Here is a 70632-nt window from a genome sequence, read left to right on the forward strand (position 1 = left end):
CAAGAAGAACCTTCACAAGAGGATTCAAATGAGAGAGAGCAAGAATTGGAGGATGGCAATCCATCTACTGAAAGCAATGAAAATGATAGCGAGGAACGAGGTTTCTGCAGAAGACCACACCAACAGGAGGAAAACTTTGATGAAGAAGAGGAGATGGATAGACTTTCAGTTTGTTTTGATGTTGCTAATTGGCCAATCCCGGTTCCAGATAACTTGAGGGTTGATCTAATTAAGAGGGGAAGTGAACCTTTCCAAAACACTAAAGGACCTTTCAGTGTAGTTCAAGGAAAAGGAGATAAATCCAAAGGGAAAAGTCGGCAGCTGACTACAGCATGGTTCTATAACACTTTGCCAAATGGCGATAAAGTCTTAAAGGGAACCTGTCACCGGGATTTTGTGTATAGAGCTGAGGACATGGGCTGCTAGATGGCCGCTAGCACGTCCGCAATATCCAGTCCCCATAGTTCTGTGTGCTTTAGTTGTGTAAAAAAAACTGATTTAATACATATGCAAATTAACCTGAAATGAGTCCTGTCCCTGACTCCTCTCACATGCAGGACTTGCGGTGAGTCGGGGCGTGGTACAGTAGCCAACTAAGCAGTGGGTCAGGATAGATGAATATAAGTCTATGAGTTGTTCGTGACGCCAATTGCAATGTGCGCAGGGTACTGTTGCAGGGCCCTTTAAGATGTAATAACTCACGTACCAGGTGAGGAATGCCAGAGTGGGGATAGTGTCTCTGTGTAATGTCAACGGTGTCTCCTACCTGGTTACGGCTGGACTCCTGGATCCTGGCTCACTTGCAATAAAATGAGTGTTGCTAGTAGGAGTAATTGAGAAACTTTGGTAGGAAGAAATGAGATCCAGACTGGTGATATAATCCAACTTGTCTTTACTGGATGGCAGTATAAACCCATACGAGTAACAGCAATAGTCTTGGGTCCCAGCAGGTATTGGCAATATGTGGCAGGGATCAATATCTCTTCTGCGTCTTATCATATGCCTGGAGAATCTGGCAGGTATCTATCTTCTGCTCTGCCTATCTTCTGCTTGGTGTGGGCCTGACTAGCTGAGGAGAAATTTGGCTTCTCCTGGTCTCTGGATATGTACTCACAGTACTGCTCGCAGGGAATGGTTCTTCCTGGAGATCTATAGTTTTGGAGGTGCAGCTTGCTTGTCCACAGTCGAGGCTGAAGGCTCAGGCTGGGAAGAGTGATCTTTGGCCTCAGCCGAAGCACGATCCTGTCTTGGGATTCCTGTTTCTGGGAGCTCCTACTAGCACAGCCTACCCCAAGCAGGGGTGGCTGGTACACTCACTAACTTCCTTCTCCTCCCCATGAGACAGGACATGGGACCGGCCCACTTCTGCTCACAGAGGTCACAGAGGGGGGGAGCTAAAACTGGAATGAACTATTCCATTCTAGCAATACTAAACTGGCTAAGATCCTGCTACATACTGCTGCCACCTGCTGTTGCACATAGAAATTACAGCATAATACATGAAACAGGCCTAGAAAATACATAAAATGACAATCATGACAATATAATTACACTTAACATATGGTAGCAGGGAAAAAGAGTTTGGTAACATAACTCTGGGATGTTACAGACTCATCTCAGGGTAATTTGCATATGTATCAGAGTTATGGCGACTGGGTATTGGGGATGTGCTAGCGGCCATCTAGCATCCCATGTCCTCAGCTCTATACACAAAATCCCGGTGACAGGTTCCCTTTAAGAACATGGATGGTTTACTCGCCATCCAAAGAAAGTTTGTTTTGTTTTTGCTGCAGGCTGTTTGCTCTAGATGACAAGACAACTTCTGGAACATCCGGCTTTGTAACCAGGTTTCAAGCATGATGGAAGTTAAATCCAGGTGTCTGAGCATGAGGCTTCAGAGAATCATCTCACATGCCTGGAGAAATGGAAGACCCTGGGAGCAGGATTGAAGCTTCAAAGAACAATTGATCAAGCCCATCAGGCAGCAGTGGAGAAAGAGAGAAAAAAAATGGAGAGATGCCTCTTAGACGTAACCTTGTTTCTTGCTCAACAGAATCTTCCTTTTCGTTGTCACAAAGAGGACATAACATCAAACAAAGGAAATTTCATGGAATAAGTAGAGCTGCTTTCAGATTATGATCCAGTTTTAAAAAAACATTTTGTTAGAATTAAGCAGTCTGTTATATCTGGGACAAGAGTGCATTCCTATTTATCTTCAAAGATTCAAAATGAATTCATTTGCCTTTTGGGGAACCATGTCAATCAAAAAATTGTGGCTGATATCAGGAAAGCTAATTATTTTGGGATCCTTTTTGACAGCACTCCTGACGTGTCCCATATACATCAGATGTGTGAAATAATCAGATATGTCCATATTGAAGGCAACAAAGTTAATGTAAGAGAATCATTCTTAAGATTCTTGCCTATTGATGAAATAGACTCTGCACTCACAGAGAATATCCTGCAACATCTGGAGAGCGATGGATTGGACATAAACCTGTGCCGTGGGCAAGGGTATGATAATGCTGCAACAATGGCTGGAATTCATGGTGGTGTTCAAAGATCAGAGAGAATAATCCAAAGGCTTTGTTTGTGCCTTGAGCAAATAATTCTCTGAACCTTTGTGGAGTGCACTCGTTTGGAAGCACTTCTTCATGTGTGACTTTTTTGGGAACCTTGGAGAGAGTCTATTCCTTCTTTTCAGTCTCCCCTCATCGATGGGAAATGCTGATAGAGAATGTAGGAGTGACAGTCAAAAGACTTTCCCAGACAAGATGGAGTGCCCATTATCAGGCTGTGAAACCAGTGGAGGCAAATTTTGAAAAGTTGGCCTCAACACTTGAAGCACTGTGTGATCCCAAAGAAAATCTGGAGACAAGAGGATCAACCCAGTTTTTGCTGTCTGCTGTATGTGACTTTTCGTTTTTGAGCTATCTTTCTTTCTGGTGTGAAGTTCTGGAAGAAATTAATCTTACACAAAAGTACTTGCAAACGGTTGGAATCAGCCTGGATATGTGCATTGTGAAACTCCAGGCTTCAACGTTTTCTTGAAGATCACAGAAATAAAATTGTGGAGAGGGCCATTCATTATGCAACTCTTACGTGTGAGAAAATGGAAATTTCTATGGAGAGAAGAGGGAGGGTAAGAAAAAGAATGCTAGGATAGATAGCAAAGGATGCAGTTCATACATTGCCAGAGGAGGTGAAAAGAGCCATGTTGGAATGTCTTGATCGCTTTAGTCAAGAGTTGGAGATTCGTTCTAAAACAATGGATGAAATTGCATCAATCTTTGCTGTTATTCAGCCAAACACATTGCTTGTTGCATCCGAAGAAGAAGTTAGGAAATATATTCCAAAACTGACTCAGATTTTTGGTGAATTCTGTGATGAGGATATCAGTGTGGAAATTGGACGACTGCGGAGGCATTTGCAGGCTGACAAAATCGGCATTAAAGAGGCAAAGAAATGGACAGGGTTGCAATTTCTGGAGTTTATTGTGAAATGGGATTTTTGTGAATCTCTACCGAACTTGTCACTGTGCTTTAGATTCTTTTTGACTGTCTGTGTATCTATTGCTTCATGTGAAAGAAGTTTTTCCAAATTGAAATTTATAAAGAATTACTTACGCTCAACTATGAGCCAGACAAGATTGACAAATCTGGCTTTACTTTCAATTGAACATGAATATGCAAAGAAGGTTAATTTTGATGAGGTCATTAATCGTTTTGCAGAAATTAAGGCATGACGGAAGAGACTGTAAAGGCAGAAAGTTAAGGCTACTTTCACACTAGCGTTGTTTAAATCCGGCGTTCAATTCCGACACCGGAACTGCCCGCCGGATCCGGAAAAACGTGTGAAAACGGATTACATTTGAATCCTGATCAGGATTTTGATCACAATGTAAAAATGCATTGGAAAAAACGGATCCGCCATTTATGGACTTTAAATTTTTTTTCACATTTTTCGGGTTTAACATGCAAAAGCCGGATCCGGCTTGATTGAACACACGGCGCCGGATCCGGCGTTAATGCAAGTCAATGGGAAAAAGGCCTGATCCGTCGTTCAGTCAAAGTGTTCACGATTTTTGGCCGGAGGTAAAAATACAGCATGCTACGTTTTTCTGAAAAGCCTGATCAGTCAAAAAGACTGAACTGATGACATTCTGATGCATCCTGTACGGATTACTCTCCATTCAGAATGCATTAGGATAAAACTGATCAGTTCTTTTCCGGATTTGAGCCCCTAGGACGGAACTCAGCGCAGGAAAAGAAAAACGCTAGTGTGAAAGTGCCCTAAGATGGGATTTTGCGTTTTTTTCTTCTTCATAAAATGCACTTAGAGAGGACCTGTTGCCTGAAAGCAACATGTTATAGAGCAGGAGAAGCTTAGCAGATTGATATATAGTTGAGTTGCAAAAGATTCAGTGAAACCTGTGTTTTATACATTTATATTTTGGCAGCCCTGTGAAGATCTACCAGTACAGGGAGGAGGTGATTGATAGCACTGTGTGTATTAGTGTACATAGAGAGATAGCTGTCCGTCACTGGTAACTCCTCTCCTCCTCCATGTACTGATAGCCGTTCACAGAGGTGGAAAAAAAAAAAGATATAAATAAATAAATTACAAGTTTTACTAAATCTTTTCTAAGAAAATAATATATCAATTAGCTTGGCTTTTCTTAATGAGGTGCTTTCAGACTGCATTGCATTTTGGTGACAGGTCCTCTTTAACTCCTTAACCCCTTAAAGGGAACCTGTCACCGGGATTTTGTGTATAGAGCTGAGGACATGAGTTGCTAGATGGCCGCTAGCACATCCGCAAAACCCAGTCCCCATAGCTCTGTGTGCTTTTATTGCGTAAAAAAGGCGATTTGATACATATGCAAATTAACCTGGGATGAGTCCTGTCCTTGAGATGAGTCAGGGACAGGACTCATCTCAGCTAATTTGCATATGTATCAAATCGTTTTTTTGACACAATAAAAGCACACAGAGCTATGGGGACTGGGTATTGCGGATGTGCTAGCGGCCATCTAGCAACTCATGTCCTCAGCTGTATACACAAAATCCCGGTGACAGGTTCCCTTTAAGGACACAGCCTTATTTCACCTTAAAGGGAACCTGTCACCGGGATTTTGTATACAGAGCTGAGGCCATGGGCTGCTAGATGGCCGCTAGCACATCCGCAATACCCAGTCCCCATAGCTCTGTGTGCTTTTATTGTTTAAAAAAAACTATTTGATACGTGTGCAAATTAACATAAAAGAGTCATATCTTACTTGTGTGACCAGAGAAGAGTCATATTTTCAAGCTCTGACTCATCTCAGGTTAATTTGCATATGTATCAAATTGATTTTTTTACGCAATAAAAGCACACAGAGCTATGGGGACTGGGTATTGCGGATGTGCTAGCGGCCATCTAGCAACCCATGTCCTCAGCTCTATACCCCAAATCCCGGTGACAGGTTCCCTTTAAGGACCAGGCAATTTTTTGCTAATCTGACCAGTGTCACTTTAAGTGGTGATAATTTTAAAAACGCTTTGACTTATCCAGGACATTCTGAGATAGTTTTTTCGTCACATATTGTACTTCATGACACTGGTAAAATGAAGTCATTTTTATTTATAAAAAAATACCAAACTTACCAAAAATGTGTAGAAAAATTGCAAATTTCCAAGTTTCTATTTCTCTACTACTATAATACATAGTAATACCTACATAAATAGTTATTACTTTACATTTCCCATGTGTCTACTTCATGTTTGGATCAATTTGGGAATTATATTTTATTTTTGGGGGATGTTACAAGGCTTAGAAGTTTAGAAGCAAATCTTGAAATTTTTCAGAAATTTTCAAAAACCCACTTTTTAGGGACCAGTTCAGGTCTGAAGTCACTTTGTGAGGCTTACAAAATAGAAACCACCCAAAAAATGACCCCAGTCTAGAAACCACACCCCTCAAGGTATTCAAAACTGATTTTACAAACGCTGTTTATCCTTTAGGTGTTCCACAAGTGTTAATGGCAAATGGTGATAAAATTTCTGAATTTAGATTTTTGGGCAAATTTTCAATTTTAATCCATTTTTTCCAGTAAAAAGCAAGGGTTAACACTACAGCCAAACAAAATGCTACATTTATTGCCACGATTCTGTAGTTTGCAGAAACACCCCATATGTGGCAGTAAACTGCTGTACGGGCACACAGCGGGGCGTAGAGGGAAAGGTGCGCTGTATGGTTTTTGGAAGGCAGATTTTGCTGGACTGGTTTATTTACACCATGTCCCATTAGAAGCCCCCCTGATGCACCCCTAGAGTAGAAACTCCATAAAAGTGACCCCATCTAAGAAACTACACCCCACAAGGTATTCAAAACTGATTTTACAAACTTTGTTAACCCTTTAGGTGTTGCACAAGAGTTATTGGCAAATGGAGATTAAATTAGCAAATTTCAATTTTTGGGCACATTTTCCATTTAATCCATTTTTTTCAGTAAGAAATCAAGGGTTAACAGCCAAACAAAATGCTATATTTATTGCCCCGATTCTGTAGTTTGCAGAAACACCCCATATGTGGCTGTAAACTACTGTACGGGCATATGGTAGGGCGTATTTTCATTTTTAATCAGTGATAAATGTGTTTTTTTATTTTTACATTTTTTTCACTTTTTTTTTTTTTACCCAGACCCACTTGGTACTTGAAGATCCAGTGGGCCTGATGTCTGTATAATACAGAACAGTACACTATATAGTGTACTGTACTGTATTTTCACTTTACAAAGTCTGATTAGCAGAAGTCTAATCAGCACCATGGACAGCCTCTGATCAGCACCATGGACAGCCTCTGATCAGCACCATGGACAGCCGTACGCCTGTGTGCCAGCACAGATGTCAGGCGTTTCAAGCAGAGTGTCAGCAATGTGCTGACACTCTGCAAACGGCTCGGCCATCCTGAGAGAGGGGGCGGGCGGATGATCGCATGCCTGCCTGCCCCCCCAAGCACCACCCGCCCGCCTTCCCTGCTGCACTTACCACTGCGCCCACCGGCAGATAACAAAGAGGGCAGCAGGAAGGGGGGGTTAAACATTAAAATAAAGGTTATTTGAAGTTTCTGATCCCGGCGGTCACAGACCGAATTGACCAGCGGTTTGCTGCGATCGCCTACACGGGGGGGGGGGGGGGGGGGGGGTCACAGGACCCCCCCTTGCATTTAGCCAAGGTTTCTGCTCAATGATTTGAGCAGGCACTGGGTTCCGATCACCGCCCGCCGAGTGGCGGTGATCGGAAATACATAGGATGTACCGATACGCCCTGTGTCCTTAACGATTCGGAAATCAGGGCGTACCTCTACGCCCTATGTGCGGAACAGGTTAAAGGGAACCTGTTGAAAATGGTGTTTGAGCTGCAGGCAGCATGTTATAGAGCAGGAGGAGCTGAGCAGATTGATATATCGTTTTGGGCGAAAAGACTCAATAAAACTTCTTACATTATCCAGTAATTTATCATTCTGGGATTTGAAGTCCAGGAGGCGGTCCTATCAGTGATTGACAGCCTGTCCTCTGACTGTATACAGAGAGAGCTGTCAATCACTCATAGGACCGCCTCCTGGACTTCAAAGCCCAGAATTAACAGAAATTTAAATGTATAAATTACAAGTTTTAAATAATCTTTTCCCATAAAACTATGTATCAATCTGCAGATTACATTGTATTTTTATGGTGACAGAGTCTCTCTAAATTTTCATTTACCAGCAATTTTCTGTTTACTAGCGATAAAAAATGTTGTTATTTCAAACAAAATAAATATTTCAGTAGCCACCCCGGGTGCCAAATACCCTAGGCACACCACTGGTTCCATGCCTCCGTTCCGCACTGAAGCTCCGGATTGCGGACCTGCTATTTGCGGGCCGCAATACAGCAACGGCCGTGTGCATGAGGCCTTGGTTTTCCATTCTTCTGATCCGTCAGAAGAATTTCATTGTGGCAAAGGGGTTAGGTTAAGTTTTAGTTTTCGCCTCAGGCAGCAGAAAGGCTAGGTGCACCCCGGGTACGACTACATGTTTTTGCAGTTTTATAAGCTAAAATCAGGAGTGAATCGTAAAAGAAGAGAACGTATAAAGGACAGATACGTTTTCGGTGTGGCCGCACCCTGAACAGGCACAGAATCCAGGCGTCTCATATATAATCTACACACTTGAGCTATGGCTGCCGATCTTGTCAGGTCTGACTAACCCTCTAATGCAGGGAACAGCGATCCAGCTGTTCTGAGACTACAACTCCCAGAATCCTGAGAGAGACACCTGTGTGCATGCTGGGAGTTGTAGTTTCACAGCAGCTGGCAGAGTGCTGGAGGTCTGATGTGTGACGCCCTCCTGATAAGGATTGGGCAGGTTGTATTCAGTTGCGGACTTTGCTCCCTATTCACTGTATAGGCATCAAGATCCGCCGCCGAATATGTGACAGATTTTGACAGAATCTGCGAAATGTCAATCATTTCACAGGATATTAATTCGGGATTTCACCCTGTGCAATGCGTAGGGCGAAATCTGTGGCATAACCGCTACAAAATCCGCACCCAAAACACTTGTGTGCATGTAGCCTCGGGCTGCCGATACTAGGACGGCGTTTCCACCCGCCAGAACAGCCCAGCATTAGACCAGCGAGCACAGCACACTGCTGCGTCACCGCACTCATTGACCTTTTCACGGCCTCTGCAGGCGCTTCGTTATAACGGTCTCCCCCCCCCGTGCGCTTGGTATGGTCTCCGAGTATAAATACCCGGTGACAGGACTCGGGCCCGCCCACTGGTCGCTGTGCAGTGGCTGTCAGGCGTGAAGTGTTGCTGCAGGAGTCATGGCTTCGTGGAGAGTTCTCCAGGTTCTCCGTCGCGCTGTTCCCCGGGCTGCGGCTTATTCCAGGACCGTGGACCTCAGCAGACCATGCGTTAGAGCAATGAGCGCCGGGGGTGGGTATGACAGGAGCGGAGGGGCGCGGGAACCGTTTCTTATCCATGTGGGCTCGTGAGTTACTGCCGTGTGTACGGGAGACGTTGTGGGGGTGCCCTCTGCCGTGTGAAGGGCATGGGCTGTGTACGTGACTGGATGTGCACGGCGCTGGAGAAATCGCACCTCCCATCTGCACGTACTCTGCGTTATTTCTCCAATCCCGGAGGCGCTGAGCAGGTGCCACCCGCTGCTTCCTCCTCACAGGACTGTGACCTTGTACACAAAGCCTCCCCCGTGTGCACGGTGCTCTCCTCCAGCCATATAGAAATGTTATCGGGCACTGCGGACTATGGTGACTCTACAGTTACCCGGAGCACTGGCCATGTCCTCCCCCCAGTCATAGCTTTTTGGGGCATTAGGGGCAGGTTAAGAAAAATATATACAAAAGTTTAGTTGCTCTTCTTAGAGTTACTTACATTTTGTATAAACTTTTCTTAACCTGCCCCTAATGCCCTAATAACACTTCTTGTAATATAGTTTATTAATGATTATTTATGAAAATAGAGAGATATAAAAAAAAAAATGATTCCACTTTTCCCTCCCTCTTCTTGTACACGACTGTATGGCTTTTTCTGTATTTTGTGGTCTGTTTTAAACGGATCAGTTTTTTTGTTTCAGTAGTGTTTCTGCTTCCGTTCTGTTTTGCAGTTTCGTTTTTCCCTTTGCGAAGAAGCATACAATAATGTTTAAACAGTAAGTACATTAAAAAAAATTGGGCTGGGCATAACTTTCAATAGATGGTTCTGCAAAAAACAGAACGGATACGGAAGACATACGGATGCTTTCCCCATTTTTTTATTTTATATTTTTTTCGGAACCATTGACTTGAATGGAGCCACGGAAGGTGATTTGCGGGCAATAAGACATGTTCTTTCTTTGAACCGAAATACAGAATGCATACCTTTCGTTGTTTTTGCGGACCCTAAGTTCGTGTGCAAGAGGCCTAAAGCGCACGTTTCGCTGTACCCATGTACTATGCCCCAGGATTAGCTGAGCGGAGCGGGCTCCTGCTTTTGCCTGCAGTTCTTAGCTTAGCGGAGCAGGCGTAGGCAGGAGTTGCTCTGCTCAGCTAATCCTGGCATAGTACATAGATACAGGGTACCCATGTGCTATGCCAGGCAGTGGGCGGCAATATGTGCTCCTGCCTGTACTCGCACTGCAGCCCCATTCATAAAAATGTCTACTTGCTACTAGAGTTGTTGCGATACCAATTTTTTGATTCGGTTTCGATACCATGAAAAAGTATTGCGATACTCGATACCATTCGATACCACGCGAAAAAAATAAACAAAAAAAGCCACGTGCATTCCTCATTTTTAAAAATGGCGAATCGCGCAGTTTTTATTTTATTTTTTCTGTTCCGGCATTCACCACCTAGATTTTTTTTTATATATTTTAATAGTTTGGACTTTTCTGACGTGGCGATGTAATATGTTTATTATTTAAATATTTTATATGTGAAATTGGGAAAAGGGGGTGATTTATACTTCATATTTTAGTGTTTTTTGTTTGTTTTTTTTACACTTTTTATTTAATGACTATTTTCCCCTTAGGGGCTAGAACCTGGGATCTTTCATCCCTTTTCCTATTCAGCCTGATAGATCTCTATTAGGGTGAATAGGACTCCACACTGTCCCTGCTGCTCTGTGCACACAGCATCAGGGATGTTACCATGGCAACCAGGGCTTCTGTAGCGTCCTGGCTGCCATGGTAACCGATCGGAGCCCCAGGCTTACACAGCTGGGGCTCCGATCAGAAGCTGCCACTGCACCACCAATGAGGGGGGGGGAGAGAGGTCCCTGTGGCCACTGCCACCAATGATTTTAATACTGGGGGGTTGAGAGGGGCCGGCACACTGTGCCACCAATGATTTTAATGGGATGGGTGGGTTGAGGGGGGGGGGGGGGGGGGGGCAATGATAACTACCTCTTTATACAGGAGGCGGGTACTGGCAGATCAGCGGCAGTTAACTGCCGCTGATCGCAGCTCCCTGTCAGGGGCAGGGTGCCGGCAATGCGATTCTGCTGCCGGCACCCGCCTCCTGTATGTGTTAAAGACTGACTACTGTATATGAGTCCAGACTTTCACTATCAGGCCACACAGAGCGGCGCCCAGCAATGTCCCAGCACTCACCATTAGTCCTGGGCGCCGCTCCGTTCGCCTGCAGTGCTCCATTACTGTCTCCTCTCCTGCTCCACATGCTGCTGATTACTATCGGAGCGATGGGAGGAGACATCAGATTCACTAGTGAGCGTTCCTTCTCCCTGGCTGTAGCGCTGTCCAATCGCAGCGCAGGGAGAAGGAACGCCTACTAGTGAAGCTGATGTCTCCTCCCATCGCTCCGATAGTAATCAGCAGCATGTGGAGCAGGAGAGGAGACAGTAATGGGGCACTGCAGGCGAACGGAGCGGCGCCCAGGACTAATGGTGAGTGCTGGGGCATCGCTGGGCGCAGCTCTGTGTTGAAATAATCCTATCATTGGTGGCGCAGTGCGCCCGCCCCTCGCTTCTCATTGCCGGCGCTGCCCCTCCTCCGCCCCTCGCTTCTCATTGCCGGCGCTGCCCCTCCTCCGCCCCTCGCTTCTCATTGCCGGCGCCGCCCCTCCTCCGCCCCTCGCTTCTCATTGCCGCCCCTCCTCCGCCCCTCGCTTCTCATTGCCGCCCCTCCTCCGCCCCTCGCTTCTCTTTGCCGCCCCTCCTCCGCCCCTCGCTTCTCATTGGTGGCAGCGGCAGCAGCAGCAGCACAGGGGGAGGGAGGACAGCTTCCTTCTCCCCGTGCTGCTGAGAGAGAACATGAGCGCGCCGATAGCAGCGCGCTCATGTTCAGAGATACTAGACTGCGCAGAAGCGCAGCCCAGTATCGAAAAAACGGAAATCCCGGTATCGTATCGATACCGGGACAAAAGTATCGATTGGGTATCGAAATTTCGATACCCGCAACAACCCTACTTGCTACACCACGGAACAGTCAGCCGTGTACAGAGAAGTGGATTTTAAGCGCACAGTGAAACGTGGGGAAAAGTGTGTAATAAAAATACAAAATATATTAAGCTATATTACAAAAAATTTGAAGACATTATACAAAAGTTTAGTTACTCTAACTTATTTTTCCATTCACTTAACCTAACAGAGCTTTTATATTTTGGGAACTAGTTGTGGTAACGTCACCGCTTATATCCATGCAATGAATTTGGAAGCAGGAAAAAATGAATGGGTGGAACTGGGGGAATAATGCAATGCAACAGATTCTACAGAAATATCAAACTGATTTACTTCTCGTAAATATTCATGACCTATCAAGATAGGTCATCAATATCAATTTGGCGGGGGTCTGATACCAGGCAGGTCAGCTGTATGAAGGGAAGGTGTGTGCATGAGGCTACTTTCACACTTGTGTTCGGGGCTCCGCTTGTGAGTTCCATTTGAAGGCTCTCATAAGCGGCCCCGAACGGATCCGTCCAGCCCTAATGCATTCTGAGGGGATGCGGATCCGCTCAGAATGCCTCAGTCTGCCACCGTCTGTCCTCCGCTCCGCTCAGCAGGCGGACACCTGAACGCTGCTTGCAGCGTTGGGGTGTCCACCTGGCCGTGCGGAGGCAAACGGATCCGTCCAGAGTTACAATAGAAGTCAATGGGGGCGGATCCGTTTGAAGGTGACACAATATGGTGCAAATTTCAAACGGATCCGTCCCCCATTGACTTTCAATGTAAAGTCTGGACGGATCCGTCTGAATACAAATTACACAAGCGTTTGCATTATAGGAGCGGATCCGTCTGTACAGATACCAGACGGATCCGCTCCGAATGCAAGTGTGAAAGTAGCCTGAACCGTCTCCAGTCTCTCTTCCTGCTCGCCATAGACATAGAAGCAGCGAGCAGGAAGGGAGATGGCGTGCGTACACAGCACCAGCCTTCCCTTTGTACAGCTGATTGCCTGGTGTCGGACTCCTGCAGATCTGATCTTGATGTCCTAAGGATAGGTTGTCAATATTAAAAGCCCGGAGAACCCCTTTAATACTTAAAATACAAAATGTTCTGCTTTGCATTGCCCTAGTCTGACACCTATAACTTTTTTTTCCATCTATCATGATTAATATTTTTGTGTTTGTTTTTTTTTTTTTGTGGCATTCATTATACCAGATAAATATCTCCACGATAACAATTATGTTTATTTTGTTTAATTATATAATCAGGGAAGGGGGGGTAACATGTATTTTTATTTATTTGTTTGTTACATGGCTCTCAGCACTTTAGCAAAAAACATATGCCTTTAACCCTATCCTTACTCTGAGTTTATTTTATTTTTTTTCTCTGCATGTCTTGTGCTTAAACAGGTTTTTTTTTTTTCTGCTTTAGGTATCCCCACTGATGAGGAGCAGGCAACTGGCCTTGAAAGAAAAATCCAGGATGCCTTAAAGAAGGGAGAGGTATTCTAGCTCCATGCTGTTGTCTGTACAAGGCTTTCCTTCACATTTTTTTATTTCATTTTTTTTTTTTTTATTATGTATGCATGAAAAATATTTCATGTATCTTTATTTCATTATATTTGTAACACCTGTTCTGGTTCTAATACTTTTTTCTTTTTCAAATCCTATAGAGAATCTTACATGGAAAGCTTTGGGGAAAAGGGGCATAGTCTGTTTTACTATAGAGACTAATTCAACAAAGGGTGACGGGTTCCCTTTAAACAGTACTGAGCAGTGTAGCTGTCCATTCAGCACTGGGTTGAGACAATAAAACACTAAGGCCTCTTTCACATGGTTGAGTTTTCTGCGTTGGTGCAATGCGTGAGGTGAACGCATTGCACCCGCACTGAATCCGGACCCATTCATTTCTATGGGGCTGTGCACATGAGCGGTGATTTTCACCTCACTTGTGCGTTGCGTGAAAATCGCAGCCTGCTCTATATTGTGTGTTTTTTACGCAACACAGGCCCCATAGAAGTGAATGGGGCTGCATGAAAATCGCAAGCAAGGGCGGATGCGGTGCAATTTTCATGCATGGTTGCTAGGTGACTACCGGGATGGGGACCCGATCTTTATTTTTCCTTCTAACATGGTTATAAGGGAAAATAGCATTATTAATACAGAATGCTAAGTGAATTAGGGATGTAGGGGTTAAAAAAATAAATATTAAACTCCCTCATCCACTTGTTCGCGCTGCCCGGCTCGTCTTCATTCTTCTTTAAGGACCTGGGAGGAAAAGTACCTTTAACGTCATTTGGGGTCATCACATGGTCCATCACCCTAGCTGCCATAGAGCTTAGATGCATATAGCTGCCATAGAGCTTAGATGCATATACAGTGGATATAAAAAGTCTACACACCCCTGTTAAGATGTCAGGTTTCTGTGTGGTAAAAACTGTACTACTTAATTGAAAAACAAACTGAAATCTTTTAGGTAGAGGGAAGGAAAAAAATATGGCTGCATAAGTGTACACTCTCTTAAACTAATACTTTGTTGAAGCACCTTTTGATTTTATTACAGCACTCAGTCTTTTTGGGTATGAGTCTATCAGCATGGCACATTTTGACTTGGCAAGATTTGCCCACTCTTCTTTGCAAAAACACTCCAAATCTGTCAGATTGTGAGGGCATCTCCTGTGCACAGCCCTCTTCACATCACCCCACAGATCTTTAATCGGCTTCAGGTCTAGGCTCTGGCTGGGCCATTCCAAAACTTTAATCTTTTTCTGGTGAAGCCATTCCTTTGATTTGGATGTATGCTTTGGGTCGTTGTCATGCTAAAATATGATTAAAGGGCTTCTGTCACCCCACTAAAGTCATTTTATTTTAATTTTTTATTTTTTGGGGGGCTAGTTAAATTCCTTATACTGCGATATATGAAAATATAATCATGTTATTTACTTTCCTTCAGCAGTTTCTTATAAAAAAATTTTTTCTAATATGTAAATTAGGTCTCCACCAGCAAGTAGGGTGTCTACTTGCAGGTAGCCGCCGCAAAAAAACGCCCCCGTCGTGTTGATTGACAGGGCCAGCCGCAATCTCCTCTTCCAGCCGGCCCTGTCAGCATTTCAAAAATCGTGCGCCTGTGTTCATTCTGCACAGGCACCTGCGCCGATGACATCACCAAAAGAGAAGCAGCGCCGCGGCCTTCTCACTGTTTACCTGCCGGGCAGCTGGCCCACTGACACGACTAGTATCAACTAGCCTGGGCGCGGCTAAGCTCCATTCAAGTGAACAGAGCTTAGCCTCGCCCACGCTAGTTGATGCTAGTCGTGACGTTAGTGGGCCGGCGGTAAACAGTGAAAAGGCTGCGGCGCTGCTGGAGGGCTGCTGCCTTCTCAAACAGCTGATCGGTGGGGGTCCTGGGTATCGGACCCCCGCTGATTAGAAGCTGATCTATCCAGAGGATAGATAATCAGTTAAATGAAAGTGCAGAACCCCTTTAACCACTTCAACCCCACTAGCTGAAACCCCCTTCATGACCAGAGCACTTTTTACACTTCGGCACTACACTACTTTCACCGTTTATCGCTCGGTCATGCAACTTACCACCCAAATGAATTTTACCTCCTTTTCTTCTCACTAATGGAGCTTTCATTTGGTGGTATTTTATTGCTGCTGACATTTTTACTTTTTTTGTTATTAATCAAAATGTAACGATTTTTTTGCCAAAAAATGACATTTTTCACTTTCAGCTGTAAAATTTTGCAAAAAAAACGACATCCATATATAAATTTTTCGCTAAATTTATAGTTCTACATGTCTTTGATAAAAAAATATGTTTGGGCAAAAAAAAATGGTTTGGGTAAAAGTTATAGCATTTACAAACTATGGTACAAAAATGTGAATTTCTGCTTTTTGAAGCAGCTCTGACTTTCTGAGCACCTGTCATGTTTCCTGAGGTTCTACAATGCCCAGACAGTAGAAAAACCCCACAAATGACCCCATTTCGGAAAGTAGACACCCTAAGGTATTCACTGATGGTCATAGTGAGTTCATAGAAATTTTTTATTTTTTGTCACAAGTTAGCGGAAAATGATGATTTTTATTTTATTTTTTTCTTACAAAGTCTCATATTCCACTAACTTGCGACAAAAAATAAAAAAATCTAGGAACTTGCCATGCCCCTCACAGAATACCTTGGGGTGTCTTCTTTCCAAAATGGGGTCACTTGTGGGGTAGTTATACTGCCCTGGCAATTTAGGGGCCCAAATGTGTGAGAAGTACTTTGCAATCAAAATGTGTAAAAAATGGCCTGCGAAATCCGAAAGGTGCACTTTGGAATGTGTGCCCCTTTGCCCACCTTGGCAGCAAAAAAGGGTGACACATCTGGTATCGCCGTACTCAGGAGAAGTTGGGGAATGTGTTTTGGGGTGTCATTTTACATATAACCATGCTGGGTGAGAGAAATATCTTGGCAAAAGACAACTTTTCCCTTTTTTTTTTTATACAAAGTTGGCATTTGACCAAGATATTTATCTCACCCAGCATGGGTATATGTAAAATGACATCCCAAAACACATTCCCCAGCTTCTCCTGAGTACGGCGATACCAGATGTGTGACACTTTTTTGCAGCCTAGATGCGCAAAGGTGCCCAAATTCCTTTTAGGAGGGCATTTTTAGACATTTGGATCCCAGACTTCTTGTCACACTTTCGGGCCCCTAAAAAGCCAGGGCAGTATAAATACCCCACATGTGACCCCATTTTGGAAAGAAGACACCCCAAGGTATTCAATGAGGGGCCTGGCGAGTTCATAGAATATTTATTTTTTTTGCATAAGTTAGCGGAAATTGATTTTTTTTTTTTTTGTTTTTTTTCTCAAAGTCTCACTTTCCGCTAACTTAGGACAAAAATTTCAATCTTTTATGGACTCAATATGCCCCTCACGGAATACCTTGGGGTGTCTTCTTTCCGAAATAAGGTCACATGTGGGGTATTTATACTGCCCTGGCTTTTTACGCTGGGTTCACACCTGAGCGTTTTACAGCGCGTTCCTACGCGCTGTAAAACGCACAACAGGCAAGAACCAATGATTCCCTATGGGAAGGGTTCACACCTGGGCGTTTTACAGCGAGCTTTTTTTGGCGCGTTTGACGCGCGTTTGGGCCATAGACTCTTTGGACAACACTACTGTCAATCACCCAAACGCGCGTCAAACGCGCGTTCACTATTAAAAAAAACGCGACAAAAACGCTCATAGAAACGCGCGTTTGAGAAACGCCTAGGTGTGAACCCAGCGTTAGGGGCCCGAAAGTGTGAGAAGAAGTCTGGAATATAAATGTCTAAAAATGTTTACGCATTTGGATTCCGTGAGGGGTATGGTGAGTTCATGTGAGATTTTATTTTTTGACACAAGTTAGTGGAATGTTTTTTTTCTTACAAAGTCTCAAACAAAAAAATATATATATTTCCGCTAACTTGGGCCAAAAAAATGTCTGAATGGAGCCTTACAGGGGGTGATCAGGGAGTGTATATGGGTGATCACCCCCTGTCATTGATCACCCCCCTGGTAAGGCTCCATTCAGACATCCGTATGATTTTTACGGATCCATGGATCGGATCCGCAAAACACATGCGGACGTCTGAATGGAGCCTTACAGGGGGGTGATCAGGGAGTGTATATGGGATGATCACCCCCCTGTAAGGCTCCATTCAGACATCCGTATGATTTTTACGGATCCATGGATCGGATCCGCAAAACACATGCGGACGTCTGAATGGAGCCTTACAGGGGGGTGATCAATGACGGGGTGATCAGGGAGTGTATATGGGATGATCACCCCCCTGGTAAGGCTCCATTCAGACATCCGTATGATTTTTACGGATCCATGGATCGGATCCGCAAAACACATGCGGACGTCTGAATGAAGCCTTACAGGGGGGTGATCAATGACGGGGTGATCAGGGAGTGTATATGGGATGATCACCCCCCTGTAAGGCTCCATTCAGACGTCCGCATGTGTTTTGCGGATCCGATCCATGGATCCGTAAAAATCATACGGACGTCTGAATGGAGCCTTACAGGGGGGTGATCAATGACAGGGGGGTGATCAGGGAATCTATATGGGTGATCACCCGCCTGTCATTGATCACCCCCTGTAAGGCTCCATTCAGACGTCCGCATGTGTTTTGCGGATCCGATCCATGTATCCGTAAAAATCATACGGACGTCTGAATGGAGCCTTACAGGGGGGTGATCAATGACAGGGGGGTGATCAGGGAGTTTATATGGGGTGATCAGGGGTTTATAAGGGGTTAATAAGTGACGGGGGGGGGGTGTAGTGTGGTTTGGTGGTTGGTGCGACTTTACTGACCTACCTGTGTCCTCTGGTGGTCGATCCTAACAAAAGGGACCACCAGAGGACCAGGTAGTAGGTATATTAGATGCCATTATCAAAACAACATCTAATATACCTGTTAGGGGTTTAAAAAAAAATATCACATCTCCAGCCTGCCAGCGAGCGATCGCCGCTGGCAGGCTGGAGATCCACTCGCTTACCTTCTGTTCCTGTGAGCGCGCGCGCCTGTGTTCACAGGCAATCTCGGGTATCGCGAGATGACGTGCCGATGCGTCCAGGAGGAACAAATCAACCACCTCCCGACCGCATCGGTGCGTTAGGCGGTCGGGAGGTGGTTAATATCACTCTCAGAAATGCTTTCATCATATCCCAGACTACAAATTTAGAGGCTGAGAGGCTGTTGGGCTATTATATACAAAAAATTCCCTCAGTTCCCCCCCCCCCCCCCAATATCTGGCAGTACGTGCAGCCAATAGGGGTTACATTTCCATACTTTATTGCTCCTCTGTTGGGGGGGGGGCAAGAAGTCAGCTACAGCCAGCACTGGAGAATGATCAAAATTCTGCGTGGTAAGTATTCCACACTTTGAAAATAAATCTATCCTTGACAAGGATGTATGACTACTAGAATAACACGAGTACTGTTTAGTTTGCGAATGTTTCATTCTCCAGTAATCTAACAGAAAAACTTCCTGCATTAATTTTCCAAAGGAAGGGGTCCTGCTTACTATAAGTTGTGAACCCTCACTCATTCTGTCCATGTCAGCATGTATAACACCATTGAAATCTCCCAATAGTATAACTGGAGAATTCGGTAAGTTTGTCACAAAGTCTAGAACACTTCTTATCACCTGTGGGGAATATGGCAGTGGCACATATATACCCAATTATGATGCATTGGGTAGTGTAGATGCTACATTGCAAACATATGAATCTTCCTTCTGTGTATTTTTTGGGATAGACACTTAAACTGTATATTTTTGTGAACTAGGAGGCTTACTCCTCTCGCATATGTAGAGTAAGTAGCATGATGGTGTCCAGCCCACCAAGGACTAAGTAACAAATTTTGATCATTCAGTAAATGGGTTCCCTGTAAACATATTAAATGGATGGTATTGTATTATACTATTCAGTATTGCCCTTCTTTTGCTGTCCTCTTTTACCCCTCTGACATCCCAACTCAGAAACCCAATTGTCCCTGCCATACTTATACATATTCATCATCATGTATGACCACACGATGATACTAAACTCAGGAGGGCGTTTCCTTAATGCATAGTATTGAATCTCAGTTTCACCACTTCTTATCTGAACTACCATGGTTGCAATCTCTGAACAAATAGGACAGGACAGAACTCCCCTTAACTGTTTTGCCTCTAAAAAGACAATTATTGTGCCTCAACCTCCACAACAGGTCCCCACTAAAACAATGTTTAGCTGGCCCGTGGGATAAGACACCTGTTGAGGACAAGCACCATTAGGTAATTTAACCTTTGCTGCCACAAGGTGGTGCCAGTGAATTTGCCAACTAACTTTTTAACACTTAACTTATTTTCACAGTATATAACTTTTACGCACGTTCAACGCCCATCTGCCTTGTCCCTCTGCACCTAATGACAGACATATGGACGTGATTTAGTTAGTATTTAAACCTCTATTGCACACATCCAACCTATGCCATCTTTTACACTATAACGGATATACCCTGCAATCATGCTCATACATACAGATCATACTGTGTACAGAGACAGTATCAATGTTGAAGCTTATTCGCCATCATTTCAGATGGTTTCCGCTCTAAGGAGTCTTGAGGTCTTGAAATTTTGCTCTCCTTTTTTTGTATTTCTTGGGAGAAGTCGGGGGGAAAAGTGCCACCTTCTGTCCGTTGATGGTGATATCTTGCATTTCTCTGGCTTTTCTTGAGAATGCCACAATCTTTATAATGTAATATTTTAATACTGGCCTTGGAGGTGCATCCGGCAGAAGCAGACGAGTTGGGACCCTGTGGGCTCCCTTTCTACCACAAAAAGCGGTGTTAAAGTCTCTTTCCCCAAATATTTTTTATTTATTTTTTAACCATGTCCCAACAAAGTTCGTAGGGTTATGCCCTTCAGATTTTTTGGGCACTCTTACCAGTCTGATATTGTTTCGGCAGGAGCAAATTTCCAGATCCCGTTTAGCCGCAATAATGTCCACCTGCCTAGCATATTCTTTAAAGTCACGTTTCGAGGCTGACATAACATCTTCCACTGCTCCTATTCGCTCCTCCAGAGCCGTTTCGCCAGTTTTTTCAGGTCATGACGGACTATTAGTTACATCTTCTTTTATGGCTCCCACTTGCACTGTATTCAATGATTTGCCACATTTTGTAATAGCCTGCATGACCTCTTTTAAAGTCTGTTCATCAGAATCAGATTCTTGTGCTTCTGTTTCAGTAGTATTGTCTGCATTCCGCAAGGCACAATATCTATTAGAACTTTTAATGGGCACCCCTGCGCCCCCATCCCTCTCAGTTTTCCGATTCTGTATTTATGTCCTACTGTTGGCTCAGAGTTGCTGTTCGGGCGCCATCTTGGATTTCCCTATCCACTCCTTTAGCGTCCTTTTTCATCTTCATGACCACCGGTATGTGGTCCCGCTGTATACCGAGGGGTTACGGGTGTCCAAGGGTTATTTATGGTACCTTTTTAGCGCAGTATTTGCTTGCCTTCAGGATGAGTTTGCTAATGGTGCAGGAGCTTGGCAGCCGCGTGTCCCCTCACCTGCCTTGCTTAGCTCCACCCTCCCTAAGCAAAGATCTTCAGTTGTGCTGTCATATTGCTATAGGAAATCCTCCTTACTCGCAGCTATTACACTTTATAATAGGTCATTACAGGTTTGCAGTGGGGGATGATTAGTTTGGGTGGTAGGGGTAATCATTTTAGCAATATTTAATATATAGGTTATTGTTATGTGACCATATTACTGCTATCAATATTGCATTTTCCCCATTTTCAAGGGCTTATCCGAGTTATGAAAAAAAAAAAATTTTTTTTTATAAAACTCATCAGGACTTACATATACATTAGTTGAGCTTGATTTCTTAAGAGAAAAACCCCATACTTACACCTTTGCATGGTTGTTATTCATGCTTTGTTTACAAGCTGTGGGGACGTGTAATAATGCCTGAGCTCTCCCTTATGAATATATGTGGGCGTGAATAATCTGACCTTCCCCTCACCCTGCTCTGCACATGATCATCTCCTAGCTCACACAGGCAGAATATCTTCTAAGATCTAAGCTATATGACATCTACAGTCGATATAAAAAGTCTACACACCCCTGTTAAGATGTCAGGTTTCTGTGCTGTTAAAAAAAAAAAAGAGAGAAATCGTTTCAGAAATGTTTCCACCTTTAATGTGACCTATAAACTGTACAACTCAATTGAAAAAACAAACTGAAATCTTAGGTAGAGGGAAGAAAAGAAAAAAACTAAAATAATGTGGTTGCATAAGTGTGCACACCCTCTTATAACTGGGGATGTAACTGTTCAGGATTAAGCAATCCCATTCAAAATCATGTTAGAGGAGTCAGCATACACCTGCTATCATTTAAAGTGCCTCTGATTAACCCCAAGTAAAGTTCAGCTGCTCTAGTTGGTCTTTCCTGAAATGTTCTTAGTCTCATCCCACAGTAAAAGCCATGGTCCACAGAGAGCTTCCAAAGCATCATAAGGATCTCATTGTTAAACGGTATCAGTCAGGAGAAGGGTACAAAAGAATTTCCAAGGCATTAGATATACCATGGAACACAGTCAAGACAGTCATCATCAAGTGGAGAAAATATGGCACAACAGTGACATTACCAAGAACTGGACGTCCCTCCAAAATTGATGAAGACAAGAAGAAAACTGGTCTGAGAGGCTACCAAGAGGCCTATAGCAACATTAAAGTAGCTGCAGGAATATCTGGCAAGTACTGGCTGTGTGGTACATGTGACAACAATCTCCCGTATTCTTCATATGTCTGGGCTATGGGGTAGAGTGGCAAGACGAACGCCTTTTCTTAAGAAAAACATCCAAGCCGGCTACATTTTGTAAAAACATCTGAAGTCTCCCAAAAGCATGTGGGAAAAGGTGTTATGGTCTGATGAAACCAAGGTTAAACTTTCTGGCCATAATTCCAAAAGATATGTTTGGCGCAAAAATTCTGCACATCACCAAAAGAACACCATACCCACAGTGAAGCATGGTGGTGGCAGCATCATGCCAAGGGGCTGTTTTTCTTAAGCTGGAACTGGGGCCTTAGTTAATAGCTGACATTAATAAAAAAAAATCTGAATCTAGGATTACGGTTCAGAAGTTATTGAAGGAGGTGGAGACTTCAGAAGCGGAGTACATTGTTACTCCTGATGTGACGCTTGAAAGGAAACTGCAGGAGGCACAAAATTAACTGACAACCTATTACTAAATGCACAAAATAAGTTTTTTCCCAAAAAAATTAATATGAAGAGGGAGAAAAAGCAGGCAAATTGCTAGCAATGATCTCAAAGCCCAACAACATACAACATGTATAGCTGCTCTTAAAAACAAGGAAGGGGACATTCATACATCACCAGAGCAAATGCTCAAAATCATGCACTCATTTTATTATTCTCTATACGAAGCTAAGATGTGTGCATCTAATGAGGAGTTACAAAAATTCCTTCAACCATTACATATAAATACCCTCTCTGAGAAACAATCATGTTGGATGGTCCTATTACGATAAAGGAAATGTATATAGCCTTGAGTGATATGTCCACTAATAAAGCCCCAGGAAAAGATGGGATACTGGCAGAAATGTATAAAACATGTGCTTCCATACTCTTACCCCAGTTATTGGAAGTGTGTAAGGAAGCTAAAGAATCGGGCAGATTACCGCCATCTATGAATGAGGCCATAATTATTACCGAAGCGAGGTAAAGATGTTTTTAGAAGCAGATTCCTACAGACCCATATCTTCCGGTGTATGTGAAGATATTAGCAAAAGTGCTGACAAACCGTTTAAATATGGTTGACATCTTATTCACACTGACCAAGCCGGCTTCATGCCAAATATGTCAACATTGGTAAATATCAGACGATTGTATTTAAATATTCAGGCAAGTCAGGATCACACCTCGGACGCGACGGTCGCGTCTCTAGATGCGGCCAAAGCATTCGATAGTGTGGAATGGAATTACCTGTGGTCAGTACTCGGGAGAATGGGATTTGGCCCGGAGTTCATAAAATGGGTATAATTATATACATACCCCAAGGCATCGGTGAGAGTGAATGGTGATCTGTCAGATTTGTTTCAAACATATAGGGGAACAAGACAGGGATGTACACTGTCGCCGCTATTTGCAATGGCAGTGGAGCCTTTGGCTGAAGCCCTGAGAACTGCAGGCTCAGTGAAGGGTTTTCAATATGGAAATCAGACTGAAAAGGTTGCATTATATGCGGATGATTTACTTTTATTTTTAGAGGAATGGGAAACCTCTCTTCCAGAAGCTATTAAAGTCCTCAATGATTTTGGCAAATTGTCTGGACTGACAATAAACTGGTCAAAATCTGTCGTAATGCCTCTATCTAAAAAGGGAAATTTAACTCCGGTAGTTGAGATGGATCTTAAAGTTGTCAGATCATTCAAATACTTGGTTAAGAATATCGGCTGATACGAGGGAATTTGTAGAACTAAATCTGATACCGTTACTGGATCGGTTTAGAAATAAAATACAGGTATGGACCAAGTTACCTCTAACTGATTGGCAGAGCTAATCTTATCCAAATGATTCTCATGCCTCAGCTGTTATATCTCATTCACAATGCACCAACACGGATTCCACTTAGGTTCTTCTATAGGGTTAACGAGATCTTTGGAGATCTAATATGGGGAAAAAGGTTTCCCGCGCATAAAACTATCTACACTAGAGACCCAAAACACGAGGATTATCCGTACCAGAGCCTTGGGTATACTATATTGCAACACAGTAGGGGCTGGGAAAATAGTGAAACATCTTATTGGCAGACAATGCTTAATATCTGCCTTGGAGGACAGCAACTGATATCAGATAGTGGGTGTAATACACAATTTGTTGGAAAGCCAGAACTATAGCTAAAATATCTGGCTATACGGCATATACCCCAATATGGCCCAATTATATGTATAAAGAAATAGACAGTGTCAGAAACTTCCACGTGGGAGCGATATGGTCTCAACAGAATGGACCATTTATTCTCTAATAACACTTTAAAAGAATTTGCACAAATGCAAAAGGAGTTTAATATACTGCACAAGTTTTTATTTTATTTATATCTACAACTTGCTGTATTTTTGCCCCATAAGACGCACTCTCCCCCCCCCCCCCCCCTTCCAAAAGGAAAAATGCCTGTGTCTTATGGGGCGAATGCTGCCATTTTACATTGCAGTCTGTGATGCTGCAGCATTGCAGACTGCAATGTATCAGCTGGACGGGGGAGGGAGTAGGGGTCAGTGCGGTCACTGTACTGTCCCCACCGCTCACTAACTTCCTTAATGCCTACACCTTTTTATAATAGCTTTCATTGAAGTTCTGATCCCCAGCCCCATCTGTACTACTTGCTTAACTTCCTGTAGCAGGCAGAGCAGGTCGGCCGGCCGGAACTGACGTCACGTGCCTGCGCCGCCTACTTCATTCATAAAATTCAATTTTTACATTTAACATAAAGCCTTTTTGAAACAAAAAAATCATGTTTTAGTCAGCCATAGTTTTATTTTTTGGGCCATTGTCTCATGTAGGGGCAATTTTTTTTTGCGAGATGAGGTGACGGTTTGGTACTATTTTGGCGTACATACGACTTTTTTTTTTATCACTTTTTTATTACCTTTTTTGGGAACTAAGGTGGGCAAAATTTCAATTTCATCATAGTTTTTATTAATTCTTTTTGGCGTTCACCGTGCGGGGAAAGTAACATGACCGTTTTATAGATCAGGTGGGTACGAACGCGTGATATCAAAGATGTGTAGGGAATTTTATATTTATGGGGATTCAGCCCGCACAGCCCCTAGCAGGGGTTTTGTGTTTTTGCAATTTTAGGTTTATATTTTTCATTTTTAATCGGTGATAAATGTGTCTTGTTACTTTTTTTTTTTTTTTTACCCAGACCCACTTGGTTCTTGAAGATCCAGTGGGTCTGAAGTCTGTATAATACAGTACACTATACAGTGTACTGTATTTTCACTTTACAAAGTCTGATTAGACTTCTGCCTTTAGCACTGCCATGGTAACCATCACTCTCTGCCACAGCAAAGCAGTGGGTGATGGGAAGGGAGGGGGGGCCCCCTCCCTCTCCCTTCAGGGGCTGACAAGGCACAGCAGCTCCCAATGGGAGAGGGAGCTCCCTCCCTGTTAACCTCTTCCATACAGCGGTCCCTACGGACCACGGCATGGAAGGGGTTAAATGCCTGACATCTGTGCCAGCAGAGTGTCAGCAAAGTGCTGACACTCCGCAAACTGCTCGGCCATCCTGAGAGAGGGGGCGGGCAGATGATCCCACTGATCAGGTACTGATGACCTATCATGAGGATAGGTTATCAGTATAAACATGTTGGAAAACCCTTTTAATCCTTCCAAGATCATTTATCCTTTTTGGTTTTGGACAAAGTGCACACCAAGCCATTAATGGCAGACCGCTTCACAAAATCATTTATGAACTCTCATAGTCTTGGTCTCATCCACCTTTAATACAACTTATCACAACAGTCATAAAAGAACTTCTGCAGATGGCAAAATTCAATGCCTTGAACTCCTGACTTCCACTTCTGTAGTGATCCATCTGGCTTCTCACTGGCATAGGGGACTCTACTTTTAAACCTCTTTCCATGTGGAAAATTAGTGGGCAATGGTACTATGTTGAATGACCCTATCCTAATGCCCTGTAAGTACGTATGGATTTTCAGCCATAATAGCTGCTAGAAAGCATGTATCCTGCTGTGGAGGACTTGACTTTGTATGAAGTAGTCACTAGTAGCTGTCTAGTTCATGCAACTCCAGTAACAAGTTCCTCCTTTGGGCCATCGATTCCTTTGCTTGTCTGTGCAACGAAGCAAATGAGATTGCTATGCATTTCCACACAATGTGGTCAAAGTTCTTATACCTAGACCGTAGCGGGTACCTGTATGTCCTGATTTCCTATCCAGATGTTACTACATGACTTTGTCCTGTCTTTTTAAGTGTTTTGGACTAAGGCCCCTTGCAGACAAGCATGTGTCGCACTGCGAGTCTGCAGCGTAGCACCCCCCCGGCCTGACCTCCCAGCACTGATAGGTACATAGCATTATACAGTGATCCCTCAAGATACAATGGCCTCGGAATACAATATTTTCAACATACAATGGTCTTTTCTGACCTATCGTAAGTTGAAACTGACTCGACATACAATGACTCAGAACCATCCAATCAAGGCCGCTTCTCTGGTAAAATTGCTGTATTAGTTGCTAGTTAGCAGCTATTCCTGACTGTTATAGGTAAGGACTTGTTTTATTTCATCTGCAAGGGGCCTAAGAGCTTCACCTATCTAGATATTCAACTGTATGATTGCTAGTAGTGGTGTGCATGGTACCAAAACGCCATTCAAATTGGAGACTCAGAACATCAATTCTTGTGATCGTTGGGAGCCTTAGCTGTTAGACCCCCAGTGATCATACACCCATCACCTGTCCTGTTTTAGGTGATGACTAAAGATGAACGAATTTCTCAAATTCAATTGTCTGTTTGCTGAATTTTCCGAGTTAATTTGTGGCGAATCACGTTAAAAATTGCTATTTCCTGGCTGCAGAGAGCCTGTATAGTGGTGTAGAACACTGTGCCTTGCAGCAACACGCATAGGGAGTCTGCTGTGGTAGTGAAACAATACTGTAAGTCAGTATGACACTCAGATGACAAGCATCACTCTTGGATTAATTGCACACTTCACTACTTTAGGCCAAAACTGACCAAATAACTCAAGTGTAAACTCAACCTTACAGTTCAAAGTTGGTATCAGGTATAAAGAACCGTGCAGAGGCCCAAGATCCTACTATAGCGTGAAAGAGTGCACTTTTACAGTCATCTGATTCCACATAGAAGTCTACAGAACCTGTTCTATTAAAGGGGTTATCCCATCTTAGACAATGGGGGCATATTGCTAGGCTATGCCCCTATTGTCTGATAGGTGCGGGTCCCACCGGTTGGGACCCGCACCTACAAGAACGGAGCAGAGAAAGTGGAAGAGGGCGCATGCTATGTTCATTTCTATGGAGCCGCCGAAAAAAAGCCAACCGCTGGCTTGGCTATTTCCGTCGGCCCCATAGAGATGAATGGGAGTGTTGGCCGCGCATGCGTGGTGCGCTCCCATTCACTTCAATGCGAGAGGCGGGGAGCTGTGCCTGGTGGTGGACGGACCCTGGAAAACTCTCCCCGGCTCTGTTCTCGTTGTAGGTGCGGACCTATCAGACAATGGGGGTATATCTTGGCGATATGCCCCCATTGTCTAAGATGGGTTAACCCCTTTAAATGCTTATAAAAGTAGAGCCCCCCCCCCCCCCCCCCCCCAGAGTGGAGAGGGTGTCGGCAGTAAGTTTGTGTTGACGTCACTGATTATTTTGCCCTTCCTCTGATCCGTCAAAACAATAACCCCCCCCCCCAAAAAAAAACGGATCCTGTCTGAGCATCCGCCTTCATTCGGTCAGCATTTGGTCAGTAATCAATCAGTATTGCTAAAGCCCAAAAAGTGGATCCAAAACAGATGACACGTGAATGGAATATTTGCACGTCTTCTGTGTTTTGTATCCACTCCTGCTTTTGGCTACCAAATCATAAGCAAATTCTGATGGGACCATACAGGCATTACAGCTGCTACAGACAGGATCCATTGTGTCTCATTTTTCTCTCCTTCTGACAGATCAGAAGGGTCAAATTATGTCAACCAGGCCAAAAAGGCAAGATGGTGGCCCAGTCATGAAGTGGGGAGGGAGGGAACAGCATGCATGAGGAGACCAGAGTTGCAAGGTGACATGGTGTGGAGGTAGCAGCAGCATCAGGAGTCCACAGTGACCCGGTGCCAGTGAGGAGGTGGGTGGCACTAACAGTTCCTGCTGACAATAGTGGGTGTAAGAAGGAGCACTTGGCATCAGGCGGGTGGCAGCATCAGCATAGTAGCTTAGACGGGTAGCTAGAAGAAACCGGTTTCTGTTGTCAAGGTTTGGGTTAGGCAGCATGGATGATCTAATCTGATACATCAGGCATTCGTGGGTGGAAATCCTAGCTGATCCACACCCGATACATCTTGACAAAGTTCAGTCTCTCAACATTTTGGGTGGAGAGGCGAGTTCTCCTTGGGGTAACTATGGCCCCCGCTGCACTAAATAACCGCTCTGATGCTACACTACTGGCCGGGCAGGACAGCTTTTCCTGGGCAAACTCGGCCAGTTGCAGCCACAAATCCAGTTTGGCTGCCCAGTAATCTTGTGAATCTTAAATGACAGCTGGCAGGGTACACTCCAGGTATGCCGCCACCTGCTGGTTCAGGTTTTGCTCTGTCTAGCTGCTAGTGAGTAGTTTCTTCACTGTGCTGGTGAAGAAAGCTGGTCATCAGCAACTCTAGACTCTGCTGCTGATGGCGCTGGTACTGCTCCTGCCACCCCCGAGTAAATGGCAGGTGTAACGCATGAGCTGCCACTGGTTGACATCGAAGTTACACAGGGGAGTACCTCTGTCCACCTGTATCAAGAAATAATTTATGGCCTTTCTCTGTTCGTACCGTCTGTCCAACATATGGAGGGTTGTATTCCAACGGGTGGAAACGTCGCATATCAGCCTATGTTGGGGGGGGGGGATGCTTTTCTGCCGCTGTAGCTCAAGGAGGGTGTGCTTGGCGTAGGGTTGGACGATATCAAAAAGAGATAGAGAGAGAATATATATATATATATAGCGATAAATGCCCATTTAGAAGAAAGAAAACACTTGGGGCCACAAGGAGACGTTATACTGTATGGGGGCAGCCTCATACTGGTGGGGCACTGTGAATTGTCCCTGCAGTGAAAGCTGGGCAGGAACCACATTCACCCAGTTGGCTGTGAAGGACATTTATTGCCCGTAGTTACAGTTCCACATGTCGGTGCTGCAGTGCACTTTGGCAGAAACCGACAGGCTCAAGGACTGGCCCACCTTCTGTTCTACATTTGTGAGCAGGGCTAGTACTGCCTTTTTGGCAAAGAAATGACTGTTTGGGATTCTCCGGCAAGGCACAAACCATCAGTTTTCTGAAAGGTGCAGAGTCCACCACTTGGAAAGGGAGGCGAGTTTTTCACCCACAGATGAAAAATCTTCACCTGACCACCTGGCTGGCTGATTTTGAGTGCTTTCTGAATATGTTGTTACCACTCTTGGCCAGTCATAAGGAAATCACATCTTCAATTTATCTGAGTTTGGCTAGCTTTTTACAGATTGCCAACAGCCCAGTGCAGATGCTGGCCACGCCAGACATTCCACTTGTTAGATTTCATATAGGAAGGATGGAGAAAGAAACATGGGCCTAGCACCCTGAAAGTACAGATCTCAGCATTAAGTCCTCTGAGTTTTAAGTTGGTAAACACCCTTGGGTTAGGAGATTGTGGCAGCAGTTTCTAAGTTGTCCCCAGTCGGTAAAAATAAGGTTCCTCCTCGGGATCTAAACTTGGTTCTTTCGGCCCTCACTTCAGCCTATCAGTATGATCTCTCTAAAATTCTCTCGCTTAAGCTTGCTTTCCTTTTGGCCATTACTTTTGCCATGAGGGTTAGCGAGATTGCTGCTCTTTCCATTAACCAGCAGTACTTGGTAATTTGGAGGATCAGGTAGTTAACCTGATCCTTTTTTTTACCGAAGGTCTTTTAGGTTTCACCGTTCCCAGGAGAGTGTTACCATCCTTCTGCTCTTCTAAAATTAAGAGTCAGTATTCCATTATTTGGATGTTAGGAGAGGCATTGTTCAGTGTCTTCAGGTTATGCAACCTTGGAGGTCCTCCTCCCATTTGTTGCTCTTATATCAGGGTCCTAAGAAGGGTTCTGCTGCCTCATCCTAGACCATAGTTAGATGGATTAGGCAGCCTTCTTCTAAGGGAGTTCCTTCAGGGTTCGGGGCCCACGCTACTAGGTCGGTCTCTACTTTCTGGGCAGAGGGCTTCAGCTTCCATAGAGCAGTTCTGTGGAGCAGCCACCTGGAGTTCTACTCGCACTATAGACCTCAGCTTCCTTCTAATGAAGGCCTTACTTTTGGTCGTAAGGTGCTTCAAGCTATTGTCCCACCCTAAATAGGATTCTTGCCTATTCTCCAGGGGTGCAGTCATAGGCGAAGGGGAAAATTTCAATTACTCACCTGTAATTGGTTTTCTTTGAGCCTATTACAGCACCAGAAGAATTCCCTTCCCTAAAAATGCTTTGTCTATGAAAAAATAAATGAAAACCGTTTTTTTTTTAAAGTTGGATAGAATTTATATACGGTTTTATTAGGATGTTATGTTCCATGGTTCTTGGAAAAGGACTGGGGATAGAGGGGGTGGACCCTCTTTTTTTTTTTTTTTTTTTTTTTTAAAGCTATTCTGGTTCCGGTTTCCTGTCCTGAGGAGTAGGCGGTCTCTCCAGGGGTGCTGTCATAGGGTCAAAGAAAACCGACTACTGGTGAGTGTAATCTAAATTATTTTATTTTTCTGGGCGTGTATTAGTGCGGGGGGGGGGGGGGAGGGCTTATTAGCCGTTGTGTGTTGAAGTGAGAAAAGTACCCTTTTTGGCGTGTATTAGTTTCCTTTTCATTTACTTACTGTTAGATCAAATATGTCAGACAGAAGTGACAGGCCCTGCACAGGGGAGGGGCACAGGCCTAAATGTTTCTGGCGCTGGCACAGGTTGCAGCAGAGTAAGGGGGAGTGGCAGCAGGGGTCACTTCGAGAGGCCTGGGCTCCCAGTGTCAGCTAGCGGTCGTGCCTTGACCAGCAACCCAGCGGTTCTTGAATGGTTGATTCAATCTTCGACTTTGTCGCAAGTGACATCGGACACCCCCAGCCAAGAGTTGTTGGGTTCGTCAGACACAACACTTAGTTGGCATGGAGCAGGCCCTGTGCCCTCACCTGTCCTCAACCTGCCTCTGTCCTTTTTCTTTTCCCTCAGCCAGAGACCTAATACATGTTGTGGGCTCAGCTCCACTATACAGCGAGGACGAGCTACTAGAGGACAGTCAGCAGCTACTGCCCAGCCAAGATCTGGAGGAGACATTTGCCACTTCGTCAGGTAGGCGGGCACATGGTGAAAAGGAGAATTGCGTGTGCGTTGGTGTTGCGAGCAGTCAGGCTCCTGGCTCGGAGCCTATTTAGGAGGACATCAGTGACGTGCAGACAGTGTGACTGATCGCCTGCCACCCCGACTGGGTGCCTCCGTCAAACGATTCTCCTAGTGCCATCAACCCCACACGCGACAACATAAACACTGCAGACCCCACGAACCGCCGCAGCTTGGTTTAGGGTTTCACCGTACTCCACCCACCCAAGGCCGGGATCCAGCTTCCAGTGGGTGAACCTCTCCTTAGTCCAGAGACCGAAACAGGAACAGCTCTTGCATAAGCTAGGGATTATACTCTGGAGAGTATATGATTATAGCAATCCCCAGAGTGTAGTTCTCAATCCCCAAAACATGAGGCCAGACTTCATAAGGTAGAACAGGACACTTTAGTGCCATACAGCACTCATAATTTATACAATTCCACAGGCCAGAGGCATACCCTCTCTACCTGTGATAGTTAACAAAGTCAATGGACTAACTCAGTATACATATACAGGTCAAGAGGTCTAACAACATAACTTAGTCAAACATGAACAGCATGCAAATGGACATCCCCCCCCTCCCCAGTGTCTTAACCCCTTAAGGACACAGCCTTAGTTCACCTTAAGGACCAGGCCATTTTTTGCACAGATTTGTTCAGCACCCTGGACAGCAGGATGCCTGAGAAGGCGTCCTGTTGCCATGGGAACCTTCCCCGTATGCCACAACTGAGCAGATGGGGAATGGGAAGGAGGGGGGCTCCCTCCTTCTTTGACCCCATCCTGTCTGGGGGATGCAAAGGCACAGCAGCCCCCCCCCCCCCCCCCCGATGGGAGGGAGCTCCCTCATTGTTAACCCTTTCCATACAGTGGTCCGTACGGATCGCTGTATGGAAAGGGTTAAACGGCTGACATCACAGCACAGTTGTCAGCCGTTTATACCAGAGTGTCAGCAATGTGCTGACATTCTGGTATACCCACTGGACACAAATGAATATTCAAGAGGAGGCAGGTGGGGGATCGCGATGCCTGCACCGCCGGCATAAAATCATTTGGGGTGAAAAATCTATATTTTGGGCATTTTTACGTTTCTGATCCCCGCGGTCAGGGTCCGCGGGGATCAGAAACTGCAGAAAGCGCTGCAAACCGCAGGTCTGAATTGACCTGCGGTTTGCTGCGATCGCCGATACAGGGGGTCATATGAAAAACATATTTAACAGGATGCCCGATGAATGATTTCAGCGGGCATCCTGTTCCGATTAACCCCCGCAGCCCTGCAATCCCGTTTTAAACTCATGATGTACTGGTACGTCATGTGCCCTTAAGGACTCGGGGAAACATGCCGTACCAGTATGTCATGTGCCCTTAAGGGGTTAAAGTATAACTGTCATATGTTTTATTTATTTTTGAGTATTGGATTGTGGTGATTAATATCACCTTGGTGGCCCTATTTTAACTTTTCACTGTATTCAATTACCCCTTAATTCCACAGTTTTGTTCCCTGTACTGCCTACTTTTACCGGTGCTTAAAATAGGGTTGCTAGGCATGGTCCGTCTGTGTTGAAGGACAGAGGACGCAGAAGCAGCAGCGTGCAAGGTCAGATTACAGACAGCCAGGGACTGTAAGTAAATGATTAAAGCCAGGTCCTCCCCAGCAGCTGATGAAAGTGCACTTCTCCCTGTCCCTGCGCTTGGCAGACGCTCCCTCACTCAGCAGACTGGGACAATGCAGAGTCGAAGCAGCGCAGACCAGGGAAGGGAGATCTGCAGTCTGCTCAGTGTATAAATGAAAGCAACATGTGGTAAGAGGACCCCTTTGTGCTGCAGGAGATTAACCCTTTAGGGGGAAGGCTCTGGTTACTGACACTTTTGGGGGGGCTATTGTTACTGGCTAATGAGGGCAGGCGGGATTAGCCTCAGGGTGAGGGCAGTGGCGGCCATCTTAACTGAATAGTGAAATTGCAGTTTTATGCAGACTGGTTGCTAAGGGCTGAATCTTATTAAATATGGGGCAAGTCAGTCTAATAGTAACTGATTCTGGAATATCATGTTATTAGTTACTACATATATGAAAATTGAAATTGGGGTCTAAATGTGACAGTTATCTTTTTTAATGAAAGAATAGGGAGAGTAGACACATGCAATGGGATTATCTCCTGAGTGTATCAGAGGGTGATCTACTCCTACACCGGAGTCGGCTACTTAATCCCATCACGAACACAATAGAAGAAAGGGACAAATGAACTAACACATTCCTTGGGAGCCTCAGTGCAGAGTTAACCCTTTTTGTGTTGCTGGGTTCACCCCTGCACCTTTTTAATGGGCAATAGGAATGATGTGGCCTATAATACTCCACACATAAATCAGGGTTAATAGTTCCTTGTAACCCCAAGAGACTGAGGGGGTCTTCTCCATAGTTCTGGGTCTGTAGGAAGGAGGCTAGCCCTCAGGCCTCTCCAGCAGCCCCAGTGACGGTTCAGTCCGTCAGACAGTACTCGATCGCAACTTGGAGCTGGGTGACGAAGGGGCTTCACTATCGGGAGAAGAATGTCAGCTTGTGCGTGAGGCAGCAGTGGAGCCAGCAAGTCTGTAGTGTGGCCAGGCAGCCGAACATGCCTGGGGTAGACCACCTGCTTCTCAGGAGCCTACCAGTCCAGAAAGTAGTGGTGCAGGGGTTCACGGAGGAAGTGGCGGTAGCAGTCAGTCAGTGCTTAGTGTTGGGGGTAAAATCACCTACTTGTCGGTGTGGCAGTTTTTTGTTAAGCCGCAGGGGGAGGTGAACATGGCCATTTGTCGCATCTGTGGGCAAAAGGTGAAGCGTGGCCAGGGTGCCAATGTTGGCACCATGGCCCTGCGTCAACATATGCAGGGTCACCATAAAGTGGCCTGGGAGAACCGTGGCTCTAACATGGTGGTCCAGCTTGCTGCAGCAACCGCTTCATCACCCAGTGGCATGCACCTGATTTCAGGCAGTCAAGGCTCCACCACCTCAGCTGAAGGAAGCTGTCTGCCCTTCCAATCTGCTGCTCCTGTTCCTCCTAGTCAGTCATTCCATCAGCAATCAATCACAAAGCGATTGCCAAGAGACAACAGTTTGCGTGCACTCCTCCAACGGCACAGAAGCTGAACGTGCTCCAGGCCAAGATACTGGTCCCTGAGCCTGAAGCTCCTGGGATTCCAGTAGAATCCAAGGCGTGGCAACTGACCTCTTGTGGAGCCAAGAAAACCACCCCTTCTTGCCAAAGGGGGGCTATAACTATTACTTATTTTTTTTTTTTCCCTCCCCCTCCCCTGAACTTCCTGAGATCTTAGTAACAACTTTTTAGGGGGAGGGAAGGCATATAGAAGGCCCTGCTTCCAGGATTGAGCAAAGGCGTCCTTTGGGAAAAGGGAAAGGAAACTTCTATCTTTCTGTTTTAACCTGGTGGCAAAAATATCTATCTTTGGGACACCCCATAAGGCAGCTATCCGATCGAACACTCCCTGATCTAGGGACCATTCCCCCTGGCACAGACTATGACAGCGGAGAAAATCTGCTCCTCTGAGATGTACCGCTAAGAGTTTACAGACAGAAGCCTTGGCCACACTGAAAATCTGATGAGTGAGGAACATAAGACCTGGAGCCCTGGTGCCTCCCTGTCTGTTGATGTAGGCCACTGTTCTCACATTTTCTGAGTATTTTTGCATTGATCACTCTAAGGACTGGAAGACTCTGAACCAAGGCTAACCGGATCACATTCAGCTCTCTGAAATTGTAAGACTGACTGGGCATTGCTGTCCCAACTCTCCTGAGCAGAAGAGATTCCACATGGGCTCCCTATATGGATGGACTGGCATCAGTGGTCAAGGGAAGAACTGCTTCTCTCTGCCAAGGTACACATTTCTGTAGATTTCGCAATCTATCCACCACCCCAGATCCTTGAGGTGATGGAGAGATCTCTCCATCCAGAGAAAAGATACACCTGTCCCACTCCTCCAGAATCTGAAGCTGGAGAAGTCTTTGAATGATACTGACTCCATTCTACCCCTGGAATAGCGTCTGTCATGAGACCAGCACAGACATGGCTTCCCTCATGGAAACCAACTGACAGGAGAGAAGAACCTGAACCTTTGACTTGATCAAAAGAGCTTTTGTAGGGGTAGCAGGCACCTCTAAGATCATCCCTAAGCTGATTTGGGAACGAACTGGATCTTTTAGATTTACATCCCAACCCAGTTTCTCCTAAAACCTCCCTCAACCAAACAATATGTCCTAGAAGGATCTGACATGATTTGGCAATAAGTCGTCTAGGTAGGGGATGATAACTACCTCCCTCTTCTGGACATGGGCCATCATCTCTAATACAATGTTGGTGAAGACCCTCTGGTCCTGGGACTGCCCAAATGGTAGGGCTCGGAAGTGAAGGAGTAGAATTATTATTATTTTTTTATTTTTTTTCCCTTTAGCTGAACTGATAGTGACATAATACGCATCCCTCACATCTACAGTGGCCATAAAGCAGTCTGGAAAGAGATTGTTTATCGCCGACTTGATTGATTCCATCCAAAACCTCTTGGACACTAGATAATGGTTCAAACATTTCATGCTCATTATAGTCCAGAAAGAACCATATGGTTTTCTGACAAGAAAAAAAGGGTTGAATAAAACCCTTTGGCCACCTCTTGTTTTGGAACCTCTACTGGGACCTTCTTCTCTAGGAGAGAAGAAAAACTTCTGCCACAATGACCAACTACTTTGGGAAATCTGACCGAATTTGCTATAACCAAACTTTCTTTTAGTAAACCTGAAATTTTAATCTCAAGCCCTCTCTTATAACATAATTTATCTAGGGACTGTTTGAGATCTTCTGCCATTGATGGGAAAAAGGCAGACTACCTTCTACTGGGGGCCTGGTGTCATTAGGGTTGTTTCTTTGAGGCATCTGATCTGGAAAAAAGAAACCCCTTAGACTTTCTAGCACCTGCATGATGTTTTGTCCTTTCCTTCCCTTAAAACTCTCCCTATTAAATCTGTAATGGAAGGACCTCCTAGGGGGACTGGTAGAGGGAACCAGTCCCCCTAGGAGGGTTTTTTTTTTTTTTTTTTTTTAATCTAAGGCCTTCTCTAGCAGGTCAACCAAAACAGGGCCAAATAAAAATTTGCCCTGACATGGAATGACACAAGCTTAGCTCTTGAACTAGCATCCACATTCTAGCCCTTCTAACAAATCGCTCTACGACAGAGTTGGACAGGGCAGAAGCTCTTGTGGATAGTCTTAAGGAGTCTGCAGAAGCATCAGCCAAAAATCCAAAGCATTATCAATAGTCTGGAAGGAGGAAAGCAATTGTTCCCTAGGGGTGCCCCCTTTAATGTAGGCTTCTTATTCCCTCATCCAAAGTTTGAGACCTAGCAACGGAAATGGCAGGCTTAAATGCTGCAACAGATTCTTTAACTTAATCACAGATCATCTGCTTGATACTGCTCATCAGACAGAGCTTCCTCCCCCATTAACTTGCTTTTGCATGCTTGATACAGGGAATTAACCCTGGCAGATAATTTTCTTTACAATCAGCACACCCCTTCCTAGATCTGGGGACCTTCCTAGAAGACTCCTATCTAGGCATAGAAGATGTGAGCAAATACATACCACTGATGTTAATGGGGAACAACCCCTCTTACCCCACCCTGGTACCGGTGTATCATTGGTGGCTTCAGCGCGCTGAGCCTGCTCCATAATCATACAGCCATAATGGAGGAACTGTCAGCCTCTTCTCCACCGGCATGACAGCGAGCTGGCTGGGCTTTTCTCCTGGCACGCATGCCGGCTCCTCCCCACTACCGGTCTGCAGCACAGCGATTTCTCCCTCTGCCAACCACAGGCGACGTCCGTTCTACATGTGCTGGCAGCCGGACATGCGAAAAGCGGCCCGCAGAGGTCCACTGCACCCAGGAAAGCTGTAACCCGCCCAGGCCAGAAAGGAGACCGGAGTGGGGTAGGAAGAGAAGGAAGCCCAGTCTTGTTGCAGCGCTTCCTCAGTTCGGTTTCCTTGGGACAGGAAACAGAACTGAGGATAGAGGGGGTGGACTTTTTTTTTTTTTTTTTTTTTTTTTTTTTTTTTTTTTTATAAGCGGTACCGGTTTCCTGTCCTGAGAAGGAGGCGGCGGTCTCTCCAGGGGTGCAGTCATAGTCGAAGGGGGAAAGGTTTTAGAACATGAATAACTGCACCGGACAAGGGCTAATAAGACTCCAATAACAAAGGTTTGCTGGAATTGGATTGGAGGTATTGCAAACCTGAAATGAGCAGCAGTATAAGGGCAATTTGGATCCTCGGTCAGTGCAGCAAGGTGTAATAGGATTGTTCCTATTACCCAGGCTGTAAACACCCCTACTGAACTTTGTTCTGCTTCAATACTGTGGAATAATTCCTCCCTCTCCTTTCCCTACACTTCTAATGCTCTTTCCCTGAACTTCTATTGAGCAAAATAAGTTTTCAAGTCTTTCCTAGCACTGTCCCTAGCGCCTGCTAATGTCTCTCCCTGCACTAAGTGCACTGGAAAATGGCTGAGGCTATTTATGGGGCTGTGACATTACAGGGCTGGCTGCTGATTGGCTGCATGCATGGCATTGTGGGTGATCCCTTGTTCCCAGAGTTCCTTGCTCCATGTTCTAACATGTGCAGCAGCCATTTTAGGAAAAAATGCAATTTGTTACCACGACGCTTGAGAATCTGGATTTGGTGCGAATCGAGTAATTCCTGAAATTCAACTTATCTCTAGTGATAACATTTGTGGACTAACACCTTTTTTAAATAAACTGTTCTGTACTCCTTTCTTGCATAGATTATACCATTTATGCTGTGCTTTTGTCATTTAAAGGATCCTTTTAACATCCTCAAGCCAAAGACCTATCCAGGAACCAAGGACAATCCACACATTGTGCCCTCCGTCAACAAGCAGAGGATTGTGGGCTGCATATGTACGTATTTCATTACGATACTCCTAATCACTGATTTATAAATCTTGATGTGTTGGCACCATAGAGAACCCATATATACTAGTCGTGTGGGGAAGATTTCTCATGTATGCAACATTTTCTACATCATTGTGTAAATTGTAGGGATAATTTGACAGCAAGGACCAAATAAGTGTTTCCTTGCCCAAGTTAAAAAGGTAACCTTGGCTTTTGCGTTCCCCCATATAATGCAAATTGGCAGCAGCACAACAGGTGGAGGATCCTTACTCTTTACCCCAGAGACTAAGGCTGTTTCAAGTTGAATGTTAAAGGGGTTGTCTGTTTCAGGAGGAAACCTTGCAACACGGGGATCTGCCTGCAGTGAAGTTTACCCAGCAGCCATTTACTGGCATCTTCCGTACACTGCAGAGGCCAAGTGGATCCTTCAGTTTGCCAGGATCGGCTGTTTCACCCGTTAAAACACGTAGCGATTGTAATGACTACAGTTTCCTGGTGAAACAGTAGTTCCCTGGCAAACTGACTCATCCACTCAACATGAAAACCATGGCCTGCTCCTGCAGTACTTGCATCCTCGGCACAGCAGTGCAACCCTATTTGGACTTGCCCTCCAGTCGAGGGGTTTTCCAATGTGTTTTACACTTAACCAATAAACTTTAACCCCTTCAGGACCCTGCAATTTTTGTTTTTTACTCTTTGCCTTCCCAAAGTTATAACTTTTTTATTTTTCTGTAATGAATATCTGTGCATTACAAAATAAAATATTCAGTATATTCCAATGCTGTGCTGCCACCTGCAGGCCAGTCTTGGAACATGCTAAACGGCCTGTAAGCCTTGTACAGACTTAAGCCTATTAGTACGGGATGCCTTTCCCAATCTCAACCATAGAAACATAGAATGTGTCGGCAGATAAGAACCATTGGCCCATCTAGTCTGCACATGGATAGTTGACCCAGGCCAGAAAGCCCATGGTTGCCATTTACTTGACTACAGCATCTAAAGGGGTTAATTGTCTGTGATTAGCATTGCCACCGATCGCAGACATCGGCATTGGGCCGCTGCTGTGTAAATCAGCAGAAACCCAGTGGTTATGTTGCCTGCTGCACTCGTGAGCAGACACAATCTTGAAAGGCTGGTCTTCTACTGTATATGTACGGTGGAGGTCTGGAAAGGGTTAATCCATGACAACTCTATGTAATTTCAAAATGCGCATCGCAGCTCAGTGTATGATCAAATTTTCCACAACACATAGATGAGTGTTTTTTTGTTATATATATTTTATTTGCATCTGCTCAGCTGACATTGTATTATACTGTGGATAATGTACAAAATGGTATGGAAACTCTACGTGTAAGACACACATGTAGCCTAACATTAGAGGAGTGGGGTGCACTAAGGGCTCATGCACATGGCTTGCGATGTGTTTTGCAGTCCGCAAATTGTGGATCTGCAAAAAACTGATGCCCGTGTGTGTTCCTCAGTCTGCGCAATGGAATGGGCCACCCATAATAGAAATGCATGGGTTTGTCTGCAAAATGGACAAGAATAGGACATTTTCTATCTTTAAAAGAAAAATATTCCCAGCCCTGCAGAACCAAGCAATGGATGCGGACAGCACATGTAGTGCTGTCTGCGTCTTTTGTGGCCCTAATAAGTCACTGGGTCTGCATCCGAGCCACAAAGAATGCAGGCTTTGATGCAGAACTAAACAGTCATGTGCAGGAGTCCTAAGGCTGTATTCACATCTCTACCAGAAACCTCAGCCACAGATTTTCTCACATTAGGCAGAAAAATGCCATTGGTATCTATTGTATGACCCCTCCAGAAATACATCATGACTTCTGCTAAATGTTTTTGTTAGGGGCTGTATACCGGTAATCTGTCATTATTCTCACATACTGACAGTGGCAGGTTCTTTGGCTTCATGAAAGGAGTTTTTGAGACACCCTCATTGTTGCCATTCAAAAAAAGCCTCAGTTTTGGAATATCAGTTTGTCATTTATCAGAAGATAAGGTTTCATTTATCTCCCTTCAAATTTTTCCATAGGTGAAGAAGACAATTCTCAAATTATTTGGTTCTGGGCCCATGAGGGGCATGTCAACCGCTGCCCACAATGTGGCTCCCACTACAAGCTTGTTCCTTATGAGCTTCCACACTGAAGACAACTTGCATCACCATTGGCTGCCTTATATGAATACCCAAAATCTTTTATTAAAAATTTACATTGATCTTAATTTTTTATTTATTTTTTGCAAACACAACAGTTAATCACAAATCCATGAATGTGGGCAGTTTGGGTGGAAATGCTGTGCTCAGTCTAGCCCTACACCCTAGATGACTGTCACTATTAGAGAAGAGAAAATTTCTGCTTATGAAATTCGTTCACACTTCGTTTTTCAGTAAAAGGTGAATTGCGTTATGGATTCCGTTACCGTGGACCATAACGCAATTCTATGACTGGATACATAACGGAATGCCTTTAGAGGCATTCAGTTATTCATTCGGTCATAATAGAAGTCTATGGGCCTGCGAAACGGGACTGATCCGTTTTGCAGCCCATAGACTTCTATTATGATGGAATTGAATAACTGAATGCCTCTAAAGGCATTCAATTATGCATTCCGTCATAGAATTGTGTTATGGTCCGTGGTAACGGAATCCATAACACAATTCACCTTTTACTGACAAAGTGTGAACGAATTTCAAAATATGAAATGCGCTAATCTCTAGTCACCATTCGACAGAATTTAAAGCAGTTGTCAGACTGTAAAAAAAAAACAGGAGATCTTGTAAGTTTGAAAATACTTAATGGCCTGTAGGTGTCACTGTTTCCCTTGGTAGAAGTCGATTTGCTGATCCTGAAGTAGATATGGCCTCTACAGTTGTGCAGTTTCACTAGTGACCTCTGCAGGGTAAATGAAGTACTGCTTGTAATGAGTTATCTTTGAAAAATCCACATCTGCATTTATGAAGTTGCAAATGTTTATCAAGAGGGCTTTCTTTTGTCATTTCTAATCTCTTGCACCTTTTGATGGTCCACAGTAAACATGCTTGTAACAGTCTGTTCACACGTCCGTATGTGTCTTGCTGATCCGCAACACACTGACACCGGCAATGTGCGTTCTGCAATTGCGGACAATAATAGGACATGTTCTATTTATTATCTTTCTGCGGATGCGGACAGCACATTCTGGCCCTTTGAAAATGAATGGGTCCGTGCCTGTTTCGCAAAATTGCGGACATGTTAATGGACCCTAATAGTCTTGTTTAACCAGGGCTGATTAGCTTTGAATGGAACCCATCATTTTTTTCTATGCATTTTATGGGATGCAGCACTGAAACTGACTTATTGCAATCTGCTGGTACCAATGCCACGCTGAATATACATTAACCGCTTTAAGTCCGCCCATAGGATATAAACGTCCTATGGGTGGACCTCTATTTCTGAAAGCACGTTTTAAAACGTCCTTTCAGAAATGGCAGCTGCACGCTAATCGTGCAGCTGCTGATCGGGTTGCCCGCTGTCAGTGACAGCAGGGCAACCCAGAGATAAGGCAGGGACAGTTCCCAGGTGTCCCTGCCTTCTAGATCGCTGCAGACACAGCGCTCACCGAGCGCTGTGTATGCAGAGCAGGAAGCGCTATGCGCTTCCTGTTCCGGCCCGGCGGTCATGTGACCGCCGGGACCGGAGAGTGCAGGAGCTGTGTGAGGTCTCTCACAGACCTCGATCAGCCCTGCTCAGAGGCTGTACAGCGCAGAATCACGCTGTACAGCCTCTCTGGGGGGTGCATTTCTTCTGTAACTGGGGCTACTATGTCAGCCCCAGTTACAGGAGAAATAAACAGTGAAAAAAAAAATGAAAAAGTGAAGCAAATGTCCCCCAGAGGTTTTGTATGACCTTATGGGGGACGAAAAGTGTAAAATGAAATAAAAAAAAATAAAGGGTTGAAAAAAATAAAAGTTTCAAATGTAAAAAAAAAAAGGTCCCCAAGCAAGGAAATAAAAAAAAAATAATTAAAAATAGAAAAAATAAAATGGACATATTAGAAAATAAAAAAAAAAAAACTGTCAAAACAAGCAATTTTTGTCACCTTGCATCACAAAAGGTGCAACACCAAGTGATCAAAAACGCGTATGTCCCACAAAATGGTACCAATAAAACAGTCACCTCATCCCGCAAAAAATGAGCCCCTACATAAGAAAATCTCTCAAAAAATAAAAAAACTATAGCTATCAGAACATGGACACATTAAAACATAATTTTTTTGTTTCAAAAATGCTATTATTGTGTAAAACTTTAATAAATGAGAAAAAGTATACATATTAGGTATCGCCACGTCCGTAACAATCTGCTCTATAAAAATGTCACTTGACTGAACCCCTCAGGTGAACGCTGTAAAAATAAATAAATAGAAACTGTGCTAAAACAACCAATTTTTTGGTCACCTTGCCCCATAAAGTGTTATAATGAATGATCAAAAAATCATATGTACCCAAAAATAGTACTAATAAAACTGGCACCTTATCCCCTAATTTCCAAAATGGGGTCACTTCTTGGGAGTTTCTACTGTAAGGGTGCATCAGGGGGCTTCAAATGGGACATGGCATCTAAAAACCATGTGGAGTTCCTTTTTGATTCTGCGCCCTGCCGTGTGCCCATACAGCAGTTTATGACCACATGTGGGGTGTTTCTGTAAACCGCAGAATCTGGGTAATAAATATTGAGTTTTGTTTGGCTGTTAACCATCGATGTGTTAAAGAAAAAATTGGATTAAAATGGAAAATCTGCCCAAAAAGTGAAATTTAAAAATTTGATCTCCATTTTCCTTTAATTCTTGTGGAACGCATAAAGGGTTAACAAAGTTTGTAAAATCAGTTTTGAGTAACTTGAGGGGTGTAGTTTCTACAATGGGGTCATTTATGGGGGTATCCACTATGTAGGCCCGACAAAGTGACTTCAGACCTGAACTGGTCCTTTATAAAGTGGGTTTTGGCAATTTTCTTAAAAATTTGAAGAATTTCTTCTAAACTTCTAAGCCTTCTAACGTCCTAAAAAAATTAAATGACATTTCCAAAATGATGCCAACATAAAGTAGACATATGGGGAATGTTAAATAATAAATATTTTATGAGGTATCACTTTCTGTTTTAAAAGCAGAGAAATTGAAATTTAGAAAATTGCGAATTTTTTAAATTTTTGGGTAAATTTGGGATGTTTTCATAAAGGTGAAATATTTTGACTCCAATTTATGACTATCATGAAGTACAATGTGTCACGAGAAAACAATCTCTGAATGACTTGGATAAATAAAGGCGTTCCAAAGTTATTACTACATGAAGTGAGATATGTCAGTTTTGCAAAATTAGTCCTGGTCAGGAAGGGGGCAAATGGCCCAGATGGGAAGTGGTTAATAAGGGCCCATTAACACAGACATAATAAAAATTAATTTAAATTCGGTTGTGGCCACAGCAGACTACTTTTTATTACAGTAGTGAGTTTCCTTTGCCTTGTGGATGTGGACCTGGTGCCAGTTGCCTCCAGTACTGAGACATGAACCATTAATCTAAAGCTTGAGGGTCTGTACCGAAAAAGGTGTAAATAGTCTATGGGTCCATGTTCTGTCTGTTACTCACACCTATAAAATTTATGCAGTTGTGTGAAGAGGCTGGATACGCTGTGCACATTGCAAGCCCCTATAGGTGGCAAAGTCCCCATGGCTGAAAATTTAAAAAAAAAACACTGCATGCAGATTTTACTGAAAGATCCATTTGAGGCTTTAGGCATTTTTCATGTGACAGAAAAATGGCCTTGTGGCATCTTGACTGAAAAAAAGTGGACATTTATTTTTATATATATATATATATATATATATATATATATATATATATATATAATTTTTTTTGTTTGGTTAATGAGGCCTTAATCAATTACAGTTCAGGACAAAGGGCTTGGGTTTGTAAGTGGACATGGACTGTTTTTCCTTGACGGTGTTTAAAGAGGACCTTTCACTTGGATAAACTATGTGAACTGAGTATGCTGCCATATAGAGCGGCGTCCGGGGATCTCACTGCACTTACTATTATCCCCGGGCGCCGCTCCGTTCCCCCGTTATAGGCTCCAGTACCTTTGCTTCTTAAGTTATAGTAGGCGGATCTTCCCTTGTCCTGTGGGAATCTCCTTCTCCTAGGCTGCAGCGCTGGCCAATCACAGCTCACAGCCTGGGAGGTTTTTTCTCCCAGGCTGTGAGCTGTGCGCTGCGATTGGTCTGCGCTGCAGCCTAGGAGAAGGAGACGCCCACAGGACAAGGGAAGACCCGCCTACTATAACTGGGGAACGGAGCGGCGCCTAGGGATAATAAGTGCAGTGAGATCCCCGGGCGCCGCTCTATATGGCAGCATACTCAGTTCACATAGTTTATACAAGTGAAAGGTCCTCTTTAAGGCCAGTTTCAGACAAGCATGTGAGGTCATTTGAGGACTGTGGTTTCTGGACAGCAACTAGGGACACAAACCCCTTAGTGAGTTGCAGGCTGACTGGGTTTACTATACTGTAATCACATGAAGCACTAAGTATGAGACGGTAGAATAGCTGTCTGGCTGGAATTCGTAGCATCAGATTGCTATGGTGCAAGGCTTTGAGTCGGTCAAGCTACAGTTCGGGAAATGTAGCTGTTGCATGAACCGCACACATATGGCTGAAAGTAGCCTAAGGGCCCATGTACACGACTATGTATTTTGTGGTCTGCAGAACACTGATCCACAAACACCTTGTCCGCAAAACAGACAAAAATAGAACATGTTCTATCTCTTGTGGAATGGCCGTGCAGACATGCGGAAATGGAATGCACAGAGTATTAATTTTTATTTTTTTATTTTTGTGAATCCATTGAAGTGAATGGTTCTGCATACTGGCAGCCGGATACGGACAAAAAAAAATCCGGTAACCACAGGCTGCTGTGTAACACTACAGCCTAAGGGCTCTTTCACACTTGCGTATTTCTTTTCCGGCATAGAGTTCCGTCGTCGGGGCTCTATGCCGGAAAAATCCTGATCAGGATTATCCCAATGCATTCTGAATGGAGAGAAATCCGTTCAGGATGTCTTCAGTTCAGGACCAGAAAGTTTTTTGGCCGGAGAAAATACTGCAGCATGCTGTGCTTTTTGCTCCGGCCAAAAATCCTGAACACTTGCCGCAAGGCCGGATCCGGAATTAATGCCCATTGAAAGGCATTGATCCGGATCCGGTCTTAAGCTAAACGTCGTTTCGGCGCATTACCGGATCCGACGTTTGGCTTTTTCTGAATGGTTACCATGGCTGGCAGGACGCTAAAGTCCTGTTTGCCATGGTAAAGTGTAGTGGCGAGCGGGGGAGCAGTATACTTACCATCCGTGCGGCTCCCGGGGCGCTTCAGAGTGACGTCAGGGCGCCCCACCCGCATGGATGACGTGATTGCATGGATCACGTCATCCATGTGCATGGGGTGCTCTGTCATTCTGGAGCGCCCTGAGAGCCGCACGGGCGGTAAGTATACTGCTCCCCCGCTCCCCACTACACTTTACCATGGCAAACAGGACTTTAGCGTCCTGGCTGCCATAGTAACACTGAACGCATTTTGAAGACGGATCAGTCTTCAAATGCTTTCAGTTCACTTGCGGTGTTACGGATCCGGCGGGCACTTCCAGCAACGGAAGTGCACGCCGGATCCTAACAACGCAAGTGTGAAAGAGGCCTTACAACATAATGGACATGAGTGGGTTTAAAGCCAGCTTGCAAGTTGCTACAGCTCCAGAATCAAAAAAATCCAATGTTTGATTATTTTTTTTATAATTTTTTTTTCTTATTTGGAGGTCCCAGTTTTGGCAGCTTGCAAGTTGTGTTGTGACCCAGTTCACTTATGCTCTGTTGTGAGGCTGCAGTGCTAAGCAGCAGTCTTTGATTCCCCCGATGCTGGTCACAGACAAAGTTGCTGATAGCCCCAGACTGGAGTAGCTCCTTATGGTGCATAGTCATTAAGGCCTCTTTCACACGGGCGTCATGTTTTTTGCCCGGATAAGAGGCGGGTGCGTTGCGGGAAAATGCGCGATTTTTCCGCGCGAGTGCAAAACATTGTCATGCGTTTTGCACTCGCGTGAGAAAAATCGCGCATGTTTGGTACCCAGACCCGAACTTCTTCACAGAAGTTCGGGCTTGGGATTGATGTTCTGAAAATTGTATTTTCCCTTATAACATGGTTATAAGGGAAAATAATAGCATTCTGAATACAGAATGCTTAGTATAATAGTGCTGGAAGGGTTAAAAATAATAAAAAAGTTAACTCACCTTCTCCTCTTGTTCGCGTAGAGGCCGGTCTGTTCTTCAGCTGTGGGCTGAATGACCTGAGGTGATCTCAGATCACATGCTCCAATCACATGGTCCATCACCATGGTGATGGAGCATGTGATCTGACGTCATCAAAGGTCCTTCAGCCCACAGCTAAAGAACAGACCGGCCTCTACGCTAACAAGAGAAGGTGAGTTAACTTTTTTATTATTTTTAACCCTTCCAGCACTATTATACTAAGCATTCTGTATTCAGAATGCTATTATTTTCCCTTATAACCATGTTATAAGGGAAAATAATAGTGAATAGACTGTCACCTAGAACCCATGCGTGAAAATCGCACCGCATCCGCACTTGCTTGCGGATGCATGCGATTTTCACGCAACCCCATTCATTTCTATAGGGCCTGCGTTACGTGAAAAACGCACAAAGAGGAGCATGCTGCGATTTTCACGCAACGCACAAGTGATGCGTGAAAATCACCGCTCGTGTGCACAGCCCCATAGAAATGAATGGGTCAGGATTCAGTGCAGGTGCAATGCGTTCACCGCATGCATCGCACCCGCACGGAAAACTCGCCCGTGTGAAAGGGGCCTAAGGCATTATTCACACAACTGTCTCTCCTTGGGGAGAGCACCTTAATCAGTGTGAGGACTTATAGGCCATACATGCTCCTTGCATTCCTTTCTTCCCAGAATTCCAGAGGCGCATGTAATGTATTGCCTATAAGTCTCCCCCCGCCAATCCTCTCACCCAGTTAAGCCAGTACTCTCTGCTCTGCACTGATGAGGGGCTGTCTGCAGGTGAGGTGCTGGCTTATCTAATATTCAAGTCATGTCTCAAGGCCTGTTTAAAGGGTGGAGCATTGACATATAGGATAGCTGCCTTTACATCTGGTGGCATTAAAGGCAGGGCTTAAGAGCTCATTTGCATATTTGTATTCCCAAAGAATGGACAGCACATAGATATCCTCTGAGCACTATCAATTTTTCATGCGTTTGTTGCCAACACAAAGGAGTGAGTCCAATGTTAGAAACTGTGTGTGGCAGTGTGATTTTCTGTTCTGAATGGTCTCCTATGACAGGATTGCACAGCATTATGGCTCATGCACACAACCATGTGTCGGCCAGGCCCGTGCTGCGGACCGCCAAATTTCAGTCCTCAATGCATGGGCGCTGACCGAAAGACCACCGCATGCTGATGTGAACCCCATTCACTTGATTGGGGTCCACGATCCGCACTGCAAAAAAGTAGTGCATGCACAAATTTTATTTGCGGTGCGGAGGCACAGACAGAAGCCCCACGGAAGCACTCTGTAGTGCTTCTGTGGGGTTCCGCACCAGACCTCCCAGATTGTGGATCCGTTCAAGTGAATAATTCCGCAACAGTGATGTGGTGCAAAAACTCCCGGGGCCTGCCCAGCACACTGTCATGTTCATGAGCCCTTGTAATGATTTATATTGCTGTGAGACCTGGAATATACTGAATTACACTGACTGTGTTATGCCAGCGTAATTAGATTCCAGGTTTCGCAGGGGACACAGCATTTAAAATCATAAGGCCCCATTCACATGGCCGGATTTTCTTTGTCACCATCCGATCCGTATTTTTGTCGATAGGTTGCGGGCCCATTTGTTTCAATAGATCTGCAAAAAAATGCGGACATCACACAGTGTGCTGTCCGCATCTGTATGTCCATTCTGTAGCCCCACAAAAAGATGAACATGTTCTATTGTCAGTTTTGCAGGCAAGGATAGGCATTGGTAAAATGGATCAGCAAAAAAATGTATGCAACTCAGATGTCATCCGCTTTTTTTCAGGACCGCAAAATACATATGGTCTTGTTAATGCATCCTGCCAGAAGCAGAATTCAGAATGAGAACTTGCACTTCCACACGTGCCGAGTTTCTCATGTTGCATTTGCACTCTGGGAGGAAAAAAAATAAAATGAGGAAACTGTTTTATGTGAACAAGAGAAACTGAGAATACTTATTACTAGCTGCATGTATGTGCTGTTCCCAACACATGTGCAGCTAGTAATATAAACTGGACACACCTTTTTAAATTTGAAAGGAGAAACATGTATTTATTATAGTAATATACTTGATAATGCTGTACCCACTTCCCATCTGTCGTCTGATCATACCTCTTTGTGTCCTCTACTACCGCTGTCCAACTTATCTTAGGCTACTTTCACATTAGCGTTTTCTTTTCCGGCATAGAGTTCCGTCACAGGGGCTCTATACTGGAAAAGAACTGATCAGGCATATCACCATGCATTCTGAATGGAGAGTAATCTGTTCAGGATGTCTTCAGTTCAGTCATTTTGACTGATCAGGCAAAAGAGAAAAACGTAGCCTCCGGAGACAAAAAAACTGAAGACTTGCCTGAATGCTGGATCCGGCATTTTTTTCCATAGGAATGCGTTTGCATACAGTTTGCCCGATCAGACAGGCAGTTCAGGCAATGGAACTGCCTGCCGGAATCAAACAACGGAAGTGTGAAAGTACCCTTAGGCTACTTTCACACTAGCATTTTTGAGTGCTGTCAAAAGGGCTCAATGCCAGAAAAGAACTGATCAGTTATATCCACATGCATTCTGAATGGAGAGCATTCCGTTCAGGTTGTCTTCAGTTCAGTCTTTTTTTTTTTTTTTTGACTGATCAGGCAAAAGATAAAACCGCAGCATGCTACGGTTTTATCTCCGGCCAAAAAAAACTGAAGACTTGCCTGAATTCAAAATACCAGCATGCCAGATCCGTCCTTCCAGAAAAAAGGTGGGGAAAAAAAACGCTGAATCCGTTTTGCCGGATGACACTGGACAGACTGATAAGGCATTTCAATGCATTTTTCCCTGACTGAACAGGCATTTTTAAGACTGATCAGGATCCTAATCAGTCTTACATGATCAGTCTTACAAATGCCATGAGTTGGCATACATCTTGCCAGATCCGGCACGGAACTGCCTGCTGGATCACTCTGCTGCAAGTGTGAAAGTAGCCTTAATCCTTTGCCTGGTACTTGTTGGTATGTAGTGTACTGCACTTTTCAAACCTGTACCAGTGGCCACCTCCTGTATGTGCAGGAAGGGATGTAATCCAGAAGGGCCTTCAATTGTAGCAAATAAATTACATGCTTGTTAGCAGGTAATGAACTTCATATCTTGGTGTAGGCAAATCATCCCTTTCCAAACAGAGAAACAATTTGTATGGCACCTTGGGGCAGGCTTCCTATTCAAATGTGCCAGAGTTCTTTTGTATATGCAGTGTACCACATTTATTTTGGACATTTCTTCTGCCTCACTTGGTAAGGGTGCATGAGGGGCGGAGAACCTTCTTATTTACTGCTGAGGGCTATTTGGATATTTGTAATGTTGTTCTTGGGCCATACAAAATTCTCAACTTAAAAATTTGACTGCTATATTTAGTCAAACATATCATTTACTAGAGCGCTGTATCTTTGTTGCACAAAATGGTGCCTGTGCAATATATATTACACGATAGTATGTGTATCACACATACAAATCGCCAGGACCAGATGGCATACACCCCTGTATCCTAATAGAATTAAGTAATGTCATAGCCAGACACTTATTGCTAATATTTAAGGACTCTATACTGACAAGGAGTATTCCACAGGATTAGCGCATGGCAAATGTGGTGCCAATATTCAAAAAGGGTCTGGAAACTATTGGCCGGTAAGTTTAACGTCTGTCATGGGTAAACTGAAGGTTTTCTTAGAGATGCTATATTGGAGTACCTCAAAAATGAACAAATAACACTATCAGCGTGGCTTCATGCGGGATTGGTCATGTCAAAGTAAGGCTACTTTCACACTAGCGTTCGTGCGGATCCGTTCTGAACGGATCCGCTCATAATAATGCAGACGGAGGCTCCGTTCAGAACGGATCCGTCTGCATTAAAATAGCAAAAAAAAAAGCTAAGTGTGAAAATAGCCTCGGACGGATCCGTCCAGACTTTCAATGTAAAGTCAATGGGGGACGGATCCGCCTGAAGATTGAGCCACATTGTGGCATCTTCAAACGGATCCGTCCCCATTGACTTACATTGTAAGTCTGGACGGATCCGCACGCCTCCGCACGGCCAGGCGGACACCCGAACGCTGCAAGCAGCGTTCAGCTGTCCGCCTGTCCGTGCGGAGGCGAGCGGAGCGGAGGCTGAACGCCGCCAGACTGATGCAGCTTCAAACGGAGCTCACGAGCGGACCAGCGAACGCTAGTGTGAAAGGAGCCTAACTTAATACGTTTCTATGAGGAGGCAAGTTCTAGACTTGACAGCGGCAACTCAATGGATGTTGTATATCTGGACTTCTCCAAAGCATTTGATACTGTACTGCGTAAAAGGTTAGTATATAAAATTAGAATGCTCAAACTGGGAGAAAATGTCTGTATGTGGGTAAGTAACTGCCTGAGTGATAGAAAACAGAGGGTGGTTATTAATGGTACACACTCAGATTGGGTCACTGTCACTAGTGGGGTACCTCAGGGGTCAGTTTTTGCCTGTATTCTCTTCAATATATTTATTAATAATCTTGTAGAAGGCTTGCACAGTAAAATATGTTTTGCAGATGACACTAAACGGTGTAAAGTAATTGACATGGAAGAGGACAGTATACTACTACAGAGGGATCTGGATAGAGTGGTGGCGTGGGCAGAGAAGTGACAGATGTAAGGTTATGCACATGGGAAGGAATAATGCATGTCACCTGTACATACTAAATGGTAAAACACTGGGTAACAGACATGGAAAAGGACCTAGGAATTTTAGTGAACAGAAAACTAAGCTGTAGAAAGCAGTGTCAGGCAGCTGCTGCCAAGGCCAATAAGATAATGGGTTGCATCAAAAGGGCATAGTGTCAGAACTATTGGGTATAAAAAGAGTCCATAGTATCAGGCCTATACCGACGTATGGACCTGAACAGTAAGGACAACCATTTTGTCTTATTTTGAAAGGGCAGGGTGAGTTCAGGATTACTAACTTCAGATTAACTATCTGTACAAAAGTGTTTACCCAAGTCTGTTTTTGTGAGAAGGAGGTTTCACAAGGTCTAATGAAAAGTATTTACCCAGATAAGACAATGGAGTAGAAATGTACTGAGTGTTAGTTTATCTCAGTGAATAGAAAGAGACTCTAATTTTCTTTGTGGTTTATATTAATCAATGTATGAGTGGATTTTGATTTTTATATCATCAATTTTAATATGTGTGCTTTATATATTTTAGTGTGGTCCTTTCCAAAATACATGACTGGAACTAGCACAAGTTAATGATCACTTTCCTCAACCCCTTCCCGACCGCAATCTGTGTATATACGTGATAGCTGCACATACCCCGTGCAGCTACCACGTATATAAACGTTCTGGCAGCTCTTTAATCCAAGCGCGGCAAAGCGCTTGGATTAAAGCTTCTGCCCCTGCCCTGTATGCTGTCACGGACAGCATACAGTGCAGTAATACCGGCAAGGGACCAATTAGAGTGGTCCCTTGCCCCCAATCGATCCGATTGGTTAATCTGCACAGACTAACCAATCGGATCGCAGCAGTGTTAAAATGCCGGTTTCAGGCTCTGATCTGCGCTCTGAAATCAGTGTCCTCGTGCCCCCCCGATCAATGCAGCGCCCCCCCCCCCGCCCCCGATCTGTGTAGACACCCCCACCCGATCTGTGCAGCCCATCTATGCCCCCTCCATCTGTTCCCCATCTTTCCCAGTGCTGCCCCCTGCTGGCGTGACATACCCCACCCCCCCTTCCAGCGCTGCCCACCTGCTGTGTTTGATGGCAGCGGCTCCATTCCTGAGCCGCCGCCATCATCAGAGTGTCAGCTCTATGCTGACGCTCTGCTGTAAGTTCTGTAACCCCATAGATGCAGCAGCTTCCATAGGGTTAATAGAGGGAGGGGGCTCCCTCTCTCCACCATCAGGGCTGCTGCGCTGCAATGGCAGCCCCGATGGTTGCCCTGGCAACCCGATGCTTTGCAAAAGCATCTGCTGTTGCCACCTACAGGGCATCTAAATGTATTACACTTTGCAATGCAAGAGCATTGCAAAGTATAGTACAGCCATCAGCCCCACTGGATCTTCATGATCCAAGAGGGACTTGATAAAAAAAAAAAAAAGTGAAAAAAAGTCAAATAAAAAAAATTGCCTTTTTCCTATGAAAAATAAAAAAAATACACATATTAGGTATCACCACGTCCGTAACGACCGTCTCTATAAAGATATCACATGATAGACCCCGCCCGATAAACGCCATTAAAAAAACTATGTAAAAAAAAGCAATTTTTGTCACCCTACATCACAAAAAGTGCAACAGCAAGCGATCAAAAAGGAATATGACGCCCAAAATAGTACCAATCAAACCGTCACCTCGTCCCGCAAAAAATGATACCCTATTTAAGACAATCGCCCAAAAAATAAAAAAGCTATGGCTCTCAGACTATAGAGACACTAAATCATCATTTTTTGGGTTTCAGAAATGCTATTATTGTGTAAAACTTAAATAAGAAAAAGTATACATATTAGGTATTGCCATGTCCGTAACAATCTTCTCTATAAAACTATCACATGACCTAACTCCTCAGATGAACGCTGTAAAAATAAATAAAAACTGTTCCAAAACAGCCAATTTTTGGGTCACCTTGCCCCATAAAGTGTAATAATGAATGATCAAAAAATCCTATGTACCCAAAAATGGTACCAATAAAAACCTCAACACTTTCTGCAAAAAACGAGCCCCTGCACAAGACGATCGGCAGAAAAATAAAAAACAGATGGCGTTCAGAAAACCAATCCAGCACAATCTGCCTTCCAAAAACCGTATGGCATTCCTTTCCTTCTGCGCCCTGCCGTGTGCCCGTACAGAAGTTTACGACCACATGTGGGGTGTTTATGTAAACCGTGGAATCAGGGTAATAAATATTGCGTTTTGTTTGGCTGTTAACCCTCATTGTGTTAAAGAAAAACTTTTATAAAATGGAAAATCTGCCAAAAATGTGAAATTTAGAAATTTCATCTCCATTTTCCTTTAATTCTTGTGGAACGCCTAAAGGGTCAACAAAGTTTGTAAAATCAGTTTGGAGTAACTTGAGGGGTGTAGTTTCTACAATGGGGTCATTTATGGGGGTTTCCACTATGTAAGCCCCACAAAGTGACTTCAGACCTGAACTGGTCCTTTTAAAAAGTGGGTTTTGAAAATTTTCTTAAAAATAGTAAGAATTGCTTCTAAACTTCTAAGCCTTCTAACGTCCCCAAAAAATAAAATGACATTTCCAAAATGATGCCAACATAAAGTAGACATATGGGGAATGTTAAGTAATAAATATTTTATTAGGTATGACTTTCTGTTTTAGGAGCAGAGAAATAGAAATTTGAAAAATGGTGAATTTTTCCAAATTTTGGGTAAATTTGGGATTTTTTCATAAATAAAGGTGAAACATATTGACTCAAATATATGACTATCATGAAGTACAATCTGTCACGAGAAAATCTCAGAATGGCATGGATAAGTAAGTGTTCCAAAGCTATTACCACATAAAGTGATGCATGTCAAATTTGTAAACTGGGGCATCAATGACCCTTGGTCATGAAAGGGTTAAGGATTTCCTGAATGGAGAGATGTAAACTCAGGTGTTAAAAGCAAATAATGAGTCTTCCCCAGAACAATGACCTCAGTGTGGTAATGTCCATTTTGATTAATTAGGTCTAGTCAAAAGATTAAGGGATGAACTAGATGTTTGCCTAAATACAAAAGTCATTGTCTAAGATCTACTCAAGGTTTTGTCTAAAACATTAGTTAAAGTTTATCTCAAGTAAATGAATAAGAGAATATACAGAAGAGAGGGAGAGATAAGTGCCTTGACTTTTGTATGGAGTACTAGTGCCATCTAGTGTTAGGGTAACATTAAGGTTTAGAGTGTATTATCCCTAGGAGAGGTCCTATTAGTTATAAAATGATGCCCCTAGTTAATGATAAAACTTGACCAAGCCCTTTCTAAGATAGGATAAAAAGATGGTATGGGTGGACAGAAGGAGACCATCGTCAGAAGACGATCATCAGACCTTCATCTTCAAATCAGATCAGGATGCAAACATCATCAGATCATCTTGAAGAAACATCTTAATCTATCAGATCCAGCCCTGACCACCTTTCCAGTCATTGGAGGTAGCCACCTTAGAACCATTGAAACTGATTTCTGCTAGCTGACATTTTTGTATAGGATAATTAATTAATATAATATATATATTCAATTAACCATACCTTGTGTATGGAGGAGGCCAAGGATATTGTGTATCGTAGGAGGCCAAGCGGTATGACGTAGCGGAGCAGCTGCGTAGGCGTGCCGCGCGTCCGCATGGGTACCGCCCACCTCCTCGCCTCGTCTCGGCGCCCTGGCCCTCGCTGCAGCTCTGCGTCCCCCTGCCGAGATCTGACCGTGGCAGGAAAATGTTGAGACGCTGAATGGCCGGATGCTTGCCCTGCTGCCTTGCTGTGCCCTGCCGTATCTTGCCGCTTGCTGCTACGTCCTGGTATCGTGGACTGAGGTGAAGATCGGGCTGAGGCTTGAGGATCGGTGCCGGCGCTCACCTGACTCACCTGACTTTGTTGGCGGTGGATCTGGAGGTGTCTAGAGGCGTCGTCGGGCGCAGTTTCTTGTATGCTGTATGCCGGGATTGCCGACGCTGGGATCGCCGACGGTGGATGGCTGCGGTCTAAAGGGCTATGTGCACACTGATGCACTTGATGACTGGATGCTGGCTGTTGGCCGCTGCCGAAGACCGGTGAGATCACCTCTGTGTTGCGTGCGCCAAGTCGCCTATTGTCAACCCCCCTTACTAACCCAGGTTGTTTACATTAACTACGGGCGCAAGGATAGCCGCCGGCTGAATGGTACAATTTTCGGCCTATCTGCTAACTACCAGTTATTGGGTTAGTTAGGTGTAGGATCCCTGCATACATTTTCTGGAACGGTGTGTGGGATGCGGGATGCCCTGTCATAACCCCTCAGGAAATTCGTGACGGCGGGGACGACACTCCATTTGATATGTGGGGACTTGCTAACTGCATGGCTGGTCGACACGTGGTTCCCCTGCAAGCTCCTGTCGTTGGCCATTTAATCCCTTGGCGGCAATAGCCCCCACAGTTTCCCCTATGATGGTTTAACACTGAATCACTATCGTGCTGAACAATACTGAATAAGTATTGAGCATTCCTACACCACAAGGAACGTATAACGATCTATGGGGGCCTATAGTTGATACTTTCCGTTAAAAAAAAGAAGCGGGGGAAGGAGAAAACACACATAAAAAAAAAAAAAAAAAAAGAAAGGAAAAGGAAGGGGAAAAAAAAAAAATTAATAGAGGTGACTGTGTCGAGTTTGGTCGGATTGGATGGACTACCTCCACATTATTATTGATCACTATTGAATTTGTCTGCACCACCAATCTTAATAGTGCTTTTGACTTATGTTTGATATTCGCCGTTATAGCTTGAAATCGTTTAAGGTCTTGATATTTTGTTGATTTTCTTTTTCCTTTTTTCCTTGCTACGTAAACAACTGACGTTCCATTATGTACGTATATGTTCATGTAGTTACACTTCTCCCCATATAGCTATAACGTCAAGTTTGTATACAAACTTCATTTTGTCAATATTGTTGTGTTGTAGCGCCAGATGCTGTGGTAGCGCTGGGATATCTTCACCATTGGGTGGCGTTGTGACAGCATCTGGGTTTGGAACCTTGTATATTGTACTTTCGTTTGATAGACTTCGAAAACATGCCTGCTAAATATAACAGGAGATCCGGGGGTACGGGATCTCCCAGGGCAGGTGGCAGTAGTAGTCCACAGACGAGAATGGATAAATACTTGAAATCGCCCCCACCGAGACAGAGGGGGGGAAAGAAAACACCTGAACTGGCTGAAACACAGATAGATCCATCTATTCAGACTGAGCAACACACGAGATTTGATAATATCGAGAACAAATTAACGGATATATTATCGGTGGTACAGACCACCAATCAATCAGTTTTAGATGTCTCCATCACCGTACAGACACTGCAGACGGATCTTACTCTTATTAGAGAAGATATGAACCAAATTAGGGCCAGCATCGCACTTGTTGAAACCGGGTTAACTAAGGTTCAAACAGAACAGTTACAGATGGGAAAAAAAATTGTAGAATTGGATAAGGAAAATAAACGTATTAATGCAAGACTAACTGATATGGAGGACAGGGCACGACGTAACAATCTGAGAATAGTCGGCCTCCCTGAGGGGGTAGAGGGGGGCAACCCCGTGGCGTTTATTCAAAAATGGTTAATTGAAATGCTTGGTTCTGGTGGAGATACTCCCGCACTATGTGTGGAGAGAGCCCATAGAATCCCTGTAAAAAAGATGCCGCCGGGTAGCCCCCCCCGAGCCATCCTAATTAGGATACTCTCCTCTAGTGATAGAGACTGGGTGCTCCGACGGAAGAGAGATCTAGCTGACACTACACTTGACGGACATTCGATACAGATATACCCCGACTTTTCTAGGGACACCCAAAGCAAGCGTAGGGAATATTTTGACATTAAGAAAAGATTACGTGAGGGGAATATTAAATATTCAATGCTTTACCCCGCTAAGTTAAGAGTGGTGTATAGAGACACCGTAATGTTTTTTCACTCCCCCAGAGAAACCGTTGAATGGCTTGACTCTGTCAGGGTTTAGACGCCGGACCTCGGTTGATGTGGCAGCAACGCCCCTCAACCTAGGGGTGGGGTAATAGCGGTGGGCGGCCCATGGACGGATGGGCGAAATGTAAGAGGTTGACAACGATGCTTCGCATCAGTGAACCAGTAAGGGGGTTGATGGGGGGTGGGTATCAATGGGTGTGGGTGGATAATGGGTGGGGGGGGACCCCGGCTTGGTTGCGGCTGCCTTTGGGGGGTGACGGACGCCTCCTCCATAATTCATGATGACTAGTAATAGAGTCATGATATGGAATGTGCGTGGACTGGCTGATAGAGTGAAAAGGGTAGTGGTCTTTGATTTAATTACTCGACACCTCCCCGCAATAGTTGCTTTATTAGAAACGCATGCCACACCGAATATCCCTGAGTATTTAATAAAGAGATGGGCTGGACATCAATTTCACTCTGGTCTCTCGGCATATTCCCGAGGGATCAGTGTGTATATACACCATAGCATCGACTTTATCCTGCTAGACCAGTCGATTGATAGAGATGGGAGATATATCTTCCTCTTCGCCCAATGGAATGGTAGTAGGTGCGTCCTTGCTTTCTTGTATATTCCCCCACCGTTCACAATGACCGTTTTAAAGCAGCTGGCACTCTTTATACATAATAGAGAGCGCTCTCCGATATTAATATGTGGTGACTTTAACTGCGTGCTCGACCCGGCGCTGGATAGATTTTCAACCGCCCGGAAAAGTGCGCAGGATAAACATGTTCTACTTCGCGGGTTCTGTGAGGAGATGGGTTTAACCGACGTCTGGCGATGGCTTTACGGCAACAAACAGGTGTTCTCCTGCTTTAGCAAAGCGTATAGCGCTATGTCTAGGATCGATATGGCCTTGGCCAATGAGCAGATGCTTGAATCTATCTCAAAAATGACATACGAGACCCATGGCATATCCGACCATTCACCGATCTTACTGGTGATGAAGACCGGACAAAAAACCGGGATCAGCAGATCGTTCAGATTGAACGAACACTGGCTAACTATATTAAATGATTCCGCTGGGATAGATAAAGAACTCTCACAATTTTGGCAAGAGAATATCGGTACAGCTCACATTCATTTTGTTTGGGATGCCATGAAGGCATTTATGCGTGGGCTGTATTTTTCTAGAATAAAAACGAAAAAAAATGATTTCTCTGCCGAACAAAAAAAGCTGGAGGCAAATATTGCATATCTGGAGGGCTGTATCCGAGTACGAAATGATATGAATACGCGTACTAAGCTAAAATCTGCCAAAGATCATTACATTACCTTTATGAAGGAAAAAGCACAGAATCAACTATTTTTCATGGGCTATAAAGATTTCTGCGAGGCGGGTACCCCGAGTAAGCTATTGGTTTCTATTATAGCAAATCAAAAACCCCCCCAAAGAATTAGACAGATACTGACGGGGGATGGGCGTAGATTGGAAAGAGGAATGGAGATGGTAGCAGAGTTTTTTAATCACTTTGATAATTTATATCGATCTGAGGCGGTAGATATAGTGACCGAAATAGATGCCTTTTTGGAACAAGTCAGGATCCCGGCGCTCTCGGTCTCCGATTCCGCCTCTTTGTGTGCCCCCATCTTATTGGAGGAATTACAAACGGCCCTGCAGGGGACTCGGGGTTCTTCTGCGCCGGGTCCGGATGGACTTCCATTTGGCATCTATAAGCGCCATGCGGAGATACTCTTGCCCGGACTGTTGCTTGTTCTAAATGAGTCTAGTAAACGCGGAAAGCTGCCCCCGTCTCTGGCCGAAGCAACGGTTACATTGATCCTTAAAAAGGGGAAACTGGGAAATAAAGTTGAGGACTATCGCCCAATATCACTGCTCAATGCAGATTATAAAATAATTGCAAAAGTCCTTTCCAATCGCTTAAAAAAAGTAATAGCGCGCCTGATACATGTGGACCAGACAGGGTTCATTCCTGGGCGACAGATACAGACCAATATACGGCGGACCTTTCTTAATATCCAGATTGGCGGAGGGGAGGACCGCTCGATACTATCATTGGACGCCGCTAAAGCGTTCGATCGTGTCGAGTGGCCCTTCCTCTGGCGTGTTATGTATAGGATGAATCTGGGCCAGGAATTTATTGGATGGGTTAAACTGCTATATAGTGAAACAACTGCTAGAATTAAAGTCAATGAGGTGCTTACCCCTGCTGTTTCCCTAAAGCGGGGAACACGTCAGGGCTGCCCCCTTTCTCCTCTCCTCTTCGCAATCTTTATGGAACCCCTTGCCTGCAGGATACGGACTGAACCTGGCATATCCGGCTTCGGGGGGAGAGGGACAGACGATAAGATTTGCTTATATGCAGATGACGTCTTACTCTACCTGAATGACGGTTGGAGAAGCGTCCCCAATGTTATGCGGATAACAGAGGAATTCGGCAGAATTGCTGGGTATGAGATAAACTGGTCTAAGTCTGTACTCTTCCCCCTGAACCGGATGCCCCCCCCTAACGATCTTAGGATCAGAATTATTCCCCCGACAGATCATTTAGATTATCTCGGGATAAAAATCAGCAATAATATCAGGGAATATAATCAGTTAAATATTTCCCCTTTAGTGGGGAGAATAAAAGACAAAATAAGAGTGTGGCAGAAACTCCCACTTTCGCAGATCAATAGGATTGCGTTGATTAAAATGGTTTTGTTACCCTGGATATTGTATACGGTCAGCTCCTGCCCCACTTGGATTGAGGATAGCGTCTTCAATCTGATTGACCGCTTGATAAATGATCTGATATGGGGCAGAAAAAGGGTCCGCATCAAACTACAATACCTGCGAATGGCCGTAAGTAACGGGGGCCTAGGCCTGCCCCATTTTCAAATCTATTATCTCTGTGCACAATTACAATGGTGCGTCAATGTCGGGGATGGTGTATTAATATCACATATCCTAGGTCAACGCCCACTACACTCCAATAACATTTTTAGTATATTGGAATCCGGAATGTTTCAACGTACAGATTACTTTTGCCCCATCGGAGCCGCGCTACAGAAAGTTTGGAATAAAATTAAGATATTGATCCATGCCCCTCAAATTCTGGATTTCTCCCCCTTATGGGACAACCCTGCCCTAACTGAATTTTTGACACTTAACGAAAACGAATTCTGGACTCGAAAAGGTATTTCATTATTTTCACATATATACACAAAAGGGAATAGTAAATCAATACGGGAATTGATAAAACAAGCACCAATAACTGCACTAGAGCACTATAGATATTGTCAACTACAACATGCACTATCATACACTCTCAAAAAAACACCCTTGATAAAAGTTACTCCGGGGTTCTTATCCTTTTGTTATAACATAGTAGGGAATAAAGTTAAGATTTCACTAATATATAGGAGATTCATCGAGGAAATAAGCACTATCACTAAATTTAAAAGTGTGGATAAATGGAAGACAGATATTGGGGAATGTAACCCCTCACAATGGCAGGAAATATATCAAAATATAAAGAAGGCCTCTCTTTCACGACAACACCGATTGATACAATTCAAAATAATACATCGCTTATATGTTACTCCGAGCCTGTTGACTAAAATGTACACTAACAAGGGTCAAGAATTTAGCTGCCTTAAATGTTCTTGTGTAGCCGCAGGGCTTGTACATATGCTGTGGGACTGTCCAGCTATTAGGACTTTCTGGGGCTGCATATTTCAGACAATGGTGGCAAACAGCAGGAACAGTCCTCCCATGACTATTCAAGTAGCAGTTCTTGGATTGCTTCCTCCTGAGTATAAAAACAAAACCACTAAAAATGAACAGGTATACTGGTTAAAGGGGTTTCTTTTGGCCAAAGTGATAATCTTGAGACAGTGGGTGAAAGATAGACCCCCAACAATCAATGATTGGCAAAGTTTAATGACGCGAATAACACATTTTGAGGGCATGAAACGACGTGGATTAAACGACGCTACCGGAATGGGCCCATAGAGAAGGGAAATAGCCAGCCGTAATACCCCAGAGCAGAATTGATGGCTAGTAACTGGGGAGACCACTGATATACCCCAACAAACCATTATATATTCTTAGATAAACTCTATCAACACAGCCCACGCCAGAATACGTGTGAAATTGTAAAGGCTCTAATGAAAATCCTTATGAGGGGGGCAGGAATACTCCGCCGCCCCTCGCGGCGGCCGCACCAAGCCGGGTGGAAACGGGTGGGGGGTGAGGGGGCGGGGCGGAGGGGGGTTGGGTTTATGGTTTTTTTTTTTTTTTATTCTTGTGTGTTTTTTTTTTGGGTTGTGGATCCCATGCCTATGTACTGGTATTAGAGCTGACTCCTCTGGTCACAGATTGTTTTGTTGTATGTGTCCGATATATGGCATGGAGACGATACACTGTCTAATGTGCGCTATTATAGTATATCTGATTGGAAATTTGCTTTTATATTGTCTGTAAAATAAAAATACAAATAAAAAAAAAAAAAAAAAAAAACATACCTTGTGTATAGTATCTGTTATGGAATAAGATTGGCGTGTATCTGCAACATCATCCAGAAAATTAATCCAATACAGAGAGATTGAAAATATACTTGTGAAAACACAATATCATCTCCAAGGAACTGAATTCAGTTCTAGACCAGTATGGTTGATTTATGTGTGTGTGTGTGTGTGTGTGTGTGTATGTATGTATGTATGTATGTGTGTGTGTGTGTGTGTATGTATATATATATATATATATATATATATATATATATATATATATATATATAATTTTAGTACAGACCAAAAGTTTGGGCACACCTCATTCAAAGAGTTTTCTTTATTTTCATGACTATGAAAACTGTAGATTCACACTGAAGGCATCAAAACTATGAATTAGCACATGTGGAATTATATACATAACAAAAAAGTGTGAAACAACTGAAAATATGTCATATTCTAGGTTCTTCAAAGTAGCCACCTTTTGCTTTGATTACAGCTTTGCACAGTCTTGGCATTCTCTTGATGAGCTTCGAGAGGTAGTCACCTGAAATGGTTTTCACTTCACAGGTGTGCCCTGTCAGGTTTAATAAGTGGGATTTTTGCCTTTATAAATGGGGTTGGGACCATCAGTTGCGTTGTAGAAAAGTCAGGAGGATACACAGCTGATAGTCCTACTGAATAGACTGTTAGCTGCTTTTTTTCTTGCCATAATACAAATTCTAAGCAAAGGAAAATGAGTGGCCATCATTACTTTAAGAAATGAAGGTCAGTCAGTCTGAAAAATTGGGAAAACTTTGAAAGTGTCCCCAAGTGCAGTCACAAAGACCATCAATCTCTACAAAGAAACTGGCTCACATGCGGACCGCCCCAGGAAAGGAAGACCAAGAGTCACCTCTGCTGTGGAGGATAAGTTCATCCGAGTTATCAGCCTCAGAAATCGCAGGTTAACAGCAGCTCAGATTAGAGACCAGGTCAATGCCACACAGAGTTCTAGCAGCAGACACATCTCTAGAACAACTGCTAAGAGGAGACTGTGTGAATCAGGCCTTCATGGTAGAATATCTGCTAGGAAACCACTACATGCCTGGTTCCCACCGTGAAGCATGGAGGAGGAGGTGTGATGGTGTGGGGGTGCTTTGCTGGTGACACTGTTGGGGATTTATTCAAAATTGAAGGCATACTGAACCGGCATGGCTACCACAGCATCTTGCAGCGGCATGCTATTCCATCCGGTTTGTGTTTAGTTGGACCATCATTTATTTTTCAACAGAACAATGACCCCAAACACACCTCCAGGCTGTGTAAGGGCAGTAATCAAAGCAAAAGGTGGCTACTTTGAAGAACCTAGAATATGACATATTTTCAGTTGTTTCACACTTTTTTGTTATGTATATAATTCCACATGTGTTAATTCATAGTTTTGATGCCTTCAGTGTGAATCTACAATTTTCATAGTCATGAAAATTAAAGAAAACTCTTTGGATGAGCAGGTGTGTCCAAACTTTTGGTCTGTACTGTATATAATCTGTATAGATAAAAGATAAACCATATTTTGGTTTAATCAGACATTTGTTGGCTGAGAGAAATCAAGTGTCAAATTGATTTCAAATATAATTGAGGGGTATTATTATAATAAGGCATAATTGTATATATATTCTCAATTATTTTGACTTTCTTACTATTTTGCATATCATTGATTTGTATTTCAATTGTCACCAGTTTTCTTATATATTAGTTTGCACCGTATTATTGTTATTTAATAAATATATATTTAGATTTACCACCGCCTTCTTTTTGTTGTCTAACTTAGCACAGATCACGAGCTCGTTTTAGCTTGATATTTATGATAATAGATTAGAATCTCCTTCATTAAAGATTCCAGTTTATTCACATAAATAATATAGACTGTTAATCGGAGACAGCATAAATATTCCGACAATAGATGCCTTTGATGAGAACATAGTCCTGCCACTTTACAAATCACTAGTCAGATTACACATGGAGTGTTCACTCTCCCTGCCCATTGTCCCTGCCTATGTCCCTTTCTCAGCCTCAGATCTGCCCCCACCTCCATCAGCCTCCTATCAGAACCACCCCAATGTCAGATCAGAACCCCCTGCCTCAGATCAGACCCCTATCAGATGCTCCTCACCCTCCATTAGCCTCAGATCAGACCCCCCCCCCCTCCAGAATCCAATCAGACCTCAGATCAGACGTTTAAATAAAATAAACTTACCTCTCCAGCTCCTGACGGCGCTGTCATTCAGCAGATTAGCTTACCGTCCATGGTCTTCTCCCTGCCGTGCTGTACTGTGACCTGACAGCGCACAGCATCAGGTCATAGGGCGCGTCTACATGTACTACGTCATGACTCTGTATGTGTCGGGACACAGTGGGGCCGGAAGAAGACCAGGGAAGGTGAGTACAGCCAGTGCAGTGCTGTTTTCACCTTCCTGTGCCTCCCGCATGCTAATTGACCTCTTCCATAATGGAATCTGTCATTAGCATTTTCACTATGTGTTCTGGCAGTGGGCTGGAGGTTCCCACCCCTAAATTAGATAGAAAGTATCCATTGCATAGTGGAAATAATAAATGTCTTAATATAGTCTTGAAAATAAAGATAAAAACTTTAGGTGCAAAGTAAGACCAGCAATAGGTGTTGTAAAGTTAGAGAAAAGCATGATCCACTGTGATATATTTTTAGTGCATCCTTAGACTGTCTGATCGAAGTACAGGTCCTTCTCAAAAAATTAGCATACTGTGATAAAGTTCATTATTTTCTGTAATGTACTGATAAACATTAGACTTTCATATATTTTAGATTCATTACACACCAACTGAAGTAGTTCAAGCCTTTTATTGTTTTAATATTGATGATTTTGGCATACAGCTCATGAAAACCCAAAATTCCTATCTCAAAAAATTAGCATATCATGAAAAGGTTCTCTAAACAAGCTATTAACCTAATCTTCTGAATCAACTAATTAACTCTAAACACCTGCAAAAGATTCCTGAGGCTTTTAAAAACTCCCAGCCTGGTTCATTACTCCAAACCGCAATCATGGGTAAGACTGCCGACCTGACTGCTGTCCAGAAGGCCATCATTGACACCCTCAAGCAAGAGGGTAAGACACAGAAAGACATTTCTGAACGAATAGACTGTTCCCAGAGTGCTGTATCAAGGCACCTCAGTGGGAAGTCTGTGGGAAGGAAAAAGTGTGGCAGAAAACGCTGCACAACAAGAAGAGGTAACCGGACCCTGAGGAAGATTGTAGAGAAGGACCGATTCCAGACCTTGGGGGACCTGCGGAAGCAGTGGACTGAGTCTGGAGTAGAAACATCCAGAGCCACCGTGTACAGGCGTGTGCAGGAAATGGGCTACAGGTGCTGCATTCCCCAGAAACAGCAGCAGAAGCGCCTGACCTGGGCTACAGAGAAGCAGCACCGGACTGTTGCTCAGTGGTCCAAAATACTTTTTTCGGATGAAAGCAAATTTTGCATGTCATTCGGAAATCAAGGTGCCAGAGTCTGGAGGAAGACTGGGGAGAGGGAAATGCCAAAATGCCTGAAGTCCAGTGTCAAGTACCTACAGTCAGTGATGGTCTGGGGTGCCATGTCAGCTGCTGGTGTTGGTCCACTGTGTTTTATCAAGGGCAGGGTCAATGCAGCTAGCTATCGGGAGATTTTGGAGCACTTCATGCTTCCATCTGCTGAAAAGCTTTATGGAGATGAAGATTTCATATTTCAGCACGACCTGGCACCTGCTCACAGTGCCAAAACCACTGGTAAATGGTTTACTGACCATGGTATTACTGTGCTCAATTGGCCTGCCAACTCTCCTGACCTGAACCCCATAGAGAATCTGTGGGATATTGGGAAGAGAAAGTTGAGACGCAAGACCCAACACTCTGGATGAGCTTAAGGCCGCTATCGAAGCATCCTGGGCCTCCATAACACCTCAGCAGTGCCACAGGCTGATTGCCTCCATGCCACGCCGCATTGAAGCAGTAATTTCTGCAAAAGGATTCCCGACCAAGTATTGAGTGCATAACTGAACATAATTATTTGAAGGTTGACTTTTTTTGTATTAAAAACACTTTTCTTTTATTGGTCGGATGAAATATGCTAATGTTTTGAGATAGGAAATTTGGGTTTTCATGAGCTGTATGCCAAAATCATCAATATTAAAACAATAAAAGGCTTGAACTACTTCAGTTGGTGTGTAATGAATCTAAAATATATGAAAGTCTAATGTTTATCAGTACATTACAGAAAATAATGAACTTTATTACAATATGCTAATTTTTTGAGAAGGACCTGTATAAGACAGGATTAGTAAACTGCCCAATTTTATATGGATGTCCTGCCCTAGACATATATGCAACCTACCTAACCATCTCCACCAAATCTTCAGTTTGTGTAGTGCAGTTTAGTAAGGCTACTTGCACACTCGCATTTTGTGCTGATCCGTAATGGATTTTCCATTCAGAATGCATTAGAATGCAAACTGATCCATTTTGGACCGCTTGTGAGAGTCCTGAATGGATCTCACAAACGGAAAGCCAAAACGCGAGTGTGAAAGTATACTAACATTAAAGAGTCACTCTACGTTCACACAATTTAATTTAATAATTGGCAAATTTCTAAGTCACTTCATAAAAAAAAAAAAATCCTGCATCCACCTAAAAAAAGAAAAGCTGTAAAGTCATGGCAACTAGGGGTCTCATTTCCACCTAACTTGCAGTCCACTGCCTGAACTAGGCTGAACTGAGCCTGATAGAAAAACTGCTTCTAAACATTACAGTAGCCTTCGGCTTTCCTGTAAGTTTGATTTATCTCTCCTTATCAGCTTTCTGAGATCCCTAGGAAAAAAACTAACAGTGGGAAGAGGGGTCACTGCATACAGTGCTAGTAGAGGGGAGATGCTCCCTACTTCTGAGAGAAATGCATCTGGCTGTGCAGCTGAAACGAGGAATAATATGGCTGAAAGTAACTTTAGGGAAGTCCAAACATAACTGTTCCTTCACAGTTATCATTGTACAATGAAGCATAGCCATTATGCAACCTTTTATTTATTTTTTAAACTTGGGTATGCTTTAATGTAAATTGCTGCAACACCTGGAATGCCACTCATTTGCACTGCAATTTCTTATGTTTAAAGAGGACATTTCACTAGTTTAAAAACTAACTATATCAGTGGGCAGAGCGGCACCCAGGGGTCCCCCTGCACTTACTAGTATGTCTGGGCGCCGTTCGCCCTGGGACTCCCAGGCTATGAGGTGTGCGCTACGATTGGCCAGCACTGCAGCAAGAGACAACCCTAATACAAAAACTCCGCCCAGTACAACAGAGGGAGCTGCAGACACCGGAGCCTATACCGGATGAACGGAGAGGCGCCCAGACATACTAGTAAGTGCAGGGGGACCCCTAGGCGCCGCTCTGCCCACAGATATAGTTAGTTTTTAGTTTTTAAACTAGTGAAAGGTCCTCCTAATTTGTTTGCACACACAATTTATTGCATTCCTATATGGAGTGCAGTTGTCTATGGACTGTTATGGACCTGTCTTGGTTTGAGAGGAGGCCAAATTCACTTTTTCTTTTTTTATTATGAAGTATAAGGGTTTAATGCAGTCTAGAATGATGCTTGAACTTGATGGAATATACCATTCCCATATCGCTCGGTGAGTTTCTGATTCTATCGCTCGGTGAGTTTCTGATTCTTTGAAAAGATTTTGCCAGTGACTTTTTTACATCATTATTTCTTAGGCTGTAAATGAGAGGATTCATGGCCGGTGTAACAACAGAGTAAAAAACAGATATAGCTTTGTCCATCTCAAAATTCTCTCCAGAAGATGGTCGGATGTACATAAAAATCACAGTGCCAAAGAAAATTGTCACAACTGAAAAATGTGAAGCACACGTTGAGAAGGTTTTGTGTCGTCCAGAAGATGAAGATATTCGTAAAATAGCCACTATGATGAAGATATAGGAGAAAGTAACGAGCAGTAAAGAACCAAGGACTATAACAGCAGAGATCATAAAGACAAAAATATCTAAGAAGAGTGTGTCAGGAGATGAGAGCTTTACCATAGGTCCAACATCACAGAAGAAATGATTGATAATTTTTGAGCCACAAAATGGTTTTTGAGATAGTACAATTGTGGGTACAGTTGGGGTCATGCATCCACTTATCCAAGATCCAAAAATCAGCTTGTAGCATAATCGTTTGTTCATGATGTTGGTATAATGAAGTGGATGGCAGATGGCCATGTACCGGTCAAATCCCATTAGAGCCAAAATAAAGAATTCTGTAGTGCCGAAAAGAAAAAAGAAATACATCTGAGTGAGGCAGCTCTTAAAGGATATAGACTTATTTCCAGATAACAGATCAGCGAGCATTCTGGGTACAGTGACCGTCGTGTATCCTATCTCAAGGAAAGAGAAGTTTGCTAGGAACAAATACATGGGCGTTCTTAGATTGGTGTCAATTCTAGTGATAGAAATTAAGGTTATGTTTCCCAAAAGAGTTAACATATAGATCATCAGAAAGAATATAAAAAGTGTGATGCCTATGTCCCTTTCATTAGTCAATCCAAGGAGCAGGAACTCTTCTACCCCACTTCTGTTCTCCAATGCACATCCTGCAAATGGGTCGGACTGTAAAATGACACAAAAACATAGACTTTATAAGTGTTATGTAATATGTGTTAACACCTTCCTAAATTTGTAAACTGGACTACGTGAAGATGGAAAGCTGAAATTCGGTCATATACCAAGTCACGTTTTGGTTCAAAATAGAATGTGTGGGACCTAACAAAGTGTACAGTCCACGCGTGAAATGCATTAAAGGGGTATTCCGGTTACAGAAAAGTATCCCCCTATCCACAGAATAGGGAATAACTATTAGATTAGTTGGGGTCCTACTGCTGGGACCACCACGGATCACAGTAACCAGCTCCATCCTCCACACATTAGATAGAGCTGTGTAATTTCAGTGCTGACTTTCAGCCCTGGTGGACCACTGCCAATCATATATGGAGGGCCAGCCAAGGAGAAAAACGGTCCTTCCTATGAAGCCCTTTTTTTAAAACTTTTTTTCAATACAAATAATTATTGAGATTTTGTCTTAGTAACTATACATAAAACCTATTTGAGATAGCCACCAAAAATTGCATTGAAAAATGGACTGCTATAAGGGTGGTCCTCTCAAAGAAGATAGTTACAGTCCATAGTATATAATGGAACTGGGATTCCTCCACATAAAATCTGATCAAGATAAAGGTCTTTTCGAAGAGGTGGTCTTTAGTAGACATGACTTTTTATCAAGCCCATCAACATGACTTTTTATCAAGCCCATGGAACTTAGAATGACTCTACATTTGCATTCATTTTATTACCTTCAAGTTCAACCTTAAAAATTGTAGTAAAACAAAAACTTTTTGAATATTTCTAATATTGTGTCTGTGACTGGAAAAATAAAACAGCAGATTGCAGTGTACCTAAATCATATGGTATATGTCCTAAAAGTGCATTCAGGTACAGTGACACCTACGAGTCATACTATGGATGTCTGATTATTGAGATTATGTAAGTTCTTACCGCAGTGAAGTCCATCATTAAATACTGAGGTTGGCAGGAAATCTTATTATAGGATATAATTTATCTGCAGATAAAAGTGAAAAAACATATTTCATTAGCCCTTCAATACTGTTTATGTTGTTACTGTATCACATCTATTTTTTGGTCATTCATTTTTGTATGGCCTTTACCTTAAAAATATCTGGTTAGCAAATGAATCTACTATGCATGCTGAGATGTTAACATTACATTTTAGCCCTGTTTTGTCCTGTTCTAATATGAAATACATGTGTTATATGTACACTGCTGTGAAAAAGTATTTTCTCCCCACACAATTTATTCTATTCTTGCTGATTTCTAGCAGTTAAATGTTACCATTCATCCAACACATTTTAATATAAAATAAAGACAACACAAGTAAACACAAAATGTTTTTTCAGAATTGTTTTAATTTGGCTACACTGGAGGGTCTTAATGGAATTCATATCAGGACATTGCCTCTACCACTCTAAAACCTAAATTTTGTTTCTATGGAGCCATTTAGAGGTGGACTTGCTTGGGTGCTTCAATTCATTGCCTTGCCACATAATCCAACTGTGCTTCAGCTTTAGGTCACGAACTGAACAGTGGACATTCTCCTTCAGGATTTTTTGATAGAGAGCAGAAGTCATGGTTCCATCAAGCATGACAAGTCGTAGAGGTATCACAGAAGCAAAGGAGTCCCAGCCCATAACACTACCATCAACATGTTTGACGGTGATGGTGTTATGTTCTTATGGTGGGATGCGGAGTTAGCTTTATGCTAAGACTCATGTCTTCTAAAATGTTCCACCTATGACCCAAAGGTCTTGATGGTCATGTTGATGTTTTCTGGAAAATTTGAGACAAGCTTGATTAGCAGAGAGATCCCTGCCAGTGTGATATTAATGGCCCATCCTGAGACTAAGTCATCAACATTAAAATCCCGGACAACTGCTTTAACACCTTGGCGACCTCCAGCCTACTTGCACTTCGGAAGT

General features: G+C 43.7%; 2 protein-coding genes across 2 annotated transcripts; one reads left to right on the forward strand and one right to left on the reverse strand.

Moving 5' to 3' along the window:
• Positions 1 to 8790: 8790 nt before the first annotated feature.
• On the forward strand, positions 8791 to 40756 carry LOC122941076 (cytochrome c oxidase subunit 5B, mitochondrial-like). The gene is made up of 4 exons (XM_044298067.1): positions 8791 to 8959; positions 13355 to 13425; positions 38428 to 38527; positions 40569 to 40756. Exons 1-4 carry the CDS (start codon positions 8848 to 8850, stop codon positions 40679 to 40681), a joined length of 396 nt encoding a protein of 131 aa, XP_044154002.1. The 5' UTR covers positions 8791 to 8847; the 3' UTR covers positions 40682 to 40756.
• A 26901-nt stretch (positions 40757 to 67657) lies between these two features.
• Positions 67658 to 69649, reverse strand: LOC122942173 (olfactory receptor 6C4-like). The gene is made up of 2 exons (XM_044299674.1): positions 69635 to 69649; positions 67658 to 68692 (listed from the first exon to the last, which is right to left on the reverse strand). Exons 1-2 carry the CDS (start codon positions 69647 to 69649, stop codon positions 67658 to 67660), a joined length of 1050 nt encoding a protein of 349 aa, XP_044155609.1.
• Positions 69650 to 70632: the final 983 nt, after the last annotated feature.

Source organism: Bufo gargarizans, chromosome 6 (assembly GCF_014858855.1).
Source record: "Bufo gargarizans isolate SCDJY-AF-19 chromosome 6, ASM1485885v1, whole genome shotgun sequence".
NCBI classification, from domain to species: Eukaryota; Metazoa; Chordata; class Amphibia; order Anura; family Bufonidae; genus Bufo; species Bufo gargarizans.

Coding starts and splice junctions, on each gene's coding strand:
- LOC122941076 (XM_044298067.1), top strand. CDS start 8,848: ATGGCTTCGTGGAGAGTTCTCCAGGTTCTCCGTCGCGCTGTTCCCCGG. Junction 13,426..38,427: donor ATGCCTTAAAGAAGGGAGAG/GTATTCTAGCTC, acceptor TGTCATTTAAAG/GATCCTTTTAACATCCTCAA. Junction 38,528..40,568: donor GAGGATTGTGGGCTGCATAT/GTACGTATTTCA, acceptor ATTTTTCCATAG/GTGAAGAAGACAATTCTCAA.